This window comes from Colossoma macropomum, unplaced genomic scaffold, assembly GCF_904425465.1.
Source record: "Colossoma macropomum unplaced genomic scaffold, Colossoma_macropomum, whole genome shotgun sequence".
NCBI lineage: Eukaryota > Metazoa > Chordata > Actinopteri > Characiformes > Serrasalmidae > Colossoma > Colossoma macropomum.
This window is the reverse complement of record NW_023495950.1, coordinates 12,841-84,929: the sequence shown is the minus strand read 5'-3', so window position 1 is coordinate 84,929 and position 72,089 is coordinate 12,841. Positions and strand designations below refer to the sequence as shown.

Below are 72,089 nucleotides of genomic sequence, written 5' to 3'. Positions count from 1 at the left end.
GCTGTATAAGCTTTTTGTGCTTCCACCTGCATACTCTTTTAATTGTTAGTGGAGCCACTGGTTTACTCTCTTTTTATTTTAAAAGAACATTTCAGTGGTACTGATTGTGATAGTCCTATATATTAACTAAGTTTGTTCACACAACAATCTGTTAATTTACACAACTGTTTATTTCAAGTATGGTGGGCTTAAAAAAGCTAGTTTAGACAACTTTAAACATAATTAGTAGAACTTTTACTACTACTTTTACTAAATTTACTATGTTGTATAGGTTTAATTCAAGTAAGTCCATAAAATATTTTTCAAGTCATTATCTAATCAAATAAACATTGTTCAAAACAGTCTACTAAAAAATGAGAAATATATTTTTTGTTTGGCGTGACTTTTTTTATTGACAATTCACACTATTTCCGTTCAGATCAATAATGTGGAAAGCTCAGGGGTCTACTGTAGAACACCCATACCAGTGCCACTGACAGTAATGCACACTTACACAGTACAATTACACTTCCTGTTGATTGACAGTGTGGGTTCAAGAATGTCATCACATCACACCATATAACTTTTGAACCAACTTAATTGGCTAAAATAGATAAAGTGTGAAAACAAGGAAAAGGTGTTAAAATTCCCAACTATAAACCGTAAAAGACTTTTGGAACATAAATTCAGTCAGGAACCTTGGCCGTTGCATCCTTGCAACAGCTTTACAAGGTATTGATTGCAATGTGCTAAAGTGAATTGAAGAGCAAGTGCTAGGAAAAAGGTAAATGCATTACGTGCCATTGTCGCTAGTGACAAATCTGACAATTTAACCTTAATTCTTGATACAAATACAGCTTGGTTTGTCTACAAAACTGAAAATACAAACTGTGGTTTGGAGCACAAATGTACAGTAGCAATTCAGCTTCAATTCAGAACCAGAATAGTTAACGCATGTCAGGTTGGAGGAAAAAAAAAACATTTTTTCTCAATGACATTTTTTTTCAAAATCTCCAAAAAAAATTGCGGTTACTGAATTAAGCAATCATTGCTAGACTTGCATAACATCAGACTAATGAAGAAATATATACATATTTATGTCCACAAACATATAGTAGTGCACAGAAAAAGAAATCACATTATTAAATTGTTTCACATTATGAAGAATTTAGGAAACTTTGCTAAACAGGGAATTACAAGAAAAGACTGAAGCAAGAAGACCGATTTAGCAGACTTTTTACATAATGGACCAAAAAGAAAAAATATTTAAAAGGGATTAGAGGTTAAGTTTCTACCTATTATAACACCAACAAAGTTTTTCTAACTCAGTAACCTATTCTTGAGTGTGTGGACTCTTGCAGTGTAGGAATCTACTCCAATGCCCATGAACAGATGCTGAATCACCTCCAAGGTATATTTGACTTCTTTGGAGTAGTTCACGCTCATTACATAGAGCAGCCCCATCAAGTTCATAAAAGCATTTGGTACATCACCAAGATTACGAAGGACAACTTGGTCTTCGATCACCAAGGCCACATCACTGCAGATCACTGGGAGTGGTTCCTTCACACCCTCTGCAAGGATTCCAATAGTCATTCTGTTGATGACATCATCCTCATGATCAAAGGGCTTTATAAAAACAAAAACACAAACTGTGCTTAGGTTTTAGAAGGTGCTTGCACACACAATACTCCAAAAGACAGATTCACGAATAATATCTCCTATTTTTAGTATAGTTTTGTTTGAACTGTTCATGCAGTTTTAGCATACCTCACACATCTTCATGAATTTGGAGGGATCTCTCTCATGTACCACAGCAGAGCCTGCAGCACCACTGCCCCCTTCCTTTGGTTTGATGCCTGCCAAAAAAAACAAAAAACAAAACAAACAAAAATGCATAAAAACAATTGTTAAAAAAAATTAAAATCTTAGCTTTAACTGTTGTGTTATTGGATCCTGCACCATCTTTGTCAAGGCTCTCCAGTACGGCAGTCATTTCTGTCATTCCTCCAAAATGTTTTGACTAGTACAACTGAAAAAGCTTCAGAAGATGGCAGTCAAGGCCCCCCCATAAAAGGACTTGCTAAGGTCCATAGACACAAGCCTAGTGAATTCCATGCTGATCTACTTGAAATATGAGATCACATAACACGCTTACTATAACATAGAGCTGAATAATATGACAATATTTACCATTATTGTGAAAATTCCCCCACAATATGCCTTTCGGAATATGTTGTGGATGTCATCAGTACTTAAAAACACTTCCCAAATACATGTTTAATTAAAGAGAGCATAATTAGTTCTACTTAACTGGGTTAACAACACAGTGTATAAAATGCTGAATAGTTCTGGATAGTATTTTTTTAAATGTGCTGTTACTGTTCAAACTTTTCAAATATGAGAAAAAATCTTGTCACCTACTGTGAATCGTAAAAACTTTATTATTATTATTATTATTATTATTATTATTATTGTTGTTGTATTATTACATTTGTGCCATATCACCCACATCTGCTATAACATTTCTTTACAATCCAAGCATTTATTTTTAAACAAAAAAACAAACCTGTCTCAGTGAAAAGAATACACAGATCAGGCATAACATTATGACCACTGACAGGTGAAGTGAATAACACTGATTATCTCTTCATCACAGCACCTGTTAGTGGGTGGAATATATTAGGCAGCAAGTGAACATTTTATCCTTAAAGTTGATGTATTAGAAGCAGGAAAAATGGGCAAGCGTACGGATTTAGGTAAGATTGACAAGGGCCAAATTGTGATGGCTAGATGCCTGGGTCAGCGCATCTCCAAATCTGCACCTCTTTTTGGGTGTTCCCGGTCTGCAGTGGTCAGTATCTATCAAAAAGAGGACAAGGATGGAACAGTGGTAAACGAGAGACAGGGTTATGGGTGGCCAAGGTTCATTGATGCACATGGGGAGTGAAGGCTGGCCGCGATCCAACAGACGAGCTACTGTAGCTCAAATTGCTCAAGAAGTTAATGCGGGTTCTCATAGAAAGGTGTCAGAATACACAGTGCATCGTGGTTTGTTGTGTATGGGGCCGCATAGCCGCAGACCAGGGTGCCCATGCTGACCCTTGTCCACCGCTGAAAGCGCCAACAATGGGCATATGAGCATCAGAACTGGACCACGGAGTAATAGAAGAAGGTGGCCTGGTCTGATGAATCACTGTTACATGTTGGTCTAGGTCTGCCATTTCTCCAGGAGTAAGCAAAGAAACAAGTCAACACTTTACACTTTTCACAGCACATGTTTCCCAAAGAAGTGACAGACTCAAAACACACACAGGACACAAAATAACAACAGCAAGGTGGCTTCCTCCTTCTCTTCATTTTTCATTTTTCATTTTTCCGCTTCCCCAGGAAGTACTTCTCCCACAGCACACACCAGCCTCCAGCCTGGATAGTGCTCCACCTACTGACAGGGAGAACAGAGAAACACACACACACAGGAGAGTACAGGGAAACCCATAACAATTGCAAGTGAAGGGAAGATAAGAGACCTGTAACAATCACGTTTTCTTTTACATCATGTGGATGGCTGGCTGCGTGTGTGTTGCTTACCTGAGGAACACATGGTACCAGAATGCACTATGGGAAGAAGGCAAGCCAGCGGAGACAGTGTGATGCTTTGGGCACTGTTCTGCTGGGAAACCTTGGGTCCTGCCATCCATGTGGATGATACTTTGACACGTACCACCTACCTAAGCATTGTTGCAGACCATGTACACCCTTTCATGGAAACGTTATTCCCTGATGGCTGTGGCCTCTTTCAGCAGGATAATGTGCCCTGCCACAAAGTAAAAATGGTTTAGGAATGGTTTGAGGAGGACAACAACAAGTTTGAGGTGTTGACTTGGCCTCCAAATTCCTCAGATTTCACTCCAATCAAGCACCTCTGGCATGTCCTGGACAAACAAGTCCGATCCATGGAGGCCCCACCTTGCAACTTACAGGAGTTAAAGGATCTGCTACTAACATGTTGGTGCCAGATACCACAGCACATCTTCAGGAGTCTAGTGGAGTCCATGCCTTGACCGGTCAGGGCTGTTTTGGCAGCAAAAGGGTGACCAACAGAATATTAGGAAGGTGGTCACAATTTTATGCCTGTTATTCCCAGAATAGGCTTTCTATGAATATAGGAAGTTAGTCTAGAATTTCAGACTTAGTGTCTCTCGAAATGGTCAACAATGCACCATCTTTTCTCTAAGCCTCATTGCCTTGTCTCAGCCTCAGCTCCACACATCATATGAGAAGGTGGGATGAGTAGAGCAAGCTGGCCACAGCTGTCAACCTGAAGATGACTGGGAATAGTAGTTTGTTGAAGACGATGTTTATAGAGATGTGACAGAGAATCTTGCAGTGTCCAAACTTGAGTCTGAAAACGTATCTGTAGATGGACTGAAAAGGACCCTCAATGTCACTTTCTCCTCAAGCAGGTTAGCTACACATGTAAGGTTGCAAAAGTCATGGAAGCCTTTCAAGTCAAGAAGTCTTTTAGCTGCAGCTTGCTTTTCAGCATCAGCTGACTCAGGAATAGAATCAAGGTTAAATTTACGAATGTCCTGTTGAAAGATGATCACACCAAAAAACATCTTTCTTTGTAGACTGGAACTTCCAGACCTGTTAATAAAATAATTCAGAGAACACCAAAAACAATTTTAAAATGTTAGAAACATAGAGAGCAACACAACTGAAGATATAATACACTGTAGATAAGCAGTTCATTACAAATAAAAAGTAATAGGCACAATAAACAGCTCTTTTTAAAAACAAAAAGTTCCTTTGAATTCTGTGAAAAACTGAAATGGATTTTTGCAAATAGTGTAATGCAAGTAAACATTACCAATAATGATATTTTAGTCCTACAATTATATTTTAATGAAGCAGGAAGGTTTTTGGTGTCACCGTTACTTTGCTACCTTGAATGTATGGGTACGGGGGATGATATCCATTTAGCTCATGTGGTTCCACAATCTTTAGATCAGATGCATGGTTTTTCATCAGTTCATAACTCCACAAATGGTCCATGTATCACGCTGTGAAGAGTTCAATGATGAATGAAACGCTGTTTGATACAATAACTTTTATTAACTTGCCAGACAGGCCACTGGTGTGTCCCAAAGACAAAAACATTCCTTCTGCATACTTGGTGCCATGGAGACATGCATGAGTTGCAAGAGATATAGTGGTAATGTTGGCATATTTGACCTCTATGGCCTTTTTTATGGAGTGTTCTAATGTTTCATGTGAAACAACAGCAAAATGCCCTACCTCCAGGTCAGGTCTGAAAAGACCTGGTAGTAAGCTAATGAAAGTTGGTGTTTTGTAGCAAGAGTTAGCAAGATATTTTTAAAATTCTTAACATCATGCACTACACTTTTTAAAAAGCTGTATTTTGGTTCGAAACAAATAGTCCAAAATCAGTGGTCCAAATCTACGAAAAAGTTCCCTGTAGTGTTCTAAGAAGTGATGCTTGGGCAGCAAGTGGAAATCTGGAAAGCTTCTTTTAACAAAGATTATGATCAAAGACTTTGGACTATAGGTAGCATAAGGTCTCATTTGAAAACTCCCCTGTAGCTCAACAATGTCTTTCAGGTCTAATAAAATTTACCAAGTTTTGTTATTCTTAGGTATTTTGTCACCAATCATTCAATAATCGCAATAAAAATCTACAGAATTTATCCACGTTAAAGCTTTCTTGTAAACCAGCAACCGAGTGGGCTCCCAAATTGTCTGCAGACACATAAAGTACAGTACCTTCAGTATTTGCTCCCAATTTCTGAACATACAAACCTTGCTGCTCAAGTACCTCTATATCTTTTACCAACGGCTGAAGATTGGCATCATAGCCATACTTTTTCACACCAAAGCTGTAACAGAGACAAGTCAAATAGATGGACTGCATAGAGGATCTATACTGTATTGGTAAATTTGAATTCACCCAATAAACTGCACAGATCTTGTGCTTCTTTCTTGAAGTTCCTAATGGGTTACAAATTTCAAAGTCATATATGTATAATCCTAGAGCTATGCTTAAGCAGCAACTGATTTTCTTTGCAGTATAATCTCTCTCTGTATGTTTTAAAATGAGTTAACTGTCCAAAACTTCTGTATCTTCTGTCTGCAAGATTTCATCTAGAACATCATTATGATTTAACAGCTCTGACAAAGTTTTCATGATCAGAACATAAACATATTTTCTTTTGGAAGATGCATCTAAAACATATTCAACAGGCTCAGTTTGTCTTGTTAAAGATGGTTCTTCTGTATTCTAAACCAAAAAGACCTTTTTTTTGACAGTGACACTAAGGGAATTTGCTTTTCTGACAATCTCCTTTATGGCAGTAGTGATGGAATTACTTACTGTACAGCTGTGCTTAATCAGTATGTTTTTAATTAATTTTGATGTGAACTCTTCAGCAACTGAACAGATAATCCAGAGTTCATTTACAGTTTCTTGAGTTGTTGCCTTAGACACATGAAGAACTGTTTGCATCTGTAGAAACAAGGAAGCTAATTTGTGTTAAATCAAATCATGCAGGTCTTTGTCATATTGTACATCACAGTCTGATGCAGAGAAGTGCACATAATCCAAATGTGCCTCAAAAGTTGAACTGTCAGAATTTGAGACACCAGGAGTGCAAGGCTGTCACCACGAAAATTGTCTATGGTACACTAACGATGACTTTTATTATTATGGTCATGGAAAGTACTACATACCCTGGACTGAAATCTTCAAAGGGACATTTTATGATCTCCTTATTTCTGAAATGGTTGTTTAGGTGTGCAAAATATTGTGTACTACTACAGGTCTCAGAATAATTGCAGAGATCACAGTTCAGCTTTGAGGTTGCAGTGCAGACCTGAACAGACTGTCTATGGTCTGTAGTCAAATGTTTCTTCAGCGCAAGCTCAGTTCTAAATGAGCATCCACACCCTTCAAAGATGCAGGGAAGGGGACAATTACTTGCATGATGGCAGTATTTTTGTTTGTAGTGAGTTATGAGAGTGCGCTGGTTGGGTGACGAGAGAGCAAACTTTGCAACACCACTTCATTGGTTGGGGACAAAGGCTCCACACTGCTCAAACTTTAAAGAGACAGGAGAAAGATTTACTGATGTAATCCTAAAAAAAAGAAAAGAATTATTGAAACTAAACTTCATACATTTTTACTAAATCAGAGATTTCTCCCCTATAATCTAAATCTTAGTTTTTTGCATCTCATATAATGATACATGTAATATGTTTTAATGAATTCTTTTAAATGTATAATGATTAAAATATACAATTCTGTGGAATAAATAGTGGAATTAAAAAAAAACTAATATTATTGCCAAAGACATTCTGTGGTGACAAATGTGCACCATTATTCAAGTAGGCCTAATAAACAATTACTTTAATAATTAAACTTAATTTTAAATGATTATATATAATCATTATACTTATATTGCAAGCTTTGGATTAGGAATGACAGATCATTCAATTGAAAACACCTAAAAACATATAAAATTAAATCTTATTCAATGAAGTGGTCAGTTTAAAGCCTGCACAGACTTACCTTTAAGTCCCACACCACCACAACTGCAAATGACAACTACAAATCAATCAAGCCAAAAAATAGCCTAATAACTTTCTTCTATATTTAGATGTGGTTCCTTCACCGCAGCAAATTTTCGTCATAGTGACATTTGGGTCACTTAACAACACAGAAAGCATGGGTTGTGGCGGTGGCATACATGTAAAAGTTTGACTACTTGTTTAATACTTTGACATTAGTAATGCTCTTTGCATTTTTTTACTTAGTTTACCTGTGGCTAGCCTAAAGTTAGCCTCATGTGCACTGTGTGTTAAAATATAATGAAATGTTTTGAAAGGGTTGTCTAAAAACATGCGAGTAGAAAAGTTTCATCATTTCAAGATTGTGCCGGCATGTCAAATTAGATGTTTTTCAGTTTTTCTATTAATATACTTGCGATAATACGACCCAGAAATACAGTTTCTGTCCAACAGTTCCTGAATCTCTAGAGTCACCCTTTCCATTCCATCTTATCGCAAGATTGTACGTGACTTACTTCTGGAATTATGAGCCAATAAAGACAAGTTGAGATACACATCATCTGCCTCTCACTGTGTTTAATTGGTGGATTCGTGCTTCTGTCTACGTTCTGTGTGAAACTGACCAATGGACCCAGGAAATCACTAAGCGCTGACCCATTATGACAAAACAATTATTGTTCAGTTGCCTCAGAAGTTGCTGCAGTGGTTCCAGAAAGTAGCGATGAGGAGAACATTTATCTATTTTACCCACACATTCCACTACTTTTGTGAACCTAAGACTTTGGTAAACCTATTTTAAGCACCACAAACTATTTATCCACATAAATCTATGTTTTAACAAAAGATTTTAAGAATTTCTCAATCCAAACTTCATTTTTTTAGCTTTAGGGCCAAATTATCTTGTCACACGGTGGTCCATGTCAAAGGGCCTCATTATTGGATAGAGCTGAGATGGTTCTGAATATTTTGATATATAAAATTTGGGTATCATGTCTTATGCAAGTCCCTTTAAATGTTTAAGAATATATGCAAAAATCAAGAAAAAATGTCCTCAGACCCCAGAGAGTTAATAGGAAGAGTGTGAGACATACACTGTATTGCCAGAAGTATTCACTCACCCATCCAAAACATTGAATTCAGGTGTTCTAATCACTTCCATGGCCACAGGTGTGTAAAACCAAGCACCTAGGCCTGCACACTGCTTCTACAAACATTTATGAAAGACTGGGCCGCTCTCAGGATCTCAGTGAATTCCAGCGTGGTACCGTGATAGGATGCCACGTGTGCAACAAGTCCAGTCGTGAAAATTCCTTGCTACTAAATATTCCACAGTCAACTGTCAGTGGTATTATAACAAAGTGGAAGCGATTGGGAATGACAGCAACTCAGCCACGAATTGGTTGGCCGTGGGTTCAGCGGATACTGAGGGGCATAGTGCGCAGAGGTCACCAACTTTCTGTGGAGTCAATCGCTACAGATGTCCAAACTTGATGTGGCCTTCAGATTAGCTCAAGAACAGCATAGAGAGCTTCATGGAATGGGTTTCCATGGCCGAGCAGCTGCATCCAAGCCTTACATCACCAAGCGCAATACAAAGTGTTGAATGCAGTGGTGTAAAGCACGCTGCCACTGGACTCTAAAGCAGTGGAGACGTGTTCTCTGGAGTGGCGAATCACGCTTCTCTGACTGGCAATCTGATGGATGAGTCTGGGTTTGGCGGTTGCCAGGAGAACGGAACTTGTCTGACTGCATTGTGCCAAGTGTAAAGTTTGGTGGAGGGGGATTATGGCGTGGGGTTGTTTTTGGGCTCAGCTCCTTAGTTCCAGTGAAAGGATCTCTTAATGCTTTAGCAGACCAAGAGATTTTGGACAATTTCATGCTCCCAACTTTGTGGGAACAGTTTGGGGACCAGTGCACAAAGCAAGGTCCATAAAGACATGGATGAGCGAGTTTGGTGAGGAAGAACTTGACTGGCCTGCACAAAGTCCTGACCTCAACCCGATAGAACACTTTTGGGATGATTTAGAGCGGAGACTGTGAGCCAGGCTTCTGGAAGAATGGTCAAAAATTCCCATAAACACACTCCTAACCCTTGTGGAAAGCCTTCCCAGAAGAGTTGAAGCTGTTATAGCTGCAAAGGGTGGGCCGACATCATATTAAACCCTATGGATTAAGAATAGGATGTCAGTCAAGTTGATATGCATGTGAAGGCAGACGAGTGAATACTTTTGGAAGTATGGAAATATTTAGTTACTTGGAAACAGCTACACTCTGTCAGGATATTTTTTAGAGCTTTTATTATAAAAATCACTGAACTGAAAATAATTTTTTTTAACACTGTTCTAGTGAGAAGAGGGGTACCAGAGGGAACCGTACTTACCTCTTTGCAGAATTTTTCAGATAATTCTGCCCTACTTGATCTATTAAACATATCAAACAGGTTGTTTTGTCAACAGTCTGTTCTGAGAATCTGGCACTAGTAACTTTAATTTTAAATCTGCTACTAGTTGAGTTATATGATATTTATGTCCACACTGGCTATAGTAAAATAGATCAGTAGAATCAAAACATTTGTTATAGGGATAAGAAGGTGGTGGGATATAGGATTATGCTGCAATATACTTATTAGAATTTATACAGCAGCAAACACACAAATTAAGAAGCCCGACAACTGGGACAGCAACAAATAAGTAAACCAAGAAAAATACTTCTAAACACTATCAACCACACAAAATACCAAATATAGAAGCATAAATTCAACTGGTAAAGATTGGTCCAGTAACTCAACAGAAGGCAGAGGCTGTTACAAAGTGATTTATTTCTCTATTCTTGCACAAAAAAAAAAAAATTAAAAATAGAAAAAGAGAATACAAAGGAAAAAAAAACAAATAATAAAACAACCATAAAAATGATCAAAACAAGCTTGAGAGTCCCTAAAAGCAGTCTGGATTACATAGGGAGTGTTTGCAATCTGTCCTTCCACAGATCACACCACGTGGGTATACACCTTTCCAGGACACAAAGAAAGTACTGGGAGTAACTAATTCTTCTACCCTGGAATTAACTCCAGCCTACAACTTCACAGAGTAGTAGTTAAAACAAAGAAACAAAAAAATCAGAAGGTTAAAGTATAGTTAAAATATAGTCCACATCCCAATAACAGTAGCCTAATAACAGCAGTATCGGAGGGTGGCCCATCGTCTTCTACTTCACTGTGTTTACACACCACTATGTGCAGAGAAGTAAAACCAGCTGCATGTACTAACGCCTGTTCAGGTAGCAAGTGTGAAAGCCACCCTGAGACTGCAGCAACTTGCTGGTGGTGTGTGTCCTGGACCTTGTCTCTGTCATCACAGTCGTCATCACACACTCTTGCTTTCATTGAGCCTCCTTGCAGTGCTGCCTTCAGCCGCTTTCTCTCCCAAACTTTAGTCAAGTGTAGTAGCCCTTCACTCTGATCATGTGCTCTCCACGCCACCAGATTCTTGACCAGTCGCTTTGTATTTCCTGCCATACAGTGCTACCTGGAAATTGCTCCCTGGCAATCAATGCTTCACACCTGTAGAAGTCCCCTTTTAAAGTAAAAGTGAAAAAAATCAATTAAATCACTAAAAAAATAATGGTATTAACAGAGAAGAAGAGATTAAATGTCAGATGTAGACACTTTTTTGCATGTTTCAAAATACTAAAGGTGATAAATCTATGAAAGCATATCAGCATCAAAATTAAAATCAAAATGCCAATGTAATCCTAAGTCTGATTTTAAATTCTCCAGTCATGCGTGCACATTTGGGCTCAAAATGAAAATAGAAATTCAATAATTCCATTTTCCATTTGGTGCACTAGTATTGACATTTCATTTACACAGAGATTCAGATGCTTCATTAGTAGCTTTATTTAAATTAAAATACATTTCCAGAACTGCATATTCAGCCATTTTGTGATTATGCAATGATGGTGTCAGAATGATAATTACAATGTAACTCATATGCTTTTGCATTCTCTAATAATGTTTTAAACTATATCATCAAAGAGAACACCAAACTAGTAAGATGGCAAAATTAAAATATAAAAGAGAGGGAAGCTCCTCTCCTCTTTGCAATACACATTCTTGCCTTCTGCGCTTATTCTTTAAAAATGTAATTGACCCGATTGCATCTTATTTTTCAAAAACTTTCCAGCCTGCCAATCATCCCATCAGGATGGGGCTAACAGAACCATATTTAAAATATATCAAATACTTTTGAAATATATCATGCAGTTACTTGCTGTCCCATTTTGTGTTCAAGGAGCCAGTGTCTACTTTCACTAATCCTACTGGTTTTGATAAACTATCTTTATGCACTGTATTACAGTTTCAGCTGAATTATTCATAAAAGGTGGCGCTGGAAACAGAGTTCGCCTTTTCATTTTGTAGCAGATATTTAGGTTGAGCTTATAAACATAATTAATCTTGCTGAGATCATTTTTAATTATTTACCAAAAATCAAAGTTTTTTGTGTTGTGTCCGGCGCTCCATGAGTCATGAGCTGCTTCCTTTTTCTCTTCCCAAACACACTAAATGTGATTTTTTCAAACTGTGAGGCAAAATTTTAACATATTGCTTTAGTGAAAAAAAAAAAAATCACCTGATCCTGAGAGTTCAGTATTGTTATCGTGTTGGTAAATATTTTTTCAGAATGTGTTTTGTGTTTCTGTCTAAGCTGTCTTCTTTTAACAACACCTTTTTAAAACTTACAGAAATGTGTGCCTGGTTTTAAAAGGTGGAGAATCAATTAAATCTTTAGTAAATTGAGCTGAATATGTAATCAGTCACACTTCCAACGTTTTTCTGTGTGAACCTTCCATTTTGTGTGGCCCTCTCTCAAATGCATATGCCTGAAGGACAGAAGCGTATGTCGTATTTTTCCTTGCGCAGAGTGCAGAAACTGCATTTTTAGGCTCATGTGCCAGTTTTGTACATGACACATGGACAGAATTCCTCTGAATTGCATCTGAAACTAAAGACTCAGTACACTGGGCCCTCAGTGTTCAATCTTAGAAAAAGTATGGAATTTGTTATTGATTTTAGGGAGCAGGAAGCTTCTCTTTGCAAAAATGCTAAATGTTTCATGTAAAAAAGTCAATTGTCTTGTTTGTCTTATGATTTGAGGTCTGGACTCTGGAGTGGGCAGAAAGGACTTTTTTATTGTTACCCGATTTTTCTCCCCAATTTAGTCGTCTCCAATTCCACCCGCTAGATCTGTTACGTCAGCTAACAGACGCCTGCGCCGACTAGCATCGCGCTTAGTGAATGATGGGGGGAGAAAGGCAGCCATCCCACCCACCCAGAGAGAGCGAGGCCAATTGTGCTCTCTTGGACTCCCGGCTACGGATGGCTGTAGCATCACCAGGGCCAACACTTAGACGGTTGCGCCACTCGGGAACCCATTGTTTTGTATTTTAAACATAAAACAAGAAAGTAATTTAGTTTTTCTCTGTCCTGATGGGTGCAGGTCCTGTCCTCCCTGCTCTTTCTGTGCCTTCCTAATTCAGTGGCCAATGTGTGGTCATTCTTTATTTAGTTAAGGTTTGTCTTTAAATTTCATTACTTGCTTACCCTCTGAAGTCTTCCTAGTTGGTTTAGTGGGTGGTTTGGGTTATCATTTTGATACTGATGAAGTTAGTGAAGGGAGTCTGGATCTGACCGGTTCAGGTGGTTTATTAGAAACCTCTGTTCACCTTCAGGATATATGTCAGTTCAAGATGAAATTCTGTGGGTGTTTTGTCCCAAATTTCAGATTTTTTTCTTTCTAATCCCCAGATTTCACTGTTATATAGCATTATTGGTTTGATTATTGATTTGAAAACATGACAAAAATTGTAATGGGGGAATGAATTAAGTTGTTTTTTGATCATATAATAAGCTTTGTATGCTTTTTTTTTGTTAGATGTAATTGCTGATTTAAAATTTCTACCTGAATTTTAGGTCACATCTAAATATCTTTAGTTGGTGCAGAGGAATATTAAGGCATCTACAAAAGTAAACTGTCATTTCTTCTCCTATAAAATGGGTTCATTTTGTTTTGTCTATATTTATATCCAGGGCCCAATATTTACAGTAAGGCTCTAGTATTGATTATGTTGAAGTGTGTCTTTTGTTGATGCAAGTCCTAATAGTAGGTAAAGAGAACCAAATTAATGACCAAATGAGACAAAAATACTAGACTTAGTCATTTATTGAGGAAAATGATCCAGTGTTGCAGATCTGTGAGTGGCAAAAGTTTGTGAACTATTGCTGCACAAGTATCTGGTGTGACCCTCTTGTGCAGCAATAACTGCAACTAAACGTTTCTGGTAACTGTTGATTATTCCTGCACATCGGCTTGGTGGAATTTTAGCCCATTCCTCTGTACAAAACAGCTGCAATTCTGTTATATTGGTGGGTTTCCTTCCATGAACTGCTGCTTCAGGTCCTTCCATATGTGGCCCTTGCTCAGGTATTAAATTAATTTAAGGACTCGACTATGCCACCTAGGAAATTTCACCCCAGGAAGTTTAAGGCAAGTGAAACCCACAAGCACACAGGTATGTTTAGAAAGTTAGAGAGACATGAGATTGAGTTCAATTCACAATGTTTACTAGGTATTTAAAAGAGAATACATGTCAATCAGCAATAAAACTGTTACAACTTTATTAATACATCATTTTAAAATACATATAGATATAAAAGAATACCAGAACACTCAAGCTGGGGCCTCGTCCTCCAGGTACTACTGAAACAAAATGAAAAAAAAAAGGAGAAGGAAAAAGAACAGTTAGGTATACTGGCTGTGCAGGTGTATAAACACAGGACAATTGCCTTATATTCTTAACAAAAAATAACAACTCCGAGCTCTCCAGCACCTGGTTCCACACACCCAAGACTGTACACCAAAACTCCACACGACACACACACACACACACACACACACACACACACACACAGACAGACACACACACGTTACTGAACCTAAACAATAATGACTTCAACACTTCAAGCTAGGTACAAAAGGGGTGAAGGAGAGAGGAAAACTCCAAGAGGATGACCAGTCAACAGGAGAGAAACCACATGCACCAAGATACTCTAAAGAAAAGGAATCAATTAATAGCAGGCAGATTATATACTGCCCAAAACCTGCACTTAAAAATCACTTACACCACAGCCAATGTAGCTGATTAAACCATAATCAAAAAGCCAACAAACCAACAGAAGAAAATAAATAAAAACAAACCACTTAGAAATTGACTTAGTGGTTGCAAGAAACACTAATTTACACACACAAAAAAAAACCCACACACACAAGCTAACAATATAGATCCAAGAAAATAAGTTTGACAATTAACAAAACTTGAAATACCAAAATAGTAAATAAAGAAAAGTAAAATAAATAAAGAAAATAAATCAAATAGAAAATGTGACCCAAACGGTCTGGTCTAGGCAAAACAGCAGTGGCTTCAATAAAAGGCTCTTGATACTTGGCACGTGGGACGCCACCTAGGCCGGCCAAATGGCGACGCTTAATCCCCCCACTAATAAGTGCACGTACCTTTAAACTGAAGTTACCAGTGACAGCAAGAACGGATCACATAGTCATCACTGTCAGGGGTAGTAGATGACCATGCCCTGCACCAGAACCTAATCACACACTCTAAGTCTCATACTTAAAAGTTATACCCAAGATCGCACTACATCCATATGAGAACAATGAATAAATTACCTTTGGACACAGATTTCCAAACCCACCCGATTTCAGGCACAGCAGCATACACTCACCAAAGTAAGGGACATATCCACCATTAATCACGGTTACATTATCAAATAAGAGACCGTGGGTGTAGTGTAGCACCAAAAACATACCTCAAAGCCAGTACTGCCCATGAGAACACAAAATAGCAGCTCCAAACCCAGCGTATTGGATAAATGCTGGTGCTAACCGCTAATGGCGTGGCCTACTGGGGAAAGGAGAAAACACCTGTATTCAGCAACCACCTTGAGGCAAAACATCCCCCAGACGAGCTCAAACACAGAGCGTGCTGCCGTGTCTATATACACTGGCGCTAATTGCTAACACCTAGCGTGCAGGGTAAGGGGAGGAACTGCTCCTCAGCACTACGGTGGCCGCCCAAGTCCATAAATGACTGATGGCAAAAACAGCTCTACCTGTTACACATATTTCTATGGGAGTAAGGTCAGGACATTGACTTGGCCATTTCAAAACATTAACTTTATTCTTCTTTTACTATTCTTTGGTAGAATGACTTGTGCGCTTACTGTCATTGTCTTGCTGCATGATTCATGTTCTCTTGAGTTTCAGCTCACAGACAGATGTCCTGATATTTTCTTTTAGAATTTGCAGGTATAATTCAGAGTACATTGTTCCATCAATGATGGCAAGCCATCCTGGCCCAGATGCAGCAAAACAGGCCCAAACCATGATACTACCACTAGTGTGTTTCACAGACGGGATAAGGTTTTTATGCTGGAATGCAGTGTTTTCCTTTCTGTGCTTCTAAACATAACGCTTCTTATTTAAACCAAAAATATCTATTTTGGTCTCATTCATCCACAAAACATTGTTCCAATAGCCTTGTGGCTTGTCCATGTGATCTTTAGCAAACTGCAGACAGGCAGCAGTGTTCTTTTTGGAGAGCAGTGGCTTTGTCCTTCAACTCTGCCATGCACACCATTGTTGTTCAGTGTTCTCCTAATGGTGGACTCATGAACATCAACATTAGCCACTGTGAGGCATTTAGTTGCTTAGAAGTCACCCTGGGATCATTTGTCACCTTGCAGACTATTACACAACTTGCTCTTGGTGTGATCTTTGTTGGTCGACCACTCCTGGGGAGAGTAGCAGTGCTCTGGAATTTCCTCCATTTGTACACAATCTGTCAGACTGCATGTTGGTGGAGTCCAAACTCTTTAGAGATGGTTTTGTGACCTTTTCCAGCTTGATGAGCAACAACTCCTCTAAGGTTCTGAGGTCCTCAGAAAACTCCTTTGTTTTGCCAAGATACACTTCCACAAACGTGTTGTGAAGATCAGACTGGGATAGAACCCTGGGGCCCTATACAGAAAATTCGTATCCTTTTGTTTTAACTTAAGGTCTGACAGGTCAAGATAAGATTTTTCACAAATTCGTATTACAGAAGCAAATCTTATCTTGGTTTAAGAATCTTATCTTACAGCATCTTTTCTTATCTCATGGTAGGAAATCTTAACTAACTTGATTAAAGTTGACAATCAACTGTCATGTCTGTTACCTAGCAACCGACCATACATGCACAGCTGAAGCGTAAACACATAATCAAGTTAGTTAGCCAAACAGCTAACAATAGCTACTGTTACTGAAGTAAACAAGGTCGAATGAAACTAAAGCGCGATAGACTGAAAGTTAAGAATATTGTGTCAGCGCTTCGGTTTATTCAGAGCATGGCCGCTCCACAGTTTCAGTTTCATTTCCCAAACGCTTTAGTGCTCTGGGATTTATCTTAAAGTTAAGAAAACAGTTAACACTGCTAAATTAACACCGTTTTCTAATCTGGAAATAAGATAAGATTATAGTCTTAATAACTGTTGTTCTGTAATGGCTTCTGTCCTAACTTCAGTCTTAACTGAAGTTGACATGACAACAAAGCAGATCTCAGACCTGTTCTTTAAATACAGCCCCATTTCCAATAAAGTTGGAATACTGTGCAGAATGCCAATAAAAATAGAATGCAATGATGTCCAAATCATGTAAACCACATTTTTAAAGGAACATACTACAAAGACAACATATCAAATGTTGAAACTGACAAAATTTATTGTTTTTTGAAAAATATATGCCCATTTTGAATATGATGCCAACAACACGTTCCGAAAAAGTTGGGACAGGGTCATGTTTACCACTGTGTTTCATTACCTCTTGCTGCAACCGCTATTCCTGGTGGTTGCTAACGTGTCAATAGCCATTTATTTGCTGTGGTTTGCCAGTCAGATGCTGTTGGTGTGTGTGTGTGTGTGTGTGTGTGTGTGTGTATGAACTGTGTGGAGTATGAGCTGTGTTTGCAGTGAGTGATGTATGTAGGGTGGGTGGTGAGTATGGAATCTGTAAAGTGTGTTGGGTGTGGTGTGTGATGTGTGTGGAGTGTGTGGTGTGTTTCTTGTAAGATGGTGATGTGGATTGTCCAAAAACCTTTCGGCTCCAGAGTGTTTACTGACTGTGGCCTGTGGTCTTGATCTAAGAGGATGATGATGTAAGAGTGTCCTGGTGGTTGTGATTTAAGTTGGGTGCACAAACTTTTGCACCCTAATCATTTCTATTAGAAAGCTGTATAGAAGAACAAAATTCCTGATCTTACCGATAATTCCAGAGTTGGAACTGCGTCGATATCTTGAAAACTGCATGGCGATTCGGGGACAAAACAGTACCAAGAAGAAGAAAGATGAAAAGTGCACCTCCTGATAACAGCAGTGTAGATCACTATCACTAATAAACATGTTATTGTTCATACAGCCTCACTGTTGTTTATATTACAAAGTAGAACAGTTTTACTGCATGATTACTCAGATTTTCACTCTAATATTTTTACCGTAACACATTTACAGTTCTGTGTTTGGTTAGTTTAGGCTTTATACAGTTTTTAGTCTGTATCTGGTCTTTCTCACTTCCACTCATGTACTGGAAAGGCTCCTCTACTGATGTGACCCTTTCAACACTGTCAGCAACTCAAACTACACCTGCTTTATATAAAAACTGTGTAAATATGTTTGTATAGTTTATTAAATTTAAGGTTTTTGAGCTCACTTTTACTTACAAATATCAGTGGCTGTTAAACATCACTGAGAGCTGTTTAAGTTATTTGTTTTTATCTGTTCAAAAATAACAAAAATATTATGTTACTATTTTTTCAAACTGCACTGTTTAAAGCTCAAACTATTTTATTTTTGTAATGTTCTTTTATTTATTTAATGTTTTAAGTTGTGAGCTACAAACATCAAATTTATGGTAAATGAATATCAGCTCCAAATATCGTTTATCAATGTTCCTGATTACTAATGATCAGTATCTGCCCTGAGAAACCACATCAGTTGACAACCCCCCCACAAAGAGCTTTACAATTCCACTCTCATTGATCACAGACACAGTCAGAATCAGACCACCATACAGTGTATCTCAGCAACTGCACACATCCAGAAACACCCCAGACCCCTCAAGGATAAACAGACCCCGTCAGACCCCTCAATCACAGCCCCGTTCACTTTCTCACCAACACAACTCAAAATGAACCACAAAACACACCAAAAACAATAAATCAATAACTGGACCAATGGGGTTTCAGATGAATGTGTTTACAGCTGTTACACACAGAGGAAAGAATGAAAACAGAACCTCAAACTGATCACACATACATATACTATTTATTTAACTGTGTGTGTACATATATTACATGTTTTTGTGTGTATGTTTTTTTATAGATGTATGGTTTTACAGTTGGGCAAATGTAAAACAGAGACAAAGAGAGGGAGAGAGGTAGACAGAGAGAGAGAGAGAGAGAGAGAGAGAGAGAGAGAGAGAGAGAGAGAGGAAGGTGAGAACATCTGAATGAATATATTAATGTGTGTGTGTGTGTGTGTATTTAGAGTGGAACATGGAGGTGAGAACAGAATCAAACCAGGACTGAAGAAATGTAAGTACACACACACACACACACACACACACACACACACACAAACACACACACACATTCACACACATACTTGTTTTTTGTGAAAAGACACAAGGACACGTGACATAAACCTACAAAATTGGAACACACCTTTCTGAGAGATCTAGACATGAAAACAGTTCTGTGTTACAGAAAGTTCATATATTAAGTTCATCAGTTGATATTTTATTATCTACCGTCTTTAAGAGGTCTGAACTTTCACAGTGCGGTCAGGACAATTTCCAGTTTAAATATCTGGACATGAAAACACACACAAATTTCCTGTTCCTACCACACTGTAAGGACATTGTGAAAACTAACGACACATACCGTTCTGACTGTTAAATCAAGAACAGGAACAAAAAACCTCCAATACTTTAATAATAATGATGTGTATAAATGATGTGTCGTGACGCTGCGTAATAAGGCATTATGTAAAGTGAATAAGGGATTTATCAGGTATCTGAAAGTCTGAAGTTTAATCAGTGACTTCCTCTGATGTTAACATATTCTTAAACCGTTTCATTTTAAATTAATTACCTTTATTTGTAAAGGCACTCATGATTGCCTGGCTCAAAGGATCAGCTCTGTCCCCTTTTTCCAAATTTTGCTCACAGCCTAATGTGAACCACACACTAAAGACTTTAAACAGACTTTTAAAAGACTAAAGTCTGACACCCTCTCACACCTAAAGACAATCACAGAGCTTTTAGTCACTGACTATGATTTTGCAAAGACGGAGGATCTTGCTGTGTCACTATTTGCAAGACTGCAACTAGGTTTTTGAGAGTATTACCCATCATGCACCTGGTGGAAATTAAACAAGCAGAGAAACCATTTTTCCTTCTACACTCTATAGTGGTACAAGTGGAAAGATATGTTGACTGGGCGTGTAAAGATCTGGGGCTCAGAGCAGTTCACTGTAGAACTGTATATTCTGGCAGATCATTACCCAGAATTTTATTAATTTACCTGTAAAATGTGCAGTTACTTTATTCAACAAAGATTTACACACCAACACAACATGCAGTGATTCAGCACTGTTGAGTGGATATTATGAATTAAACCATAAAAAACTAACAAATGAAATAAGAAGCCACTGTAACTAACAGCAAAAAAAAAAACATTGATGCATCTTCAGTAATGTCATCTGCACATTTCCTTACATCACTGTTCACTCAGTGAACTTGAAAAAGTAAAAAGATCCAGCTTAAATTTTTTAGATTAATATGTTTTAATAAAAATGATTGTTTTAAAGTTCAGGAGATTTGCCTTTTGCCTTCAGCCTCTCACGCATGCATTTTCTCTCTCTCTATCTACCTCGCCCGCTCACTATTGTGCGGCTCTGGCACGTCACTATTTACATGAGCCAAGACTTAAAACTTACGATAATATTAAACACGGTTGATTTTGTTGTAGCATCAAGATGAGAAAATGACTGAATTAAGACAGCCGACCCGACCTCCTCACACTAAACGATTGAGATGACGTGAGCGCGACACGACTCTAGCAAAACTCTAATCATTTTATTCCAACCCTAGAAATTTGTCTGTCATAGTGAAATGTCTTGAAAAGTCGTTTGGTGTGAGGCCGGTATAAATGTTTTAAAATGTAAAACATCAATAATAAGTTAGCTGGTACATTTAATAAATGTCATTCTTTCTCGTAGTCAGTAGTGTACACCCTGAAATAACTGCTGCTCATCTCACTCCGACCGGCCTCACGCTGGTTGCCATGGTAACGTCTATACTAAGCAGCAATCTATGCATGCATTATAAGTTTGGATCAGATTACTTGTAATGAGCATGTAAACAGACTGGAGAAAATCTTTGCATGTAAACATAGACACTGAGTGAGATGACATTCAACCAAACATTACTGAATAACTTTCTCTAAGCACTAATTTCTCAGACAAGCACAGAACTAGTTATTAACTAGATATTAACTAAACGTGTCACCCTTTGCTATCCTGGAGGTTTGCTAAAAGACCCTGTGTACAAAAGTCCTCCTTAACATATACTGCTAGTGCTTCACAGTTTTTCAGAGTTTTTGTCCTTTGAATTGTTTTATACTTATATTTTCTTATATCTTACACCACATGTACACTGACTGACCACTTCATTAAATCCTTCTTCTTGTATCTACACTCACTGTCCATTTTATCTGCCCATCTTACCATATAGGTGCACTCTGTAGTATATGGTAAGACTAATTACAGACTTTTCTAGAATTAGCCAGTTCTTCAATGGGCAGGACCCCCGCAGGACCACCATAGAGCAGGTATTATTTGGGTGGTGGGTCAGTGACACTGACGGGGTAGTGGTATGTTAGCGTGTGTTGCGCTGGTGTGAGTGGATCAGACACAGCAGTGCTGCCAGAGTTTTTAAACACTGTGTCCACTCACTGTCCACTCTATTAGACATTCCTACCTTGTCAGTCCACCTTGCAGATGTAAAGTCTGAAACGATAGCTCATCTGCTGCCGCACAGTTTGTGTTGGTCATCCTCTAGTCCTTCATCAGTGGTCACAGGACGCTGTTGGCTGGATATTTTTGGTTGGTGGACAATTCTCAGTCCAGCAGTGACACTGAGGTGTTTAAAAACTCCAGCAGCACTGCTGTGTCTGATCCACTCAGACCAGTGCAACACACACTAACACACCACCACCATGTCAGTGTTACTGCAGTGCTGAGAATGACCTACCACCCAAATAGCACCTGCTCTGTGAGAGTCCTGTGGGGGTCTTGACCACTGAAGAACAGGGTAACAAAGTATGCAGAGAAACAAATGGACTACAGTCTGTAACTGTAGAACTACAGAGTGAAACTATATGGTCAGTGGAGCTGATAAAATGGACAGAGTGTAGAAACAAGTAAGTGGACTTAATGAAGTGTCTGGTGTGTGAACGTCTACAGTTATTATTTTGTAAAGCCAGTTTATTTTTGAATAATTTTGTTCTCCTTTTGTGCTTCTAAAGTTTCTTTTGTACTACTTAAATGTTTAACCTGTTAGCACAAGCACTACAAAGGCTACCAGGTGACTCCACGGCCTGCACAGCATTAACTAAGGAGCTGAGACAAAATAACCAATCCTAAGAATGACCACCTGCTCAGTATAAAACAATTTCCATAATGTGCTGGAATACGCATATCAGTGAGTTACAAGTATCAACCAAACTGTATTTATATGTTTCTAAAACAACACGACACTCAGATGTTTAATCCAAGACCTTTATGCACCATTTCTTTAGCTCCTGTAAGAGTTAATGCTAATGTTATGATGCTATAGCTGTAAAGAAAATCTTAAAATACTCTATAAATTCTAGAAACTGTTGTGTGGCTAAACATTTCCATTCAACTTACTCATATCATATAAACATATCACTTCATTTGTAGCACTGAAGATTACATTCATGATTTAAAGCTCAAAAACACCTTAGAGAGTAATTTGAGGATAAATACCTTTATTTTATAAACCTGAGTTCTCCAGATCCACTTTCTCCATAGTCACACGTCATCTCATCACCTGGTTGACTGTCATGAATCACAAACACAGGTGTGGTGAATCATCTGCACATATTTTTTTGCCTTTGTATGGTCATCATGGACCAGTCTTCCTAAAGACCCATCCTCCTTTGCAGCATCAATTCTAGACACCAATAAGCAAACAAAAGAAAAAGGAGACAGAATCAGAGTTTTTCACGTTCTGTCTGGTAATCTGTGTGTAAAACGTTGTGATATGCTGCAGAGCATCACTTATCGGGGTGATTCTCCGCCGCATCATCAAACTGCATGAACGTATTGTTGGTTATTGACAAGCTTAGTCAGCAACGGTCAAATGAATAATTTCAGTGTTCCACACTTTAACATGTGTTTATTAAGGTAACGTTAGGCAGGATAACAGGCAACTGGGACATTATTTTTCCAAAAATCCAATAGTGTTTTTATTTAAATGTAAATAAGAAGCTGCAGTCATTTCAAAAGTAATGTTGATGTATGTGCTTTAAGGGCCGGTAAACCATTCTGCTGAGATCTAAACATTTTTAAAGTCTCCTTAGGCTACAACCATATCGCCTGGTGTGACATTCACACATATTCTCAACCTGGGAAGCACTGTACAGTTTCAGGTACTCCTGAAGAGAACAGCCCTGATCCAGCTCATTAACTGATTATGGAGCCCTTCATTAGCTGGATCAGGTGCTACCGTTTGATACCGTTACCATTAGCCAGCTGCACTGGACTCAACAGTAGCAATTTAATTTATTCACTTTATACCTGAACACGGAGACAAACAACAGATAATCATTTACACCAGAGAAATACATAAAGAAAGCAAGAACAATCAGCTGAATTTGGCTTCTTGTCCAAATTTTCCAATCCACCTTAAATGATGCACATTTGCACAGGTGTCAGAATGCAACTGTGGTGTCGTTCAAGGTGGAACGGAAAATTTGAATGAGAAGCTGGTGAATAAGAACCCAACTTCAGCTTCATGTTTGCACTATTACATGTTCACAGACTGCACCAGAATATAAACTACAGTGATATGTTATTGAGCCAACTACTATTTGTAGATTAATAATTTTGTTCAACAAAGTAATATAAACTAGCTGGCATTGTCGCTAAGAGTATTAGCATTTATGCTAACCGCTAGACAGGTGTTTATTGCTCATATTGCGACTTTGGCCCAATCAGAAATACACAGTTACACTTATATATTAAAACCACTGACTGAATACAAACGATGGTAATCAGAAACGTCAGACTAACTAAATGAATTGTATGATAAAAAATTGCTGGCTAGCTATTTTAATTAGCTGGTGTTAACTACCTGTTTTTAGCAACTAATTCAACGTTACTGGTCTGTTACAGCAATATATATTTGGGCAAATCACAAATATACATTATTATAGTTCAAATGGTTTAATTAGATTAATTTAAGGAAGATTATTCCTGCTGTTCTCTGCTGCTCTGGTCTGTCTTATCTGAGCTTTTGGAGTGAAGGTTCTGGAAAATAGAGCAGTAAAGCTCACAGATCGCTGGTGTGCAGTTGGAAGTTAGAAGTTCCAGTGGATTAACAGGTAGTTTATCAGGGGAGAAAACAGGGATAAAAAACAGACATTACAGAGAAAGGATGCTGTGGAAAAATGAATCAGGCACCACAAATAAATAAATAAATAAACAAATAAAGATTTTGTGCACATATCATTGTACGCAATGCAATTTCTGCATTAATTAAAAATATACGCCTCATTAAGAGCTCATGTTTAGCATTTAATAACTATAAATAGAAAAGAGGGCTGGAAAAAACAAAAGAGAGAAATTGCCCCAAAACTACTTAAAAGCCAAAAAGAAGGCTTAAACAAGAAATGGCTCCAAGCCATAAAAAGTGTTTGTTCAAAGACCAAACACGTGAAACAAAGCTGATCTTCCTCTCATAATTCCAGAGGAAGTGTTTTTTGTTTTGTGGTTATCTTTTATTTCTATCTCAGCCTTTGTTTGAGCACACTGTGTTCAGCGTCCCCTTTGTTTACCTTTTTCTGCCATTTTTTATTCCCATTCATTGAGGTTTTTTTCCTGTTTTCACCTGTGCTTCCCGGTAACTCCTCAGACCGCCAATCAGTACATCGGTGGTTTGAGCCTGGCTCTGAGCCACCGCAACCTCTAAGTGCACAAGCACTCAATTCACACTCCACCTCATTAAGTTCATTTAAGACCCTTTCTCACAGGTTTTCCTCTCTGCACTTGGGTCCGCCTCCCTGCCGTCCTGTAACATGAGTACCGTAACGATCACTGTAGTGGTGCAAAAGTCAACAAAGTATCCTGAAGTACAGTCTGAACAAACCAAACCCCGTTCTTATAAAGCAGCCTTTAGTCAAGTATACTAAACATACCCCTCACAACAGCTTCAGTCAAGTACCCAGTATACACAATACTGAGCTTTATCTAATTAGGAATAGACTTCAAAGGATCAGATATTTATGTACCGGGATGTCGGTCTCCAGATGGTCATGACGTGTGACGTTTCTTGAAGTAAATGTAGTTCTCGTTTGATTCACGTCATCATTTATCTAGAGCGAAAAAAGAAAAAAAAAATCACTGTATAGAGAACATCAACATTAGTCTTGTGGAAAATATTAAATAGACGTCTTAAATTCAACCATGCAAAAGGTCAGCTAAGCTAGCAGATCACTGACTGACTACAAATAAAGTCTAAACAGTGCCACATTCAGCTCTTATAAACCCAGTAATGTTCTCATAAACCAGCCATTAGTCACTCATCTACTCATACATAAATTACTACTGATTCAGACAAATGCAGAAAACCTTAAACACGGTGAGTAACTCTCAGCTTATTAGGTGAACTGCTAGTTGGCTCTGTTGTGCTGTTACCTGAGAACATGGATCAAAGATCTTTTCAGTTGATGATGTTACAGTAATTTTGACTTTTGATGAACAAATTTTTGCATAGTATCTGGGGGGGTTACATTAACATTGACTTCACTGTGCAGTCAGAATGAGCACTGGTTTGACAGGAACAGGATGCAAATGTACAATATTTTTAAATGATAAGCAGTAATAATGTTTAAAAACACACAAATTAAATAAAGCCTATTAGATCAATACATGATAGATATAATATTGACAATTAGATTAATATAATATCAATATTAGAGCACTTTACACCCCCCCATGTTAGAGTAGAGTGGTCCACCATATAAGGTTATCTTCTCTATAATCATGTTATCTCCTATTCTCTCTTAATATATTTTACTGCGAACAAACACAGGTGTGTTCTAGCATTTAGTAAAAATTTGTCAATTTTTAATTTGGATCAGCACTACTGTTGACCAAGCGCCCAAAGGAGTCTTCATTATCAGCGGCATCAATGCTGTTTAAAAAAAATTTAAAAAGCAGAAATATAAAGAATGTATATAAAAATATCCAGATGATTTAAGTTTCACACTTACAGTGAATGCAAAGAACAGCATCTTTATAAATCTACATTATAAAATCTGAAAGCTCACCAGTTTCCCCATTGTGTTTGAAATCTCGCTCTCCAAAAGAGTCAGAATCCTCTCCTGTGATCAGCTGTCCTTTGTACTCTAGAATAAAACTTCCTCTCTCAATATTTACTTTTGCAAATACACCAAGACCTAAAAGACATCAGAGAAAAAGATAATAAATAAAATGAAGATTAGTTGACATTTTCTCATAGATATTCTACCAACATTATTCTTACTTCATTCTGTTGTTAGTTAATCGACACTAACCTTATTTATCTTAATTCCTAAACCATTTTAAAAGCCTTTTTGAAATCAAATGGCTTAATATCATTCAAAGTAAAAGACGTTACACTGATAACTTAACACTGTTACATCTCATTTAAAAAAGAAATATTCAGACATATTCTCACCTTTGTACTCATATATGTGTCTTTCTTCAATTATATTGTTCAGTTCCCAAGGAAATAATACTACATACATGGTTCTTTGAGTTGAGTCTCCTCATCTATAACACGAAAAAAAATGGCAGAATAATTGGGACAAATCCAGCATGCAAATCAGTTTTACACATTCATATTAAAACAATGCAATACACACATTTTTGTCACATTTTTTTGAAAATTCAGAACAAATGAGATTTTTGTTCCAGAGCCTTTTGTGGGATTGTACAAATTAGTGACACTTTGTGATGAGGCAAAAGTGTTGCCCATCACCAGAGGACTGTCTATCTGTGTGTGTGTGTGTGTGTGTGTGTGTGTGTGTGTGTGTGTGTAATCAGATGGACCTCACTCATGAGTGTGCTGGAGGGCCCATGGCTAGCTCATGAGAGGGGTGAGGTCTCCAATAACCTAGGTCACAGAAAACAGAGTGAGACAGGCTAGTAAATGTGCGCACTGTATGAAATATCTTACCGGTAATATTACATATTAAGGCCTTGTGATATGGGATTATGATTTTATTTACCCTTGTTTTTAATCCACTTTTGTAGGACAGCAACACAACTGCAGAATGGAATGGTTCAGCTCAGGTGATGCAGGGGTGGGGCTAACTCTATAAGAGATAGGGGAAAGGTTTAGTAGGGGGCAAGCTCGAGGATACTCACCTCAGATTGCAAGGAGACTGAGGAGAAGGGAGTAAGAGCTAAACTAGAGAGTATAGTCCTATGGCCTTGCGGCCTAAGACTACTTATACTTACCTGTACTGATTGAGTCAGGTCAACATTTTAACCTCCATTTGTTTTGTGTTTGTACAGTTTTTCTTTTGTGTGTTTTCACCTTGTAAATAAACCACACCGTTTGCAAAGAATTATTCAGAGTCGTTCCATCTTTAGCCTGCAACTGCATTCCACTCACCCGTTCAGTCACAATCTACCTGGTGACTTCGTGTCTCCTCACGGGGTTTGGCAAAGCATCGTCTACACTTAACACCTCATACCCAAAACACACAAACATTCAGCCAGCTGAGTTGTCACTTCTGGGAGCCTGTAAAACTCACAGCGTTCACGAACGTCATGTCCAAAAAATGTGCAACATGATCCAATTCATTGTTTTTCCAGATTAAGAATTTGTGAGAGAGTCGCCACATGTTTTACACAACTGTGTTGATCTGAGATGTTCTGGATTTTGAGCACCACACTGCATTGCGTAGAACCTCAGACAGTCCTGTCCTCTGTAATGACTTTGACAGCTGGGTCTGTCAAACGAGAAGCAGTTGGCCTCCTGAACCCCACACGCCTTTCTTTTACTAACTAAAAGAGTCAGAGCGTCTACCATGTCTGGTGTGAAGGACAGCAACCTTTCACCCCTTTTACCTTTGATCTCAACTCTGCTGAAATGGCTGCAGAATTTCTGTACTTAGAAAAGCCAACTGCAACATCTCCGTGGAGAAGAGTTTTATCTCTTTCTTAAAAGCTTTTGAGATGCATCTTGGAGATTCTCCAGCACGTCTTCAGTTTAAAAAACAATTATTCTTGTGAGTGTAGTTTTAGCGAGCTCTGCATAGCTTTGTGGTGATGAGCCTTTGAGCCTTTTTCAGGATTTCAGATGCTGCATCTGCTGTTGTCTCCAGGAGTTTGTGAAGGAGCTGAACATCATGATGAAAGGCAGTGTTGATGGTTTGTTGAACTTTGCTTCATTCAGTGTGTTTAAAGCTGTATGTGAGATCAGCTCTGACCATTTGGTGGTTTACAGCTTTTTGAACGTCTCAGTTGACTTCATAAACTCTTCATCTTCAGCCAGAAGAGCCCTACAGTGAATGATCTCACAGACCTTCTGCAAATTGTGCCCCAATTTCAGTGCTAGGCTCGGCGTTCAGTAGCAGTTCTTTTCCTCATCATAGTCTGACACCTTCCTGACAGCCTGATTAACCCTTGAGAAACTTACAGGTTTAACAGCTTCTTCCAGGCTGTGTATAGAAGACTCACTGCACAAAATCATCAAAATCTTCCAGTTTCATGGAGCTTCTGTTGAATATACTCATATTTGGTCAGGTCATTGCCATGTTTGTTGAAGAAAGACGGCACTAGTTGATAAATACAGAATGTTTGATCTTTGTTTTAGTTTAAGCAGCTCACTTCCTTCCTGTAAAATATCAGAATTTTGCTGATAGTTACACTTGTTACTAATTCTTTCCAGCAGTCTTTTACTTCCTTTTGAGTACTTTGGGAACAACAGTGCTTCTGAAACTTCTGCCTCATTCATGTGGGTTTTCAAGTGGTGAGAAATTTTGGACAGCGGTTTCACACAAATGCAACAGTAATTATTTTTCTTGCTGAAGATATTTTTCAGCAAGCTGTTGTTTCCTCCTGTCCTGTCAATGATACATCCTGAAAATCAGTCTCACTAGCAGCACCTCTAATCTTTTGTAGGTGTTACAGTGACTGATCTGGATGGACAGAAGTCATTTGTTCCACAGCCTAAAGCTGCAGCTTTCTATGACAGTTTGATTTCTGAGACTGGCTTCACCTGAACGTTCCTTGAATGTATATCTTCCCAATCTCTAGAGCTGCCTGATTCAACATCTGATTTAACATCTGATTCTACATCTGTAAACTGCTCCTCATAACAAAATAAGTCAGCTTCTTCTTCCAAACAAGCTCCTTCCCTGGCCTTCAGACACTCTCGGAACTTGAATCAGACAGGTTTTACTTTCTTTTCACTGATTTGGGCTTTGTTTTCATATCTTATTGCAGCTCCACTGAACTGTCTGATTCATTATCTGACTCATATCTGGCACATATTCTTAATCTGATAATGACTCATCCTCATCAGAACTTGAATTTCTTTTCCGCTAGTATCAGAAAATAGAAAATCACAACACTCAGTATAAAATGATAACAGTTCATTAAAGAAACTGTAAATATACTTACCCATGACACCAGATCTCTGTCATTCTTTTCAAGTTTTTCAGAGCAGACTTTGTGACGGAAACAAGATCAACTACAAGAGAGAACAAATAAAGCACTAATGCCAATGAAATACACAGAAATTTAATGAACTCTCCTCAGCTGCAGCTTTCACTTAAGGAGATGGCTGACAGCAGCACATGTAGTCCAGTGTTTATTCAGAACTGTTAAAGATTTTAATCAGCATCAAAAACAAATCAAACCCATTTTTTTTAATACTATCCTTATTCTCCATTGTGTGGAATCAGGTAATCCAGTGATTGACAATCACTATCAAAAATATCATAATTTGATAAATATAAGAATGGCCACCTAATATGAAATAAAGACATATTCATAAAGACATGCTGTTAATCATTTGCTGTTTTAAATATCTAGCCATAATGACTGTTACTGACCGTTACGTCTCAGACCAATCCACCTGAGTGATGCAGCAGCGTCAACATGCAGGGCATTTTTTCGAGCTTGAAACAGTTGCAGGGACTCGCTCATGTTTACAGTTCCGTTGGCAAAAACATCATGATTTAATCAGGCAATCTGTTCAAATCCAGACAATCATAGTATAAAAATCTATAGTCGAAAAATAAAAAAAATGTAATTATTTTGATCAGTGTGACAAACTGAGAACAGGAACTGTCTGCAGTCTTTTTGTAATGATTAAATCATTAAAGGGTCCATATTCTACATTTTTCTTGTTTTTTATTTTTCTTCTGAGCTTCACTTATAATGTTTGTGTGTTTTATGTATCAAAAATAGACATCTTTCATTTTTAGATGACCATTTTTCAGCCTTTCTTTATCCTTTTTTAAATTAACAGGCTGTTTTTGTTTCTGCACTTTTAAGCTTCATATAAATGAGCTCTGCTTTGACTGGCTGCAACATATTGTACTTCATTCAAAAAGCAGTCCAGGCAGAAACAGTCTTATAACTTCAGTGTGAGTGGGCGGGGCTAAACTGCTGTAGGCTGAATAGGTGGATGTGTGTAAATGTGTAGGTTTTCATGACATCACAGAAACAACAAATTCAAAAAAGGGCTGTTTTTGCAGCTTAGTTTCCAATGCCTAAATGGTCTGGGAGCGACTCTGACAGTGTTCAAACACCACATCCTACTCTTATTTAAAAAATTCTGTTCTTCATGATTTGGGCCCTTTAATATAATATTACATTCACTGTGACTCTGACAAAACATCTGAAACATTTTTCTGACAGTCACAGCAACAGTTTCTCTAAATTACCTTTTGTGTTGCATCATTTGGAACCTGTGGAAGCTGCTCCTCAGGCTGGAACTGGTCCTTCTCGGTCACCAGGTTAGTTGTGACCAGAACATCTGTCTCAGCAATGTTCCAGAAACAGAAGTAAAATTCAGAAATGTGGTTCCAACCATGATCCTATTTGCCGCATTAGACCCTGTTCTTGTGGTTGTAGTTGGTCTTTTTCATTTGCCATCTGTAAATATATGATTATGAGAATCAATGTTTCAGAAAAAGACTATAAATTAAAACATCAGTTAATCTTGTTTTAATTCACAGTGAATGTTCATCTTTAAATACCCTGCATCTCCATATTAATGCTCCTTATAACAGATGGGGTTTTCCCACTACTAAGGGTGTTTTCATTTTGCTGTTTGGGCTAACAGGGTCAACATTCATCAAGTCTCCCGAGAGTCATCTTCCTCACATATTACACAGACCGGTCCACCTCCTTGTTTCTTCACTCTGTCCATTTAATCAGCTCCACTGACCGTATAGTTTCACTCTGTAGTTCTACAGTTACAGACTGTAGTCCATCTGTTTCTCTGCATACCACGAGGAGGTGGTCTTAATGAAGTGGCTGTCCAGTGTCCAGCTAAATGAGAGAGTAATATCGTTCATACCAAAAACCTTTCCACTGTAATGAAATTCAGACAGGAACACTTTCAGGACATCATGATAGATTTTCTGTCTCCTTTCAGGTTCATGTTTAGTTATTAGTTCCTCTGTGATCCAAAAGAAAACCTCCCTTATCAGAATGGACACAGCTGAATACTCCACAGTCTACGAGAGAAAACAGAACATGTTGACCACATCAAACCACATTAACCTCAAACAAATAAACACATACAGCCAATTAATATGTATATTAAATTACCTTTTTCTGGATTTATATATTTCACACCAAACCCATCTTTGTCTTTATAAACAGGTGTAACATTTGCTGCCTCTTCTTCTGGATTCAGTTCTCTTTCTCAGCTCCATGGCAGCCATTTTCCGTGATGGCTCCACTCTTTACAGAAAAATATGTTTTATTTTGTTCTTTTCATATGTGAAATATGTTTCTCTCTTTATTTGATTGACTGTTGCTAAAAGGAGTTCAAGATGATCTTATTTACAGCAGAAGTCTCACACTTTTATTTTTGAACTAGCTGAGTTTCTGAATGTGCTCTGATGAGTGAATCACTAAATGAATTCACAGCATGAACAGTCCAGGGACAACCATCCTATAAGGACATCCGAGTGAAAAAGTGTTGGTGAAAGAACATGATTGACATCTGAGATGGGCTTATATAAATAGTGTAGCATAGGTAGCGAAGGAAAAGAAAAGACCAGAACAGACTTAATGACCAGTAACTACAGACTAACTGGGCTTTAATAACCATTCTAACAGTGTGATTTGGCCGCTAAAGTGATTTAGTGTTATATGTAGGCATGAATGCTGCTGTACAACAATGACATATTCAGGTATTTAAACCCTATAAAAAAAGTCTGATTAAACTGGCGCATATTCAGACAAACGCAATAAACAATTCAAATTAGCTGAAAGGTCCTTGTAAACTACAAAAACCAACATGCTCACACACACACACACACACACACACACACACACAGTCACTCACTCTAATGTCTCTTCTTGTGTGCAGATTCCTGTGAAGTCACTCTGGATCCAAACACAGCGCACAGTTCTCTCTCTCTGTCTGACGGGAACAGAAAGGTGGTGAATGTGAGATCTTCACAGTCGTATCCTGATCATCCAGAGAGATTTGATTGGTATCCTCAGGTTCTGTGTAGAGAGAGTCTGACTGGACGCTGTTACTGGGAGGCTGAGTGGAGCGGAGAGGTTTATATAGCAGTAACATATAAATCAATCAGCAGGAAAGGATACAGTGCTGACTGTCGGTTTGGAGGGAATGAAAAGTCCTGGAGTCTGGACTGCTCTAATAACAGATACTCTTTCCGTCACAACAATAACAGCACTGAACTCTCTGCTCCTCCTTTCAGCTCTGAGAGAGTAGGAGTGTATCTGGACTGTCCGGCAAGCTCTCTGTCCTTCTACAGCGTCTCCTCACACAGACTCACACACCTACACACTTTCAACACCACATTCACTGAACCGCTATACGCTGGATTTTTTGTTTGGGATTCTGTGTGTTTAAAATAAAATAACCTCCTGAGTGAACAAAACACACACACACACACACACACACACACACACACACACACACACACTCACTCTCTCTCTCTCTCTCTCTCTCTCTCTCTCTTTTAATTGATTTTAACTATTATAAGTGTATGTCGGACCTGAAGACTTTTAAAGTGGTGTGGTGCTGTGGGGAGTCGGTGTGCTCGGTTTTAGATGACGAACTTTGCTTTGCACCTGATTTTACTAAATGCAAAGTGAATTGTGCTTTTATTTATTTATCTCTTTTTATCTTATTCTTATTTTATCTATTTATTTATTCAGTAAGCTTGGTTTTTATGTGCTGGTTTAAGCGCTGAGATTCACAAGAAGGCCTGAAGTGACTTTTACATACTGTAACACGATGTGGTTACAATAAAGTGTTGTTAAAAGTCAAAAAAAAAGTCTCTCTCTCTCCCTCTCTCTCTCTCTGGTGCATGCTGGGAGGTGGTGGGTGAGGGTGCGTTTGTGAGAGGTGCTGTGCTGAAGTCAGCGTGTGCTCTTTCCCTGTTTCTACCCTGTATTATTTTCCTAATTTCTGACTGTTCTGCCCTGTTAATCGTTGGCCGCTGAGAGCGGTGAGTGAGGGGGGAGTCATGGCTCCTCGCCTCGTGGCTGAAACGCCGTCTCTCTCCCACGCCAATGGCTTTAGATGTGTCCCACTGGCAGAAGCGGGAGCTGAAGACGTGCTTCTGGTGGTGGGAGAAAGAGTTGGGTTTGATCAGATCTACTCCGCCTCGAGAATGAATAAGGCCGTAGTCGTGTTTCTGAGAGAGGAACGTTTAGTGAATGAGCTCGTGGAGAGCGGGATTTGGGTGTTGGAGACTTTTGTGCCGGTGTCTCCTCTGTCTACACCGGCGACCAGGATCACCATCTCCAATGTCCCGCCTTTCCTCTCCAGCAAGTCCATTGCTAAGGAACTCGGCCGATTTGGGAAATTTGCGAGTGAGATCACGCTGGTCCCGCTCGGCTGTAAGAATGCGGCTCTCAATCACGTCCTGTCTTTTCGTCGACAGGTGTACATGTGTCTAAACAATCCGGATCGAACATTAGAAGCCTCTTTCCATGTGGTTCACGGAGAAAGCTCGTATTTGGTTTATGCCAGCACTGACAGTTTGAAATGTTTCGGGTGTGGACTTGTCGGACATAAGCGGCTCACGTGCCCGCTTAGAGAGCGCAGCGAGGCGCCTGAGAACCGGGCTTCTAATGAAGCCAGGCCCAGCGGGGCTGCGGGGGCAAACGACGCGGCCTCGGGTGAAGACACGTCAGGAGTCGCTACTCCGGAGGTGAATCGAGGAGAGGAGGTGAGTGAGCGGCTGGTGGAAACTGTTTCAGTGAGGGAGGAAGTTGAACAGCAGGCTGGTCAGGGGGAAGGTGAGGATGGTGAGGCTGGTGAGGAGGTGAGTGTAGAGGCTGGGCCGTGTGCTGAGGGGAGCAGTGTTACTGAGCTGGAGTCTGTAGCAGTAGGTGAGTCTCAGTCAGGGTCAGTGATGTCTGTAGAGGAGGGGATGGAAGAGGAGGAGGACAGGCTGTCTGAAGTTTCAGATATTGGGAGTAGCCAGTTTAGTGGTGAGAGGTTGTACACTGTGGAGCAGATCAACTCTTTTTTAGATGAGACTAAAGGCAGGCCAGTTAATATTACTGATTTCTTTCCTGATCCGGATAAGTTTATATGCTCAGTGCTGAGAGCACAAAAAAACGCGAGTTATGTTCTTTCCCAGCAAAAGCGAGCACCTGGTATTGACGGCTTGCCTGTGGACTTTTATAAGGCCTTCTGGGGAGTCATCGGAGAGGACTTGTTTAGTGTTTTTCAGGCCTGCTTTGAGGCCAAGATGCTTCCAAAGAGCTGCCAGCGTGCGGTCCTCTCTCTCTTGCCGAAGAAGGGAGACCTTTGCTTACTTAAGAACTGGAGGCCGGTGTCGCTTCTGTGCTCGGACTATAAAATTCTGTCACGATGCATTGCAAACAGACTCAAAGAGGTTTTACACACACTGGTTCACGAAGACCAATCTTATTGCATTCCTAAACTATCAATTTATGACAACTTATTTTTGCTTAGAGATTTGATTGATTTTGCAAAATTGTCTGGTTCAGAGTTTGGTCTGTTGTCACTTGATGAAGAGAAAGCTTTTGATCGGGTTGACCACGAGTATTTATTTGGTACCTTAAAAGCTTTTGGTTTTGGTGACCAGGTTTTTATCCTGGGTTAGACTGCTGTACACTGGGGCCTCCTGTATGATTAAGGCAGGAGGGGTTTTAAGTGTTCCAGTTCTAGTTAGCAGAGGAATCAGGCAGTGGTGCCCTTTATCAGGTCAGCTGTATTCTCTGGCAGTAGAGCCTTTCCTTTGTTTACTAAGGAAGAAGCTGTCAGGCTTACAGTTTCAGGGAAGTTCTGTGAAGCTTTCGGCATATGCCGATGATATTTCTTTGGTAATTCGTCATGAGCATGATGTTCATTCTTTACAAGAGTGCTTAGACATTTATGAGCGAGCTTCCTCTGCTAAGTTGAACTGGAGCAAAACAAAAGCGCTATGGTGTGGTGTTCATAATGAGAACCTCTCCATGCCACCGATTCCAGGTGGTGTTCAGTGGGGCAGATTTGGTCTGAAGTTTTTAGGGGTTTGGTTAGGCACTGATCAGGCTCAGATCCAGAACTGGGAGGGGTTAAGGGAGAAGGTCCATGCCAGGTTGTCTACATGGTCTCGCCTGCTACCCCAACTATCGTATCGGGGCCGAGTTTTGATTGCCAACAACCTGATTGCATCAGCTCTTTGGCACAAGTTTACTGTGCTGAATCCCCCTGACGGTCTGGTCAATGACATTCAGAAGGCATTGATAAACTTTTTTTGGAATGGACATCACTGGCTCAGGGCTGCTGTACTTTACCTCCCGGTGCAGGAAGGAGGACAGGGCCTGATAGACATTCGATCCAGAATTGCTGTTCTGCGTTTGCAGGCTGTGCAGCGCCTTCTGTATCATACACACCATTGCTGGACCAATGTAGCTTGTGCCCTCCTAAAGGTTGCTGGACGTATGGGCCTTGACAAGCACCTCTTTTCTATTTTTTTGGGGACAGTGGACTCGGGAGGCTTAACTCCTTTTTACTCAGCAGCAATGCAAGCATGGAAGCTCTTTTCAGTTTCCAGGGAGGGCATTGCTCCATCACGCTGGGTTTTTGAAGAACCACTGTTTTTTAACCCTGTTTTACCTGCATTGTCCCAGTTCTCAGCTGCATTGAGAGTCACCTTTTTGGAGAAGGGCTTGAGTAAGATCCGCCACTTGCGGCAGGGTGTATCCTGGATGACAGCAGAGGACCTGGCAGATATGACTGACCTAAGATCAGTGCGCCTGGCTTCACAGGTGCTTGGTCGTCTAAAATCTGACCTGTCTGCCCCTGTCTCTGAATACCTGGATGCGACCCCCGTGGAAGACTGGCAGATCATGGACATGGATTACCCAGAACTTGTACTGGACATGGGTCAGGAGAACTGGCAGGAGTTTCAAGGGGCACTTTTTTCCATGGAAACCCCGACTCTTGGGACTTTCAGTGCAATTACTAAACAGAGACTGTATCAGGCATGCACAAAAGTTTTGAACTTTCGAAGCCTGAGGGATGTGCGGGAGACTAAATGGTCTGAGGTTGTTGAGGCAGGCTCGTCCCCAAAAGGTAGCTGGCGGTCTGTGTACAAAAGGCCCACCGAAAAGAGAATGGCCGATCTCCAGTGGAGGATTGTACACAGGATTTTAGCTACGAACAGACATGCGACACGGATCGATCCCACAGTCGGGGAGGGTTGTCCTTTCTGTGGTGCTCCAGAGACTCTGTTTCATGTTTTTCTGCAGTGTTCACGGTTAGGTTTGATTTTAGTGTTAGTCAAAAATTGGGGTTTGATGTTTTTAGGGTTTTTTAGGGATAGTTTGTTCATTTATGGTCCCAAATGTTCGGTTTTGAAAAAGGACAAAGTGGTGCTTTTAAATTTTTTGTTTGGAGCAGCGAAGTTGGCGATCTGGTGCATGAGAAAAAACAGGATTAAGGGGTGTGGAGGGACTGACCCTGTCCTAATGGTGAGAGGTCTTGTGATGAAACGACTCCATGTCGAATTTGCATTTTATAATCTTGTGAATGACCTGGACACCTTTTTTTGTGTGTGGGGGGGTGGGGGGCTCATTTGTGAGCTGGATGGACTTGGTGGGTTTGTGGTGAATTTGTAAGGTGATGTTTTTGTTGCATTTGTGCTGATTTCTGTGTGATCTGTTTCTAGCATGTACTGGTTACATCAAATGTGTATTGAAAGTCAAAGTCTTTCTCTGTTTCTCTCTCTCTCTCTCTCTTTCTGTTTCTCTCTTTCTCTCTCCCTCCCTGTCTCTCTCTCTCTCTCTGCGCATGCGCGGGTGTGAGCGGTAGAGTGAGCGCAGCGTGGTGAGCGTGAGTGTGAGTGGTTGGCGTTTTGCCAAACCTTTTTTCTCCGTTTTTGTTGTTGTCAGTCTGTATCTGTAGTTTGTTTGAGTGAGTGAGTGAGTGACTGAGTGAGTGAGTGAGTGAGGTGTGGTGGGGTGTGTGCGGGGCTCTGGCCCGCGGGGAGTCTGTTACCGGCGTTTTGCTGGGAGCATGGCGTCCCAAAACCCCAGGCTGTATGAAAGCCTCTCTCGCCGGCATGGAGTGAAGGTGGAGTGCCGCACGAGTGTGGCGGAGTGCTGTTTGGCGGCGGGGAGCACCGTCGGGTATAATAATATTGTGTCTGCTTCGCGCATGAACAGTGCTGTTGTAAAAGCCAATGAGCTTGTACAGAGTGGACTTGTGATTAATGATCAGTTCGTGTCTGTTCTGCCCCTCAGTACTCCGTCCAAAAAGATCATTCTTTCCAACGTCCTCCCGTTTATATCTGACGAGCTGATCGCTCAGGAGCTGTCCCGATTTGGAAAACTTGTCTCCCACATTAAAAAGATCCCCCTCGGCTGTAAATCGCCCCTGGTGAAGCACCTGGTGTCGTTCAGGAGGTTGGTGTTTATGGTGCTGAGAGATGGTGAGGATGAGCTGGATTTGGTGTTGAAGTTCAGAGTGGAGGGGTTCGAGTACACGGTGTTTGTGTCGTCTGACACCAACATGAAGTGCTTCAGGTGCGGCCTGACTGGACATCTCGTCCGAGCCTGCCCTGAAAAACTCAGCGCTAACGCGAATGATACCGGGAGGTCTGACACTTTCTGCCCTCCCTGGTTCAGAATGGCCTCTGTTTTAAGTGTTTTTATCTATTTTATTTTTTAATGGGTGATGTCAGAGTGGCCAGTCTGAACATTAATGGGGCGAGAGACTGTGGTAAAAGAGCAAAGCTGTATGAGTTGATGACGCAGAAGAGACTTGATGTTATATTTGAACAGGAAACGCATAGTGATGTCAGTAACGCTGCAGACTGGGCTAAAGAGTGGGAGGGGCTTGCCATTTTAAGTCATAACTCTTCTTCTAGTGGTGGGTTGGCTGTTCTTTTATCACAGAGTTTTACTCCTTATTCTTACTCAGTGGATGAAATTTTAAATGGCAGACTTTTAAAAGTGACAGCGTGTTTTGAAAACACTGTTTTTGTTTTTATTTGTGTTTATGCCCCAACTGGGGCGTTGGACAGGATGTCCTTTTTGGACACTCTGGACACAGTAATTGCAGGTTGTGGCTCTGATGAGTTTTTAATACTGGGTGGGGATTTTAACTGTACAGCAGACAGCATGGACAGGAAACACATGGAACCGCATGCTGTGTCCCGTAAGAGATTGTGTGAGATGCTGGAGGCCCATGACTTATGTGATCTCTGGAGGAACTTTCATGGAGGGCAGAGACAGTATACCTGGGCACATTCAAGAGATAACACACTCTCATTGGCAAGGCTGGATCGATTTTATGGTTTTAGGTATCAACTTTCTGCTTTTACACGCTGTCTTATCTCCCCAGTTGGTTTTTCAGACCATTGTATGGTCCAGTGCACAGTAAGGAAATGTAACGTTAAGCCACTGAGTGCATACTGGCATTTTAACACTGCACTTTTAGAGGATGCCAATTTTAGAGAGTCTTTTACTTTTTTGTGGGATGTTTTTAGCTCAATGAAAATGACTTTTAGCTCCCTGCAGCAGTGGTGGGACATAGCTAAAATACAAATTAAAGTATTCTGTCAGCAGTACACTCTCAATGTCACAAGGGGCATAGCCAGATCTCTCAAAGCTCTGGAGACTGAAATAGTGGCGCTCCAGGGTTTAGCAGAGGCCACAGGAAATCGGGGACATATTGAAGCTCTGAAAACTAAAAAGACTGCATTGGCTGACCTTTTAGGCATAACAGCACAGGGGCCGCTGGTCCGCTCACATTTCCAGTGCGTGTCGGAAATGGATGCTCCTTCAAAGTTCTTCTTTGGTCTCGAGTGCAGAAATGGACAGAAAAGGTTTATGCATGCTGTGCGTACATAATCAGGGGATCTCTTATCTGAGCCTTCTGAAATTCGCCAGCAGACAATCAGCTTTTTCTCAAAGCTATACGAGAGCGAGTGGGCAGAGGCACGAGAGGTGGAGGAGGGATTCTTCCGTGACCACAGCCAGCTCACGCAAGAGTCTGCTGCAGTGCTGGATGCAGATATCTCTCTGGGGGAGCTGTATGAGGCTCTCCAGGGCATGGAGAATGGTCGGGCGCCAGGTATTGACGGTCTCCCTGTTGAATTTTACAAGGTGTTTTGGTCGGTGTTGGGGCAGGATGTGCTGGATGTTCTCTGGAACAGCATAAGGGAAGGGAAGCTTCCGCTGAGCTGTCGGAGGGCCGTTCTAACCCTGCTACCCAAGAAGGGGGACCTAGCTGAACTGAAGAACTGGTGCCCCGTCTCTCTGTTGTGCACTGACTGTAAGCTGCTCTCAAAAACGTTAGCCTCGAGACTGGGGAAGGTGATGGAGCAGATGGTTCACCTTGAGCAGACATACTGTGTGCCTGGAAGGTCAATTTTTGACAATGTATATCTAATTTTGTGATGTTTTGGAAGTCTCCAGACTATTGGGCTTAAAGACTGGTCTCATTTTTTTTGGATCAGGAAAAGGCATTTGACCGGGTTGAACATGGCTATCTGTGGAAAGTTCTGGAGAACTTTGGTTTCAACCCAGGTTTTATAGCCATGATCAAGGTTTTGTACAGTGACATTGAGAGTGTACTCAAAGTTAATGGTGGTTTATGTGCTCCTTTTAAAGTGCACAGAGGTATTAGGCAGGGCTGTGCTCTGTCTGGCATGTTGTACTCTCTAGCTATTGAACCTCTGTTGTGCAAACTGAGAGACTGCATCTCCGGTTTGTTTATACCTGGCTGTTCTGCTCCACTGTGTGTCTCAGCGTATGCAGACGACCTTGTTGTAATAGCAAGTACCCAGACTGATGTGGATGTTTTAGCTGGAATTTTAAATGATTTTAGGGTTTTATCATCTGCAAAAGTAAACTGGACCAAGAGTGAAGCAGTTTTAGTTGGTGATTGGGATGGTGGGGAACCCGCGCTTCCAGATGGGTTGATGTGGAGAAGGGGTGGTTTTAAATATCTGGGGGACAGTATCTGTAGTGCACAGAACTGGGATGGCATGGTGGAAAAGATTAAAGGACGCCTCAGTAAGTGGAAATGGTTAGTCCCCCAGATATCCTATCGGGGAAGGGTGCTTGTTATCAACAACCTCGCTGCATCATCGCTCTGGCATAAACTGGCCTGTGTGGACCCCCACCGAATCTGCTGGCAAACCTGCAAGCCGTGCTAGTGGACTTCTTCTGGGACCGACTGCACTGGATTCCGCAGGGAGTTCTACATCTGCCAAAAGAGGAAGGGGGGCAAGGACTCGTCCACTTGGCTAGCAGGGCCGCTGCCTTCCGACTCCAGTTCATCCAGAGACTTCTTTCTGGTCCCAGTGAGCTGGTTTGGAGGGCGGTATCATGCACGATATTACGCACAGTAGGTGGTCTGGGGTTGGACAGAGCATTGTTTTTAATGAGCACAAAAACACTGGACATTGCTGGGTTGCCTGTTTTTTATCGAGGACTTTTTAAAATCTGGGACTTTTTTAATGTAAATAAACAGGCTGGCTCCGCTTTGCACTGGCTGTTGGAGGAGCCTCTTTTCAACGGCACACGACTGGACTTGGCGGGCACGATCACCCCTGCACTGACTAGAGTCTTGTTGTCATCAGGAGTCACAACCCTCCGCCAGCTGGTGGACGTCGCAGGACCAGATCTCACTCGGGTGGAGGACGTGGCTGCGAGACTGGGGATGCGATCCCTGCGAGTTGTGGCTCAGCTGCTCGAGGGCTGGAGGACAGCTCTCTCTCCTGAGGAACGCGAGCAGGTGAGGGCCTACAGTGCAGGGGTGGTCAGTCCTACAGAGCATGACCCATTCCTGGACATCACTATCACGCCAGACCTACAGGACTGTGAAGGCCCCCTTCTGGAGTGTGAGGGGGAGTCTAGAATGAACTTGGGGACAGTGTCTGGTAAGCTGCTGTACAGAGCCTGTGTGAAGGTACTGAATAAGAAAAGACTGCACAGTAGAACCGACACACCATGGCGTGATGTTTTTAATCTGAGTGATGATGTGAAGCCAGAGTGGAGAGCACTGTATAAACCACCATTGACTAAAAAAGTAGCTGACCTGCAGTGGAGGATTTTACACAGTATTGTCTCAGTCAACGCTTTTATTTCTGTTTTAAATCCTGAGATTTTACCACAGTGTCCTTTTTGTCCTCAGAGAGAAACTGTTTTAGGCTTTGCTTTTTGTTTGAAGTTTTAAAGAATGTTCTTAGGTCTCTTAATGTGACTTTTACACTCCAGACTTTTATCCTTGGTTTTAAGTACGTCAAAAGAGAGAAATCCAAATGCCAACTGATCAACTTCATTCTTGGGCAGGCGAAAATGGCGATATATATCAGTCGTAAGAACAAGGTGGCGCATGGTACTGACTGCGAGGCCACAAGGATTCTCTCTAGGCTGGTGAGATCAAGGATTTTAATTGATTTAAATTATTATAAGACCATGTGTGATGTGGAGGCCTTTGAGGCGATGTGGTGCTGTGGTGGGGCCGTGTGCTCGGTGTGCGAGGGTGAGCTCTGCTTCGCTCCTGAGCTCAGATGAGCTGGACTGAGCTTTATTTGTTTTCTTGTTTTTATCTATTTATAAAGTGTTTGTCTTATTTTTATTTAATCAATTAATTTATTTGAATATAGCCTAAGATGACACATTGTGACGGATGACTGTTTTAAAAAAATGCTGGTTCAATAAAGGACCGTCAAAAGTCAAAAAGTCTCTCTCTCTCTCTCTCCCTGTCTCTCTCTCTCTCTGTCTCTCTCTCTCTCTCTGTCTCGCTGTCTCTCTCCCTCTCTCTGTCTCTCTCTCTCTCTCTCTCTTTCTCTCTCTCCCTGTCTCTCTCTCTCTGTCTCTCTGTCTCGCTGTCTCTCCCTCCCTCTCTCTCTCTCTCTCTCTCTCTCTCTCTCTCTCTCTCTCTCTGTTTAGGGCACCATTATTTCACAACGCTTTTAAGCTCTGCGCTCAAGAGCGCGCGGTTAGTGGGCGGGACTGCAATCATTGCGGCGCATCGACACACATTCTGCGCTCGCGCGAACATCTGGCGCTCAGTTTGGAGCTAAAAGGGTTTTAATGTCCTGAACAGCTTCAGAAACCCGTCTAAAGGGCTGTTTGAGTCAGAGTCTCAGTTCTCCTCACTTTGGCCTTATTACTGTTTAGATCAGTGGCTCCCAAACTGTGGGACCCCCAGAGAGGGGGGCGACAAATGACGTAGGGGGACGTAAGAAGTCTGACGTTTGGCGTTTCCACTTCATTTAGTCTTCATTTCATTCCATCACGCAGTTACACAGAAACTCCTCATTCAGACAAACTCAAACAGCTCTTCAGCTCAGCTCTCCGCCCAACAGCTGACCCAGAGACCCTCACTGACTCTGAGCGGTTTCTGGACAGCAGCTCCGGCGTGTGGACTCGAGTGATGAGTGCTGGGATGTTGATCATCAGAAGATGACAGAGCTGCTCTGACAGGGATTCCGCTCTCTCTGCGCTCCTCTCTGTGGAAAAGGCTGCTGTGTTGGAGAAGAAGGCGTTTCTCTGCGGCTCCTCTGGAGAAACGAACTCACAGCTCCTTCATCAGTGGATCCTCTGCTGCTGGAGTGAATGGAGTGAGGGGGTGAACTAAGGTGCTGTTCAGGTCTGGGTGATCCTTGTTGGTCGTGTTTGTGGGTCAGTCTCACTCTAACAGACGTGGTTCGGTCCGCAGTTGTAGTGAGAGGTCAGTGTGCCTCTGCTGTGATGAGCGCTGAGCCGTCAGCACTGTGGTTGTGTGTTGGAGCTGCTGGAGCTGCAGGGCTGTTAGAACTGAACGAGAGCTGTCAAGTTGGGTTTATGGTGGACTTTCACTGGATATTCGACTCTCTTCGGTTTCTCATTAAATAAACGTGTAAAATGATCAGATCTACATTTTATCGCTCAAACTACAAACAGAAATGTTTCAAAAGTTCCTTCAGTGAAATTTACTGGACATAAAAGCTCCTAAGAGAAAAACACTGAGGCGCTACTGTTTAAGGGAGCGTCTAAAAAGTGCTCCGCCTGAACAGCTGTGAAGGTTTACACTGTGACTCGGTAAAGGCTGTAGAGGCTGCGGTGGTTATTTAGGGTCACTGTCAGCTCACTGAACAGATGATGTGACTGTGCTGAGTGTGATCTGTGGAACATGATAGTGAACATTTTTATTCACTGTTCAATTTACAGCCACAGAGTGTCTCACATGCAGACGTGCCCTCATACAGAGCACTGAGCACTGATTAATAACACTGATTATTCAGGATTATTCAGTGAATCTGGTGTGAAGTGTCATCACATCATCACCATGTCTGACAGTTTAAGGGGGCTGATTTGATAAGGCTAAATGTCTCACATACTCATTATGGTAATGTGTGCATGTGTGTGTATAAGGAGTGAGAGGGGGTCGCAGCAGGTGGTCTAATGTCTGAAGGGGGTCAGGAGTGTAAAAAGTTTGGGAACCATTTTAGATATTCTTATTTTGGAGCCGCAGCCAGATTTCATCAAACAAAGACAGCAACAGTTTACAGGATAAATAACATTAACTACTGAACTGTGTTTATTTATTCATTTATTTATTAATTTGTTTATTTATTTATTTTCGTTTTCTGCCACTTAGTTGTTAGTAATTTATTCATTTTCGGTTTTATTTATTTATTTATTTACTTATTTTTTTGTCCCACATTTATTTATTTTTACTTTTCAGCTGCTTATTTTTTTATTTATATATTTATTTTCATTTATTCAGTTTTTTGTGTCATGATTATTTATCATTTTTCCTGCTATTTATTTATTTCTTAGTTTATTTTATTGTAGTTTATTTATTTATTTACTTATTGTCCTATGTCCCAAATGTATATGTTTATTTTTTACTTTTCTGCTATTATTTATTTATTTACTTATTTATTTATTTTCATTTTCTGCTTCTTATTGGTTTCTTATTTTATTCATTTTCGGATGTATTTTTTCATTTACTTATTTATTGTTTTATGTCCCATGTTTATTTATTTTCACTTTTCTGTTTATTTATTTTCCGTTTCTTCTATTTTTTTGTTTGTCTTCCTGTTCTGCTATTTTTTTTGTTTGTTTACTTATTTATTTATTTATTTGTTCGTTCATTCATTCTGAAGTCTTGCAGGAAGTGAACTCCACCATTCATTCTCTACTCTTACAGTCTTCAACAAAACTCAGGACAAACATCTCTCAGACTAGAAGGAGCTGAAGAGGGTTTATAACACTGTTATAAGCTGTTGTAGAGCTTATTCCATTTCCACTCTGTAAAGGTGATGACAGTGTGAAGTTTTCTCTGTTTAGGGTTGTTTTATTTAAATCACATGTTCAGTGATGTGAAAAGGTTATCAGGCTGTTTCTGTGATGGAAAACAACAAATTCATCCATTCAGTGATTCAGAAAGTCAACAGTGCAAATAATAAAACAGCAGAAACTCACAGTGTTATAAACACATCTCCACACAGTCCATCGTGTGTTCACTGTACTCAGATGTGGAATAACAGCTCAGTCCTCTGGCTGAAAAGCTGATATTAGAGCTCTTATTCTCTTCAGTCTTCATCAATCAGTTCATCAGCTGATTTTACATGTACAGTCATTTGACAGATGATTTGATCTGAAGCAGCTCAAGTGAAGCAGTTACTCCAAACTTACAGCTGTGACAAGAAGCAGCTGTGATACAGGAGCTGCATGAGTTGGTCTGAGGAGCAGAGCAGACGGCTATAGAGGGGAAAGAGGAACTTTCAGTGAGACTAAAAGCTCCATGATCCACTAAGAGCAGATCAACAAGAGCACATTTCAGCAGAATCCAGTGAGAAGAGACACAGTCCAAACCATGATGATGCAGAATGAGACGGTGAGCAGGGAGGAAGATCATGAGTGGAACAGTTACAATGACTCAGTGTCTCAGAAGAGCTCAGTTTAAACAGCTTCTCTAAAGGTGGAGATCCTGCAGGACGAATGCAGGGCGGTAACTTGTTCCACCAATGAGGACTTTGAGCTGCTGTGATGATGAGCTCCAGATACCCTTCCTGGTCAGACTGTAGTGGACGGAGCTCTGTTTGCATCTTCAGCTACAGTAAATGTGTCCTGCTGAGCTGATCAGATGGATTATCTGGATCAGGGTGGTGAAGGTCTCGTGTGGGAGAGACGTTTCTGGGAGTTCACACTTCTGACACTAGAGGGCGACATGCACTGTGTGATGAGTCAGGAGACACAGGTCACGTGGTTTATATCCACCAATCAGAGACACAGGAAGAGCTGCAGTCTCAGTGAGTCAAACCGAAAGTAAGTTGAAGATGAAGAGCCGTTAGAGAAACAGAGAAGATCACAGATGTGGAGGATTTCAGACGGTAGGCTTTAAGATTAGTACTAAACTGGTCTGTTGAAGATGATCTGGTAGTTTAGAGTAGAGAAGCTGTGTGTTTGTGTCTGTTGATTCTTTATTAAACTCAGTGGTGGAGTTCATTTCCAAGGTGGCTGCTGACACTGAAACACCACAGAAACGCTTTTGTATAAATATGTTAAAAAAATATGGAAATAATATGATCGAGGTTAGGTCAGGGTGTAGCACGGCATGTGCCACCCCGGGCTCAAGGAGGACGCTGGAGACGGGATTCAGGGTTTCAGCAGCCGTTTTCTTTAATGACACATCGGATAAAGCTAACAGAACCAAAACCAGCTCTGTGCTACACTTTCAGTGGCTTTTAACTTACTAGACTTTTTTACTCGAGCTTTTCAGCTCTTCGTCAGTCGCTGCTGCTCGTCTCTGTCTGTCTGTCTGTCTGTCTGTTTCCTCTCAGTTCTTTTTAAAAGGCGCTCCCGCTGCCAGCCAGATCAGCTGGCTCTCATTAAGGGCAGCGTGACCACCCGAGCCGAGAGGGAACGAGAGCTCGCCGCTCCGCCTCCTCGTCACCGCCCAGTTGGCAGCTCGGCCAGTCGAACGTGAGGGGTGGTGAAGCGGCCTCGCTGCGTAACAGGGGGCGGAGCTCGGGACTCGCTCCTTGCCCTCGTGCCTCTTTTTGCCGGCACCGTCGTCACTCACGTCACTCGGAGCTCGGGCTTTGCGCTCCGCCCCCCACCGACTCGCGGCTCTCTCCCCGCCGTCCTCGCCGGTGTTCGTCGCCGCTCTATGTTCAGGCCCCGCCTTCCTGCCGGCTCTTGCGGCCGTCATCGTCGGGTCCCGGGGGGCGGGCGCGTGCCACACAGGGTTTATACCCATTGGTTCTTTTTTGTACTTTGATCTGACACAGCTCTTAATGTTAAAATATTAAAACTACTTTTTTATTATGCATAACGTTCCTGCTGTAAAAACATAGACACCATTACGTGTTTTTGTTGTCTTTCTAATGCATTTTGGATTTTTTGATGGGTTGATATCACAACGTAAAAGAATCTAATGGCTTAACAGATGGCCAGTGGCTGATTCTAAATGCATTTGATGGTTTCCTAATGGAACCTAAAGGTGTTCTACAGAAAACTAGCTGGAAACCATTAAGCCAATTCCCATTAGAAAGTGAGGTTTTATTCCTAGTAGTTTCTAATGGTCCTTTTCAGCAGGGCTCTTGTATGTTGAGATGAGTGTTTAGTGGCCCAGTCTTTGGTCTGTGTAGATGCATAGAGAGAACCAGGCCTTAAACCATATATATTGGTCATTTTAAGGCCTCAGTTCAAGACAGTTCAATATCTGTTTAGGAAGTCCTGTTCTTTCATATTCACTGTATTATAGAGTAAACAATTTTACTTTAAAGTGTAAATATCATTTTGGCCCTGACATCAATGTACTGTCTGAATGCATTATAATTTTTCACCTTACTGTTATTGCACATCCTGTAGTTCCCCAGTAATACAAGTCTTATCAGTTATGAAACATAAGAACTTCTCAGAAAAGAATGTTTTTTTAATATTGTAATACTGTAATAAGTTCAGACTTATGACGTCATAACTTATATCAGAAGTAATAACAACAATGTCTAACAGAACCACCTTCAATCATGTGCAACCTTTTCTTAAATTTGTAGTTTCTGCTCAAGCCAATATTTTTTTTTCCATTTTAAATATTTTTAGAGACATTATGTGGGAGTGAGGGAACACAGGCATACGCCATTCACAAAAAAGTACAGGTACATTTGCTGCAGTGACATCCAGTTCATGATAACCTGTGATTCAGTTTCCTGTTCACACTGTAAATGTGAAACTCTTCACAGAGAGCAGAGTGTCCAGTGTCCTGCTGTGTCTGTGAAGACTGAAAACCTCATGATGGAGCCTCATCACTTCAGCAGTGGAGAAGGAACCTCTGACTCAAAGTGAGTTACATTCAATTACCAAGTATTTTTTATTTTTCCAAAATGACACAGATTAATAGTGTTTATTCAAAACAGCCCAAGGTGTAAATTCAAAATATTAAACTTAAAAAATAAATAAAATAAACTCTAAACTTTAGTGGTGCCCAGTTGCGTAACTGAGAAATGCTGGATGTTGTAAAGTTAATATATTACTGGTTGTCTGATGTAGCTGTCTTCTGATACCTGAAGTAAACTCTTTTTTTTGTGTCTCCACATTTCCAGACTGCAGACATACAAAACAGAACCTCCAGAGCCCAGCTGTGTGTCTATGAAGAGCCACAAGTCAATGTTTGAGCCTCCTGTATTCAGTAATGAAAGAACCAGTACTGACCTGAGGTGAGCAGCACATTTCAGTCATAATGGTAAAATTTATCTCCATGGCTAGAATGATGAATGAGCTGAGGATGAATGAGGATTAGAGGAGTAACATCAGGAACATATGGAGTTTTATGAAAGAGGTCATAATCAGCTTCAATAGATCAAGTAGAAAATGTTACTGACTCAGAGTAAAGGTGTTTGTTATTGTCATGGAAAAGAAGACATAGCAATAATACATTGAAAGTTTAAGAATAAAACAGTTGATTTTTTTTCCTGAATGTTCATTTAGGAAGCTGGACAATTGATCAGGGCTTTTTGTCAGCTTGACTGGTCCCCTTTTAGTTTAAGTAAATGTTGACACTAAATCTTTTAATTTTTACCCGATTTTTTATTTTTATTTTTTTTATTTTATCCGATTAAAAAAAATTTGGACAATTTCATGCTCCCAACTTTGGGGGTGGCCCTTCCCTGTTCCAACATGACTGCACACCAGTCCTGACCTCAACCTTTGGGATGAATTAGAGTGGAGACTGCGAGCCAGGCCCTCTCGTCCAACATCAGTGTCTGACTCCTCAAATGTGCTTCTGGAAGAATGGTCAAAAATTCCCATAAACACACTCCTAAACCTTGTGGAAAGCCTTCCCAGAAGAGTTGAAGCTGTTACAGCTGCAAAGGGAGGGCCAACATCATAGTAATCCCTATGGATTAAGAATGAGATGTCATTCAAGTTCATATGCGTGTGAAGACAGACAAGCGAATACTTTTGGCAATATAGTGTAATTTTTTTTATCTCTGTTGACAAGATGACAAGATTTATTTAATTACATTATCCTTCATAATGTTTTTAATCGTAAGTGGATGGAAACCAGATCTCCTACTACATGAATTTTAATTACTATAAATGTAATCAGTTGTCTGATGTAGCTTTTTATCCACATTAATATTTACATATTTTTCTTGTGTCTCCACATCACATTTACAGTCTACAGTCATACAGAGCTGAACATCCAGAGCCCAGCTGTGTCTCTATGAAGAGCAACAAGTCAATGTTTGAGCCTCCTGTATTCAGTAATGAAAGAAACAGTACTGACCTGAGGTGAGCAGCACGTTTCAGTCATAATGGTAAAATTATCTCCCTGGCTAGGATGATGAATGAACTGGTGGAGGATAAGAGGAATAACCTATGGGACAAATTGAGTGGTATGAAAGAGGTCATCACCGGCTTTTACAGCTCAAATCAACAATTTGACTGACCCCGGGTAAAGGTGTTTGTGAATGTTACAGAAAAAAAAGGTGCAGCAGTTATTCTCAACTCAGCTGTAGTACATAATGACTTTTCTTCTGAAAGTTCATTTAGGGAGCTGGACAATTGACCAGGACTATTTCACAGCTTGGCTTGTGCACTTTGAGATTCAATAAGTGTTGACAATAAATCGGCAATAAACCTTATATAAAGAAATACATAAATAAATGTGGAATTACATAAATAATTAAAACATGTATTTATTTGCATTTTATATCCCTGTAATGAGACAGAATGAGTCAGATGTTTACAGGTACAATGATCAAAAGAGGTTTTACTGGTTTTATGAGATTCAAGTTGTGGTCAAAAAACAGGCAAAGGTCAGATCCAAAATATGCGACAAACTGCAATAAACAAACATAATAAATGATGTTCAGTAGCTTGGTGAAAGAAGCAATACCTCACAATGAAGTAAACTAAAGCCCGGGCTTATAAGCTAACTAAACAAACCATGTGATGAACTAACCAGGAGAGTCATATCAATAGTCAGGTGAGGCTGATCTCTGGTAGGTAGAGTGTTGTGACATTGGAGTCACATGTTCACCCAGGGGTTCTGGGAATTGCAATATGAAAGATATCATCACCAGCTTCAATAGATCAAGCAGAAAATTTAACTGACTCAAAGTAAAGGTGTTTGTGAATGTCACAGAGAAAAAAGACGTAGCAATAATAAACTGAAATTTTGAGAATAAAACAATTATTGTCAACTGTGACATAAAATGATTCTTCTTCTGAATGTTCATTTAGGGAGTTGGACAATTGACCGGGGCTTTTCAGCTTGACTGGTCCCCTTTTAGCTTAAATAAATATGGACAATAAATATTTAATTTATTTTATCTCTGGTGACAAGAGGACAAGATTTATTTAATTACATTATCCTTGCTAATGTTTTTAATTCTAAATGGTTAGAAACCAGATCTCCTAATATCTGAATTCTAATTGCGGCAGATTTAATCAGCTGTCTGATGTAGCTTTTTATCCACATTAATATTTACATCTTTTTTTTATGTCTTTACATCACATTTCCAGACTGCAGACATTCAGAGCAGAATCTCCAGATTTCAGCTGTGTGTCTATGAAGAGCAACAACTCAATGTTTGAGCCTCCTGTTTTCAGTAAAGAAAGAACCAGTACTGACATGAGGTGAGACATGAATACAACATGATAGTGAGTTTCACTCATTTTTTTTATTTCTATCTATATCAGCAGTTGTCTGATCGGCTGTCTTCTAATACCCAGATTAAACTCTCTTTATCTTGTCTCCAAATTGCATTTCCAGACTGCAGACTTTGAGAGCTGAACCTCCAGAGCCCAGCCATGTGTCTATGAAGAGCAACAAGTCAGTCAACAAGCCTACTGTTTTCAGTAATGAAAGAACAAGTTCTGATATGAGGTGAGCAGCACGTTTCAGTCATAATCAGAAGTTATTTCCGTGGCAGAGGATAAGAAGAATAACATGAGGAATAATTGACTGACCCAGAGTAAAGACGTAGCAATGATTGTCAGCTGTGCTAAAAAACGTCCTGATTTTTCTTCTGAAAGTTCATTTAGAGAGCTGGATAGCTGACCATGACTATTTGAGAGCTTGACTTGTCCACTTTGAGCTTAAATAAGTGTTGATACAAAATATTTATTTTTAATTTACAGGACAGAGTAATCGAACACACTGTTTTCTTTATGATTAACCAATAGTTAATGTTTAATAATAATGTTTTGGTTTATTTTTTTATTTATTTATTTATTTTTATTTTGGCATGTTTTGTTTTCCGTAGTGGATACTGGAAAGTTTGTTGTTGGCAGAAGCGTTATAGGTATAATGACAACTGTACTGCTGTCACTCACTCTTTCACAGAGTATTTTTGTGAGAAGAGAATGCCTCAGACTGCTAGTACCTCAACAGTTCAAATAAATGTATTTTAATTTTCTGTGCAGGCACATAATGTTTGTTGGGACAGTAGCCATTACTGCCACACACACTTAAAACTGGGTGTAAGAACAATGCTAATGTTTGGTGTGTTTTTACTGGCTTGTAGTTCAGGGTGGAGTAGTTTTTGAGCTGTGCACATGTGTCAATACTACAGTACACTGCCTTGTGTTTACACACTTCCTTGTGCCTTACGCTCTTCTCTTTCTTTCATTCTCTCTCTTTTCTCTAGGTGTGTCAAGGATGCGTCACTCCAGTATCAGTCCAAATGTGGAGTATGTGAGCAGATTCAGACAGATCTGGTCTCTATCAACTGTGGACACACTTTCTGTAGACAGTGCATCAACAGCTATTGGAACCAGTCTGCTCAGTCAGGAGACTTTGCCTGTCTCCACTGCAGAAAGAGGTCTAAGACACGTCCTGTTACACATCCATGTTCCAACACAGAGGAGTCCATGAAGCAAAATTACTGCCATCCACTGGATGATGTTCTGCACAGAGTCTTAGAGAGACATAAAACCAGAATGAAGAACAGGTATGAGAGCTTATTTGAGGGATTCAAAACACAAGAGAATAAAACCCTCCTGAACAGGATTTACACTCAGCTCTACATCATAGAGGGAGAGAGTGAAGGAGTGAATGAAGAACATGAAGTTCTACAGATTGAAAAAACACTCTGGGACCAACACTGGCAAGATACCCCAATTAACTGCTTAGATATCTTTAAACCTGTACAGTGCACTGTAGGAGAAATGGAAGAGGACAGCATCAGAACTGTGATGGCTGAAGATGTCAGATATGAAGAAAGAGAAGTTAAAGGTCCACAAGTGCAGAAACTCAGAGCTGTGCTGACTAAAGGAATTGCTGGCATTGGAAAAACAGTCTCTGTGCAGAAGTTCATTCTGGACTGGGCTGAAGGAAAAGCCAATCAGGATGTAGATTTGATGTTTGTGCTTCCATTCCGAGAGCTGAACCTGATTAAAGATCACCAGTACAGTCTTCATAGACTTCTGTGTGACTTCCATCCTGAGCTCAAAGACCTGGACAGAAAGATTTATGATGAGTGTAAAATGGTGTTCATATTTGATGGCCTGGATGAAAACAGAATTCCACTGAGCTTCTTACAGTGTGAGAACCTGTCAGACATAACCAAGGAGTCACCACTGTATGTGATAATGACCAACCTCATCAAAGGAGAGCTGCTTCCCTCCGCTCACATCTGGATAACCTCTCGACCAGCAGCAGCCAATCAGATCCCTCGTCAGTACATCAACCGTGTGACAGAAATTCAGGGATTCAATGACCCACAGAAGGAGGAGTACTTCAGAAAGAGAGTCAGTGACCAAGACCAAGCCAACTTCATCATCTCACACATTAAGAAAACAAGGAGCCTCCACATCATGTGTCACATTCCAGTCTTCTGTTGGATCTCAGCCACTGTGCTTCAGCACATAATGAAACAGGGTATTACAGAAATTCCTAAAACTCTGACTGCAATGTATTCACACTTCCTGAACACTCAGACAATCATGAGAAACGAGAAGTATGAGGAAAATTCTGAGATAAATCCAAAGGATCTATTGGGATCCAACAGAAAGTTGCTTCTGAAACTGGCTGAACTGGCTTTCAAACAGCTGATGAAGGGCAATGTGATGTTCTATGAAGAGGACCTGAGAGAGTGCGGCATTGATGCCTCTGAGGCCTCAGTGTACTCTGGCATTTGCACTGAGATCTTTAGAGAAGAATTTTTGCTGTACCAGAAGAAGGTCTACTGCTTTGTTCATCTGAGCTTTCAGGAGTTCCTGGCTGCTCTCTATGTGTTTCACTGCTATGTGAGCCAGAACATGGAGGAACTGCAAGTTTTTAAGATACAGAACAAAGAGCAGTCTGACAGCATTTCATTGGAAGATCTGCTAAGGGGAGCTGTACAAAAAGCTGTAAAGAGTGAGAATGGAAACCTGGATCTGTTTCTCCGTTTTCTGCTGGGAATTTCACTGGAGTCCAGTCAACAGCTCTTAAAATACCTTCTGATAGAAACAGTGAGTAGCTCAGAGAGCATCAAGAAAACAGTTCAGTATATCAAACGCCTAATACCAACAAAGAATCTTACTTCAGAGAAATCCATCAACCTGTTCCTCTGTCTCACTGAAATGAATGACCAGTCTTTATCCCAAAAAATCCAGGAATATCTAAAATCTAATAAAGACTCGAAAAAGAAACTGTCTAGTGGAGAGTGTTTAGCACTAGCCTACATGCTTGTGACTTCTGAGGAGGTGCTGGATGAGCTGAACCTGAAAAATTACAACACAACCAGGAGTGGTCATTTGAGATTGATCCCAGCTGTGAGCAACTGCAGAAAGGCTATGTGAGTGTTACATCTGAATTAATGTATTTTAATATTTCAGTATTGATGGCTGAGAGGGTTGCGTTGACAAATACATTTTCCTTGTAATAGTGGGATAGGATGGCTAATAAATTGTGCACACAAGTAACAAGGTAACAAAGCGTTTCAGTGTAAATATTAGGAATGTTCAGTTTAGATTCAGTACCACCACCTGGGGAAATTTCATATCAGTAACTCTGACCTATAACAGAATAATGCACATCACCACAGGGCTGTAAATCCCATTGATAAAACACTGATACTCTCTTTAAGACAGCGTTGCATTCCATGAAGTCATTATAATGAACAACAGCCAAACAAGCGGCAGTGAAATGGGATACTAGCTATGTGTAATTGCACGCAACCTGTGGAAGAACATTTTGTAACATCAGTGGTGCTTCGGAACTCCACAAGCAAATGAACTTAAATTTTGCGAGTGTGTTGTAAGAGTATTCGAAAAGAACTCAATGTAAACTTGGTGAAGGATGTGTCTTCCGAGGATGTGAGTGAATTATCCACTATTATCATCATATCTTCATCAGTATAATGTTGATTTTGCATCTGAAGCATAAACATAGAGTCAGACCTTTTGTTTGACACTGCACGTGTGACGTTATGTTGTAAAGACGTGATGTGGTCCAAAAACTCCTGCAAAATCTGTCCCAGTACCTCTTTTAACTGATTATATCAGCCTTTACAGGATGACTCAAGGCGGCGCAAGCTCATCATATTTTAATATCTTTTTTTTCCCCTACATACTCAGTAATGCTACTTCTTTCGATTTCCATTAAAAATATTACACAGTGCTGCTTTAATTATCACAGTGGGTAATGATACAGCCTTTTATGTAAGAGAACGTGGTAAAAACACACATTATTGATAGCAGTGCAGTGTTAGTATTTTTGCTGACATTGGAAGAACACTTAACACTTAATATGCTGTAAGTTTAGTTAAGTTTAAATCATGTTCATGTTTTTTTGCCCTGCTCTCCAAAATGTCTGTGCACAAGCCTCGGATAAATACAAATTCTTATACAGAGCTTTCAGTTCTCAGTAAAATCACAAGTCCTAGAATAAATGAAAATACTTAGTTTTGATCGACAGTGCTATCCACTAAAGATGGCAAAAGATGGCAAATTTTTGATGCAGTTGTGATTTTGCCACACCAATGTTGTTTAAAGACTCTGCTATTTGTATTTACTCTAAGGACAACATCTATTTGTATTTGGTATTATTTGTATTTATTATTATTTATATTTATTATTATACTATTATGATGATTAACATAATATTAATAATAACAAGAGTAACATTAGTATTCTTACAAGCAGTAGTGTTCAGAGACTTAATCCACAGATTTAAATGGTTTATACAGAACGATTTATAAAAGTAACATCATAAAGCGTTATAGAAGTAATAACATGAGCATTTAGTGTGCTGCATTTTAGAAACACAAGAAATGTAAAGTAGTGACAATAATGATGGGTGAAGAGGCATGATCCATGCACATGTTTTGTTTTCAAAGTCTGGTTGAGCAAATGGGAATTAATGTACACGCAGAAATGAAAAACACAGGAATATGTAAATGAGCAAAACAAAGATTACTAGACACTAGAATAAAACTCTGGCCATGGATACTGTGACATCCATTTTACCATAACACAGTAGATTGCAAATATATTCTGTGAAGCCAATATAAAGGCTGATATGGAGTGTCTACTAATCATTTCTCTCATTTTCTGTCTAAAAAAGAGAGAAAAAACAAAATGTGGAAAAAAGATGTGCAAATGGGAATATTCACACAGAACAAATATTCAGATTGAGCCCATTACTTTGTGAGTGAATATAATAGAACCCGCAACATACAAAGTGCTATTTTACTCAGAAATGACATTATTCCTGATTTATGTGAGCTTGAATTCTACAGTCTTTGTATGAACTGTACATGTTTGTCTTGTAGACTAGCTGGGTGTAAACTTCCCACACACTCCTGTGAAACTCTCTGCTCTGCTCTGAAATCAACCAACTCACTCCTGAAAGCACTGGACCTCAGTAACACTGGCCTGAAAGACTCAGAAGGGAAGCTGCTCACTGCTGCATTGAAGAGTTCAAACTGTGTACTGGAGATACTCAGGTGAGCTTTCTGTAAATTCATTCCTGAATGTAAAAAAGTTAGGCTGTGAAAGCACAAACTGTGCACTCACAATTCTCAGGTAGTTATTTAAATTAGGCAGAAGCCAGGTGAAATACACTCTTTATCTTCAGTTTCCCTACAAACCCTCATCCCCAGAACACATGCATGCATGCTACATAGGCTATAACACCTGACAGATGCTTGACTTGTAAATTATTTTCAGAAATAAAATGATGACACAAGCAGACAATAACAATATCAATGAACTCAGAAGTGTGTTAACATTGGCACATTGTGGGCTGACTTCTTATGAACCCAGAATCCATTCTTTTGTTGTAGATAGGCTAATACTGTTTAATTGACAGACTGATATAGCACAGCACAACACAGTACATCAGCTCCACAGTTCAGAATATTTCCTCTGTTATTATTTCTTTCCAAACTACCAGCTTTCTCAGTGGGTCTTAATAGGTTTGTAATAGGTTTGTAACTCCTCATTTGGAATATTTTTGTCATATTTAAAGAGCATCTGGGGCAGCTATAGAGAGCACATTAATGTTTCCCCTGAGCTCACACCACCTCATTTCAACACTCATTGTCCAGTTAGTCAGCTCCACTTATGTAAGTGCCCTTTGCAGTTGTACAATTTCTCTGCAAACTTTGTTTGCCCCCTTTTACCCTGTCCTTCAATGGTGAGGATCTTTGCAGAACCACCACAGAGCAGATATTATTTGGTGGATCATTCTCAGCACTGCAGTGACATTGATGTGTTGGTGGTATGTTAGTATATGCTGTGCTGGTATGAGTGGGTCTGTAGTGATTTTTTTAAATTGGCTATTTCACCCACCTGTGGTCTGTAAAAAATATATGACCCATTGTGACTACGAAATGTGAATCAGACAGTTGATGCGTCATTGTGTAATATCATATAACTGATGGCAATGGTGAAAAAATATAGAGAAACAGTACATAAGTGAACGTGTGGCAGCCATGTCAAAATCTTAGTCAATTAAAAGTGAAAGTTTGGAGCCATCACTTATTTTGAAAGAGCATTAATTCTGAAGCTTTCACTTTGTAAGTAGTTTACATTCATTTTCCTGCGCTGAGGTTAATATCAAGCAGCAATTCTAGCTTAAACGCTACCATTCAGTGCTTGTAATTATGCAAGTAACATGGGTGCATTTTTGTATTTTGCAGTTTTAGTGAATTTTCTAGTAAATCATTTAACTTAAAGCCTAAAACATAATAGGATATGCATTTCTGCCAGGCTGGCTGTTAAAAAAAGAACGCATTCTTACATCAGGTATTTTACTTCATATGTATGGAGTTCATGACTAGGTTTTCTGTGACAGTTTATGGGTTACTCCTCTAAACATTGTCATTTCTTCCCACTAGCTCATCATTCCATTTCAGTGTTTCAGTTCACCAAAAAAGTATGAGCTTCAAGCAAATAACCAGTGTTAGTGTCTTTTTTTTGTTGTTTTTTTGCATCCAAAGCAATAAAAAAAGTGAAAAACAAGCAAACAAACAAACAAACTTATGGCTCATGAAAATCAGCCAAAATAGCCATAAAGAAAAATCAGTCACACTTTACATGAAGGATCGCACATTAATGCATAATTATTTGCTAATACGTAATTCAAATAAGTAATTAAATATTTATATATTAACTGCTCATTAAATATTCATTACCTATTAAGTCATTAGTAACTGTTACCTGATAGTTTAGTCATTAGTCATTGGTTCATAGTTTATTTACTATTAATTAACAGTGTAAATGACTAATTTCTAATTACATAATCAGTAACTCATAATACCTAATGCTTAATGGACATCTTATTAATATATAAATAATGAGTTGTTAATGAGTTATTAATATATAAATATTAAACACTCTTTAAGTTGCAACCCTTAATGTAAAGCGTTACTGAAGAATCAGAAGCAGAATAAATCGTAAAATGTCATGATCTGTGATTCTAGGATGAGTTAAATACCAGACTTTACCAGACAAGAAAGTGCACAAAAAGTATGCTGTAATTTATCAGTGTGATGACGTTGTGGGGATATTGCATAAACTCAAATAATTAATTAAATAAATAAATAAGTAAATAAAAGAATAAATAGAATGCATAAAATATCTGACTGACATTCAGTTTGGGTGGAGTAAGTACATTTTCATTTTGTTGTAGAGATGGGTAGTGTGCTTCTATACAGTGGTGTTTGAAAGTTTGTGAACCATTTAGAATTTTCTTTATTTCTGCATAACTTTCACCTAAAACTTCAGATTTTCACACATATTCTAATATGAGATAAAGAGAAGCAAATTAAACAAATGAAACAAAAATATTAGACTTGATAATTTTTTATTGAGGAAAATTATCCAATATTACATATCTGTGAGTAGCAAAAGTATGCAAACCTTTAGAAATAGTAGGTAACTTGAAGGTGAAATTAGAGCCAGGTGTTTTCAATCAACAGGATGGCAATCAGGTGTGAGTGACCACCCTGTTTTACTTAAAGAACAGGGATCTATCACAGTCTGATCCTCACAACACATGGTTGTGGAAGTGGCACAGACAAAGGAGATTTTGAGTTTTGATATTCATCAGGCTGAAAAAGGTTACAAAACCATCTCTAAAGAGTTTGGACTCCACCAGTCCACAGTCAGACAGATTGTGTACAAATAGAGAAAATTTAAGACCATTGTGATGCTCCCTAAGAGTGGTCAACAAAGATCACACCAAGAGCAAGGGGTGTAATAGTCCGCGAGGTCAAAAAGGAGCTGAAAGTAACATCTAATCAACTAAAGGCCTGCCTCACACTGTTAAACAACAATGGTGTGCATGGCAGGACTGCAAGGAGAAAGCTGCTGCTCTCCAAAAAGAACATTGCTGCCTGTGTGCTAAAGATCACATGGACAAGCCAGAAGGTTTTGTAGATGGATGAGACCAAAATAGATCTTTTTGGTTTAAATGAGAAGCGTTACGTTTGGAGAAAAGAAAACACTGCATTCCAGCATAAAAAAACTAATCCCATCTATGGAACATGGTGGGCGTCGTGTCATGGTTTTAGCCTGTTTTGCTGCTTCTGGGCCAGGACAACTTGCCATCATTGATGGAGCAATGAACTCACTAATGAATTATACCAGCAAATTCTGAAGAAAATGTCAGGACATCTGTCCATGAGCTGAACATGAGGACACATGACCTCAAGCACCCAAGTTGTTCTACCAAAGAATAGTTAAAGAAGAATAAAGTTAAAGTTTTGGATTGGCCAAGTCAAAGTCCTCACCTTAATTCTATAGAAATGTTGTGGAAGGACCTGAAGCAGCAGTTCATGGGAGGAATCCCACCAACATAACAGCGTTGGCGCTGTTCTATATGGAGGAATGGGCTAAACCAAGCCAATGTGCAGGTCTAATCAACAGTTACTGGAAACATTTAGTTGCAGTTATTGCTGCACAAGGGGGTCACACCAGATACTGAAAGGAAAGGTTCACATACTTTTGACACTCACAGATATGTGATATTGGATCATTTTCCTTAATAAATAAATGAACAAGTCTAATAGTTCTGTCTCATTTGTTTAATTTGGATCTCTGTATCTACTATTATGACAAAAAAAGTTTTAGGTCAAATTTATGCAGAAATATAGAAAATTCTAAAGTTCACAAACTTTCAAGCACCACTGTAAGTATTATTAAGTGCTGTTTTTAAAATGTACAACCCCGCTTTCAAAAAAGTTGGGACGCTGTGCAAAATGTAAATAAATGTACATAAAAACAGAATGCAGTGAATTGCAAATCGTATAGACCCATACATTACAATAGAACATAGAACATATATCAGATGTTGAAAGTGAGACATTTTACCATTTCATGAAAACACTCATTTAGAACTTGATGATTAGAACGTGACCTGCGGATCAATTGCCAACGCAAAATAATTAATGGAAAAATACACAGTCTCACACAGGAGGGCTATTAATGTGTGTCAGTATCATATGTACCATTTATAGAAATCAAAGTTTTGAAGCTTCACACAGCTGACTCGCGCTCAAGTTCATGCTGGAGCTCTTGCTCTCTCTGTTGATTTCTCTGTTTCCCCTCCCAAACTGCCCCCCACCAACACACTCTTTCTCTCTCTCTCTAAATGCGGAAAAAATGTGAACGAATAGTTGAATCTTCATTGTGAATGGCCAGATCCAATTCAACTGACAAAGCTTTGAAAATCGTTACAGAACGTACTGGAAAGAGGTTATCATCAGGCCTCAAACTGAACTTCAATGTAACAAATGAGTATTTATTATTTTATTCTGATGATTTTATTAAAAATTTTGTGTTGTTTGCATTTAGGACCATGGGCAAATGTTCCATGCTTTAAGTTTTCGTAATGTTCTGAAAAACAATCCGATCCTTGACTCAAAACCTGTGAAATGATCCGATCCGTGAGATTTGTGATCTGTTACACCCATAATAAATCCCCATGTGTAATATAAACCAGTACCTCAAGCAAGCTTAAATCACTTTGTGAGAAAATGAAACACGCTGCTGACTTTATTATTTAAGATAAGATAAGATAATCCTTTATTAGTCCCACAATGGGGAAATTATAAACAATTATAAATAGAAAGCTCAAGAGTATTTACACCATGGAGATATTTTTAAAATATATTGTACATAGAGTGTTGATTATATTGCACACAGGAAAAGGTGATAAATTCACAGTATGTTCTGTAGGTTTGTGAGGTCTAGTGGGGGGGTGGAAGGGGTTCTAATGGGACCAGTGGTGGTTGTAGAGTCTAACAGCAGCAGGAAGGACCTGCGAAACCCAGGTACTTATAAGAGTCCACCCTCTCAATGTCCCTTCCCTGGATGTTCACTGCGTCTGCGGAAGTCCACCGCCATCTCTTTGGTTTTCCCCGCATTGATCAGGAGATGATTCCTCAGACACCAGTCCACAAAGTCCTGGGTCAGTTGTCTGTACTCTCTGTCGTCCTCATCTGTAATGAGTCCGATGATTGCTGAGTCATCAGAGAACTTCTGTAGATGGCAGTTTGGTGAGCTGTACATGAGGTCTGCAGTGTACAGGGAGAAGAGGAATGGTGCCAGGACTGTACCCTGCGGGGCCCCTGTGCTGTTGAACACCATGTCAGACACACTGTCCCGTGCCCTCACATACTATGGTTGGTTGGTGAGATAGTCCACAATCCAGTTTGATAGGTGGTGATACAATCCGGTGTTCTCCAGCTTGTTCCTCAGGAGCCTAGGCTGTATGGTGTTAAAAGCACTGGAGAAATCAAAGAACATGATTCTTACAGTGCTCCCAGGCTTCTCCAGGTGAGAAAGAGCTCTGTGTAGGTGGTAGATGACCGCGTCATCCACTCCAATGCCAGGTTTATAGGCAAACTGGAGTGGGTCCATAAAAGAGCTTATCAGAGATATACAAGGACCAGCCTCTCTAGCATCTTCATCAGATGTGACGTCAGTGCCACCAGCCTGTAACTGCTGAGGTCCTTTGGTTGCTGCGTCTTTGGCACCGGTACCACACATGATGTTTTCCACAGTTGTGGTACCTTCCCAAGCTTCAGGCTCATGTTGAACATGTGTTCAACTATCCCACACAGCTGATCTGCACAGGACTTAAGGAGCCTGGTGCTGATGCCATTCGGACCCGCAGCTTTCCTCACTTTGATCTTTCTGAGCTCCTTTCTCACCTGGGCTGTTGTAAGGCACAGATTGGAGCAGGGGGGCTGGGTGCTAGAGTGTGCAGGTAGGTGGGGGGTTGAGCTGACAGCAGAGAGATCAGTGGTGGGTGGCTGTAAGTGGCTTTATTTAAATACATTATTTATTAAATGTATTTATCCTCTTGACACTCAGTGGAAGCACTTCAGTAAGCTATAAATATGCAAGCTAATTTGTAGCTGTTATGTCTAACATTATGATATACATACATTTTCTAATTTCCTTTTATAAGATATTTGTTCACTCTTTGCAGACTATCTTCATGTAATATTGGGAGATCATCTTGTGAAAATCTAGGATCAGCTTTACAGCTGATAAACTCCTCCCTGAAAGAGCTGGACCTCAGCAAGAATGACCTTCAGGATTCAGGAACAGAGCTGCTCTCTGCTGGACTGATGAGTCCACACTGTAAACTGGAGATACTCAGGTGAGATTTCTATTAATTTATTCTTGATATGCAATGCTATATCAGAGAGTATGAGCAAGTATATACTACCATAAAATATGCTGTCCATAAAATAAAATCCATATATTTATAGATTGTAAACATTTCTCTTTAGGGTTGTATGACATTATTACTATGCGTTTCTGTACAGTACTGTGCAGAAATCAGTGAGTACCCTTTATTAATTTGATTTTCTGTCAAAATGGACATTGAGTACAAATTATTGATGTTCAGGACAGATTTCTCAGGAGATTCTGTATTAGGTCATCCATTTGTACAATAAAGGAGGATGTATAGAAATACAGAAATATAGAAAATTATTAAATAAACAAGACTTTCCAAAACTGAGCATAAAAGATGGAGGAGTGACATTCAAAATCCAGTCCAACAATACGCTGGCGCTGCCACCTCCTCAGACCTGCCCAAATGCACATGCAAAACAATATTTTACATTACATTACATTTTATATTTCAGTCACTGACATAAAGATGTGTGGCTACTTAATGTGAATAACTTATGCACAGAACGTTGTATAATTAATAGAATTAATGGAATGTCTAACAACAGACATCTGATTGGCTAAACCACTTTCAAAGCCACTGTAAGATACTGTTCATCCAGGCAGCTGTAAAAAAGAAGTCACAGGCAGGAGATCTGTGTGTGAACTGATCTTCCCAAAACATACAACAATTCTCTATAATACACCTAATACAAAGGGATGCCTGAAATTCCTGTTTTAAACATTTTGTAACGGGCACAGTCTTGGCAAAGTGGCCGTGCGCATGACCTAACACCAGTCCTGCACATATATGACCACACACATCAACGAAGTTCTGTATTAATGCACCAATTCATTGAAACCCACTGTGCTGTTAGTGGATCCCTTGTAAACATGTTTCCAACATATTTTATGTTTTCTGACTATTATAGCCAACTTAACAAACTAGCACGCATAGCAAATAATATTTACTTGTTTGTGTTTTTCTAATTTTATTTACTTATTTCAAATAATTTTTCATTTCATTAATTTAATTTGGCTTAGTGATATTTAACCACTAGTGTTTGTGGTTATATATTTTTGTTCCATTGGATTTGCTTCAGTTATTTTTAGGGCTCTAGAGCATTTTGAGCTTTTCCAGTCATACTTACATTTAAATAAATTAATAACAACAACAAGCTAATAATAATGACAAGAAAAGATGTAATAAGAAGAATGTATGAATGAAGTAACAATAATCTTATAATAATAATAATAATAATAATAACAACAACAACAACAACAATAATAACAGTAATAATAATTTTTGTTAATAATTGAAATTATTATTATTATTGCAATTGTTAATGATCATAATTGCTTTGGCAAAAATAATAAGAGGAGTTGATCTGGTTGCTGCAGCATGCCTAACCGCACCTTTTGATAACATATTCAGATACTGAACTATAACTGAAGTATTTAATGTTAAGAATGTAAGAATTATGCAAACCAAATTACACAAAAATGGATATTATTTTTTCTGGAGTTCTCTACAGTCAGTTCTGTGTCAGAGATCACACTTTTTCATGAAATATCCAGTCCAAACGGTTAAGTATGACTTAGTCATTCTTAAGATTTAGGAAAAGGACAGAAAACCCTTATTTAACAGCGAATACACCAAAGCTTCACCCTTTGCCACAGAAGTGTCCATCCTTTGCCTTTATAGACATTTCTCTGTCACTTCATTGTGGCATCCATCTGTAAATAGTAGTTTTATGGAACTTCCGCCTGCACCATTTAACAGAGCTGCAATGGAGGGTTGCTGGTTTTTAGCCTCCCTTTCTTTGGAGTGTGGTTAACAGGAGCATAGTTGTTATTGGGGGTTGGAGGTAAACATCCATCAAACTGAGCGTACATAATGGTTTAAACTAGAACTGCAGGCATCACCCACAAAAATGCACTCGTCCAGAGCAGCCAAACACATTTACATGTTTTGATTTCCTTGACAAGAATTTGAGATAGATATTGATGGAATCTCTACTAAGAAAAAAAACATGTTCATTTTTATTTTAGCAGTCAATACTGAACACCAGATCAAATAATTCCTCTAAGTACAGCCAGGGCCAAGTGGGTTTTTTATGAACGTTTTTGTGGAAGTAGCCAAACACTGGTTCACTCTACAAACCCCCCTCCCCGTGTCACATCCAGTATGGAGCTGATTTATGCTGCATTAGATGCTTTCATGTCATTGGCTGATTAAAAATACATAAATAATAGATAGAAAGATAAAATAGATTCATAGATTGTTAAAACTAAAGAAACGAGTCTGTTTTGAAAATGTAGTGAGTAAATAGTACAGATTTTTCTTTTGAAATGTAGTGAGTAAAAATTAAAGGTATAAAGTGACAGAAATACTCAAGTAAACCACAGATACCTTAAAAAGTACTTAAGTACAGTACTTATTTAAGTATTTAAGTACTTGTACTTACCACATTACTGAATGGAAACACAGGTGAGGATGTTTAGTTGAATTATTGGTACATGCAGAAATGCAGCAAGGACTTTGAGAAATATCAGCCATTATGTACAGCATGACCGGAAGCCTTTTAATGCTACTATTTACTCTTCCAAATTAACAAACATGGAAGTGTGAGAATGGTCTATTACAGCTACCAATCTGTTGGGAAGACTTGCTTTGTGTTTCAGAGAAAACTGCAGAGATATTTTTACATTCCTACAAAGTTCAGTCTTAGACAATGATTGTGTTTTCTGCTTATAATCTTAAGCACATTCAGTGCTGTTGAAGTCTTTTTCTGAAAACATCAACAGGTTCTTTATATGATTAATACATCTTGATGTATTCAGCAGTGTGCTTGGGGTTGTTATCTTGTTGCAGAAAGAATTTCTTCCTAATCAGATGTTTTTAGAGAGTTTTGTATAATGTAATTTGAATATAGTGCTTTATCGGTGCATATACTGCCTTCTGATATCTCAAATGTCCAGTTTCAGTGTTTGAGTGCAGATTTAATTTCTCAGTAAGAGCATCTTGTCAGCTCCACATCCTTTCAGATCCATATTACTGAGTTGTCTTCTGACAGAGGAAGGATGCACAGAAACACTTGGGGATGTTTTTAGATCTGAAGCAAGAGTGGTGCTTGTTTTTTTTCTTTTCTGTCAAAGATGAAAGTTCTGTTTTTTTTTTTGGTTGTCTACCAGGTCTTGCACAGTTGCTAGGATTCTAATTTTGTCTGTAATTTTTAATAATGTTTTTAACTTCAGTTTTGGAACCTCTGGATTTTTCATTTTTTTCTTTTGACTTTCTGCTTATGCAACTGGATGATCTTACATTTAAAAACAATTTACAAACACTTTGAATTGGTCAGATTTATGAAGACTAACACAATTAAATGAAGAAAAAAATTCCCCTTTATCATTAGCTATAAATACCAACTGAGTATGTTTTTTCTTTATCTTGAGATCTACCGGAAGGACAGTCGTTTTTTAAATAGTTTTTTGGTTTAGTTCTTTTTGAGAAGCTATTGGGTGAAATTTATTATTTTGTCTATTTGATGTCAGTGTGTTTATGTGTAACACCCAGAATTTTGTGCAGATTTTATTTACCTTATCATTATCAGTGTATGTTTAGTGTAACTCTTGTTGTCCAACAGTAAGTGGTTCACTGTTTTTTCTCAAAAAAGTGACAAAAACACTGTCATTAGTAGGCTGGCCATGCATGTCAGGCTGAGAGTGCATGCCTGCAGCCAGACCCTTCTTGTGTAATTTGATCAGTGCCTGAACTTTTGTATATAACTTTAAATGCCACGTCTCTTACTTGTCTCGATCTTTTCCCCTCTTCTCTGCAGGTTATCTGGTTGTATGATTACAGAGGTAGGCTGTTCTTCTCTGGCTTCTGCTCTGAGTGCAAACCCCTCACATCTGAAAGAACTGGATCTGACCTACAACCACCCAGGAGATACAGGAGTGAAGCTGCTCTCTGCTAGACTGGAGGATCCACACTATAGACTGGAGACGCTCAGGTACAGAAAGCTTTCTGTGTGTGTGTGTGTGTTGGAGTCAATAATAATAATAATTATCATTATTATTGTTACTGTTATTTATATATCGAGAGATATAGATATGGTATAGTGAATTGTTACAGGCGCAATAATACAATGCAGTATGTCTGGTAAAATGACCACAAATGTAGATGACCTGATAAATCGGCAGGTACATTTATATCCAGCTTCCTGTCTTTTGCGTTGTGACTGAAGCACCGGAATCTGTCTTGCCCATGTGTGTATAGTTGTGTACAAGAAAGGTCAAAAATTTCAGTGAAATTCTCTTGATTGAGGGTGTTTGAACACAGAAGTCTTAAAATATTCCCCAAATTGTAATATCAGGGCTGTAGCGTTTTAGTAAAACTGCAGTTACTGCACTGTATTAAATGCAGGTGTAGTAAAATGGACACACTAAAAAAAAAACTAAAAGCTGTATTACTGGATAATGTACATCATTTTTTTTAATACCAAAGTAATTCCATCCAGTAATTCCGTTTTACTTCATTTATTACACAAATAAAACAAATACAGTACTACAGTACTAGAATTTACAGTAGTATCCTGCTGCGCTCTAGACTGCTGTTTTTATTAAACCAGTAACACTACTTTTGTACTGTGTCAGTTTTACTGTGTTTGTACTGCAGTATTAAAAACTGCAACAATACTACATACTGCACTGCAGATTTTAAGGCAAAGGCAAATGTATTAATATAACACATTTCTTACACAGAGGCAATTCAAAGTGCTTTACATTATTAAAGCATTAAAAATGGAAATAAAACAATGTAAAAAAAAGCATAAAAATAAAATAACTAAATATATAAAGTGCAGAATAAAGTGCTAACAGAAACTTAGTTTGTGTGAAATGTAGAGTTGCACAGATACATTTTCAGTCTATTTTTAAAACGCTAACAATCTGAGCACATCTCACAGCTTCAGGAAGTTTGTTCCAGTTAACGGCAGCATGATGGTTAAATGCTCCCTCAGTGTGTAGTCCCGGTTCTAGGCACTGTTAAGTGATTGAACTCTACTGATCTGCAGTCGGTTGCACCAGCTGAACGTAATTTGGGGTGTAAAGTCCATCCTAAACCTTACATTGAGAGCAGTTAGTTCAAAACTAGTGACACAGAATTTTGGTTGCACCACAGACGTTTATGGTACATCTTAACTAGTAGAGTGTGAAGTGATTGCAGATCAAAACACTGTCGCATAGAATGACGTTTTCACTCTGCAGCCAATCAGTAACGCTACCCTACATGAACAGGCAACATTACACGCATGATCTCCACACGCAGTGAAGTTTCTCTCTTCATGGGCTACTTTGCTTAAAGTATGTCAGTAGTAGTAGTAGGGCTGGGCGATAAAACGATAATGATAATGATAACTTTTCCTCGATAGAGCGATAAGGCATGTCCGATATAATACACCATTCTCACATTTCCACGTTCAGCGAAAGCCTTGGTGGCGTTTTCTACTGGAAGGAAAGCAACACAATTCCATTGTCGCCAGGAGAGGGCGCACTTCCGAGTTTTTCGACATGATTAGAGAGGGAGGGGGCCACGAGTAAGATGAGTCTTTAGCATTGGCTGAAACGCGGAGTTATCATTCCCTGTTTGAGTGGAGCGACGGGCGATCCGCTCTCATGTGACCGAGTGTGAGTGACGAGGTCAGTGGTGTAACTCTACTGACCTACAGTGAACTCACCTCTTTCCGGACATCCTAACCAGCTTTAGCAGCGTTAAATCACGTCTGATACTCACAACTAAGCTGTTACAGCGCTCGGACAGTCATATTTAAGTATTGGTGCATTCCAATAATGAAAGTGAAAGAAAAAAGTGGGTTCATGTAAATTACAGCCCAGATTTAAACAAAAATAAACTGAGGAAGCTGTGAGACATTGGAGAGCGGGAGAGCGCTAGCTTTCCAGGCTAGCTGTTTTTAGCAGCTGGCTAACTTGAAGCAGCGCTCAGTCACTCCAAAACACGGAGAATTGATGATACTGTAGATCAAACACGACACAAAAGCACTATTTTCAGTTTAAACGTACCTAAAGGAGGACTCTGTTTGTCTGGTGTTGATATACTGCGGTAAACTACTACGCATAAGCTGCAGCTAATGTAATCGCTGTTTGAATCTGCTGAATGACAGAAAGGTAATGTTAGTTATGTTAATTATATTTTTAAAAATAATCTGTGCTATGTGTTGTATGATAATAAGGTCAGCCTCACACACGACTTGAGCACTGATGGAGCTGCACGCAGTTGACTTATGTATTTGAACAGATGCCCACCAGGTTTTGGAATGACCCTGTAGCAGATTAACTCAATGCCAGACGCACTGGTAAAGTAGGACTCCTGGCTTCATTCTTGTCTGCGTCGTGTTGCAAATCTGTGGCTAGGAGATCTGTGATCTTTTCTTTCTCTGGTCAATAAAAACGGGTGTAATCTATCCTGTAGCAGTGGCTGTCAATGCAAACCGAGACATATTTCACATTCTTGCAAGTTTTTCCATTGATCAAATGGATCAGCCATTTTAGCGGATTGTTACGGCAGAACTTTCACCTACTACAGCGTAAAATTTAAGTGATAATTTAAAGCTATGTCGAAACTGTGTTACTTGGTGCAACTGGTTAAATTCTGTTAGCTCATAAACTTGAACATAGTGGCGGTTTAGGCTCAAGCTAGGCTATGATCTAACTTACATTCAGCTGGTACAACTGGCTGCTGAGGTTTATTTTAGATCTTAATTACCTGCATACCAGTAATGTAATTAGGACATGTCCATGTAATGTCCATGTTTTTTGGGGAGGCCTTTAAAGTGATCTAGCCTGCTGAAGAGATAAATGCATGAATGAGTTTATCTAAATCTTTGACATCCATAAAATCTCAGAATTTTGTTATGTTCCTTAGATGATAATAGGCTTGACTTTGTGGTGGATTTGATATGGCTGTTGAAGCTGAGTTAGGAGTCAATTTGGAGGTTTTTGACTTGTGTTTTAGGGATTAAAGCCTTAAAACTTAGAAAAGCAATGACTTTGATTTTTTTCTTTGTTTGGGCAAAATATTATTGCTTCTGTTTTGTCTTTGTTTAGCCACAGGACATTAAGATGCATTTAGTTATCAACTGTCAGAGAGTCCCACCCAGTTTTCCAGGCTGTGTACAAGAATACTGTGGTCAACCATGATACAGGCAGCACTAAAGTCCAAGAGCATCAGAACTGAAATATAGACCAATGTCATTTAGGACCTTTACTAAGGCAGTTTCAGTACTGTGATATGGGAAAAAGCCAGATTGGAACATAATTCTGTGTGATGAGCTGCTGTTGTGTATCTACACTGTGTGTAGATCTGTGTAATGAGTATCTATGTGTAATTGTATATCTGCGCTCTGTGTAGTTGTGTGTAATGAGCTGCTGTTGTGTATCTGTACGCTGTGTAGTTGTGTGTGATAAGCTGCTGTTGTGTATCTGCGCTCTGTGTAGTTGTGTGTGATGAGCTGCTGTTGTGTATCTGTGCTCTGTGTAGTTGTGTGTGATGAGCTGCTGTTGTGTATCGGCACTTTGTGTAGTTGTGTGTGATGAGCTGCTGTTGTGTATCTGCGCTCTGTGTAGTTGTGTGTGATGAGCTGCTGTTTTGTATCGGCACTTTGTGTAGTTGTGTGTGATGAGCTGCTGTTGTGTATCTACACTGTGTAGTTGTGTGTGATGAGCTGCTGTTGTGTATCGGCACTTTGTGTAGTTGTGTGTGATGAGCTGCTGTTGTGTATCTGCGCTCTGTGTAGTTGTGTGTGATGAGCTGCTGTTGTGTATCTACGCTCTGTGTAGTTGTGTGTGATGAGCTGCTGTTGTGTATCTGCGCTCTGTGTAGTTGTGTGTGATGAGCTGCTGTTGTGTATCTGTGCTCTGTGTAGTTGTGTGTGATGAGCTGCTGTTGTGTATCGGCACTTTGTGTAGTTGTGTGTGATGAGCTGCTGTTGTGTATCTGCGCTCTGTGTAGTTGTGTGTGATGAGCTGCTGTTGTGTATCTGTGCTCTGTGTAGTTGTGTGTGATGAGCTGCTGTTGTGTATCTACGCTCTGTGTAGTTGTGTGTGATGAGCTGCTGTTGTGTATCTGCGCTCTGTGTAGTTGTGTGTAATGAGCTGCTGTTGTGTATCTGCGCTCTGTGTAGTTGTGTGTAATGAGCTGCTGTTGTGTATCTGCGCTCTGTGTAGTTGTGTGTGATGAGCTGCTGTTGTGTATCTGCGCTCTGTGTAGTTGTGTGTGATGAGCTGCTGTTGTGTATCTGTGCTCTGTGTAGTTGTATGTGATGAGCTGCTGTTGTGTATCTACGCTCTGTGTAGTTGTGTGTGATGAGCTGCTGTTGTGTATCTGCGCTCTGTGTAGTTGTGTGTGATGAGCTGCTGTTGTGTATCTGCGCTCTGTGTAGTTGTGTGTGATGAGCTGCTGTTGTGTATCTACGCTCTGTGTAGTTGTGTGCAGAGCTCAGTTCAGGTGTTTTAGTAATGCAGATTCATTCATTCAGTTATTTATTTATTTGTTTATTAGCATATTTCAGTCCTTTAAATGCATTTTATGACACGTTCATGTCTCTTTGATGTAGCAGTGGGCTAACACAGTTCCTGCTACCTAAAGCCCTAAATATGACACAGCCCTCACCTAACCTGCTAGCTGAGAGCTGGAATGCAAGATGGAACAGCATCCCAGCTTTCTAACACAAACATTACTCCATACATTAATCATCTTTAGTCCATCAGTATTTCATTTTAACTCATTTATTACAATCCAGTATAATCTACTTAAAGTTATGTTATTATGGTATATAACTGTGTATGAACTGAAATACTGTATTTTGGATGGTTGAATCTGTGTTATATAATTTTAATGTCTTAACTCTGGCTTTGGCACTGACTTGGTTACTGCAGAGTGCAGACCTGCCAACCTGTATGTATTTTGTGTAGCAGGCACACATTTTGACATCACAGTATGCTGGTACGATTTGGCACTATAAACTACACAAAAAGCTGGTGACGCCTGTGAGCTCATTTGTGCTGTGCAGAACTCAAATCTGACAGTAAGAGGCAGCAGCGTCCAGCCTTCTGACAAATAAAGGAGGAAAAGAGTTCGACCAATCCTACCCCACACACACACACATACAAATGCCACAAGTGTGGATGACAAATACATAATGTCAGTCATTTCAACAGACAGCAAATCGACAGCTACACGTTTTATCCCCCTCGTTCGCCTCCTCACTCAGTCTGGCTGGTTCCACAAGGAAAGACGGTGCTTTAAACTGCTTTGTAAAGATAAACAGGCTTCAAACATATATATATATATATATATATATATATATGCACACATATGAAAATGATTATTGTATTATTATCTAAACCACACACACACATACAAAGCTAAAACTATCTAAATTACACACACACACACACACACACACACACACACTTAAAGGTTAAAACATTTATTAGTGGTAAATTTTTTACATTATCATGTTAAACATTATTTCACTGTTGCAAAGCAAGATTTTAGCACTGGTTTTGGACCCAAATACAAAGGAGACACAAGACACTGTTCACTACACTTTACTTCATAAAACTCACAAATTACTGAAATGAATCTGAATCATAATGAAATTAAGTACAGTTCCAGATAATTAAGAAAATGTAATACTTATAAATGATCAACACAAACTACAAACCGACTGTTTCTGCTTTCAGTTTCCACACTGGTAGCTTTCGCATGTTGGGG

The 72,089-nt window shown here is 39.6% G+C and overlaps 2 protein-coding genes across 3 annotated transcripts in view; both read left to right on the top strand.

Annotated features, from left to right (window-relative positions):
* The window catches only part of LOC118803731 (NACHT, LRR and PYD domains-containing protein 12-like), an 80,278-nt gene extending 47,178 nt beyond the window's left edge, over positions 1 to 33,100 (top strand). Inside the window, exons 10-11 of the mRNA XM_036564221.1 lie at positions 19,214 to 19,260; positions 32,583 to 33,100. Of these exons, the coding sequence (XP_036420114.1) occupies positions 19,214 to 19,260; positions 32,583 to 33,100 (565 nt within the window). The remainder of the gene's footprint in view (positions 1 to 19,213; positions 19,261 to 32,582) is intronic.
* Positions 33,101 to 45,957: 12,857 nt separating this feature from the next.
* Positions 45,958 to 67,680, top strand: LOC118803728 (NACHT, LRR and PYD domains-containing protein 12-like). Of its 2 annotated transcripts, XM_036564219.1 has the most exons (11): positions 45,959 to 46,050; positions 47,765 to 47,820; positions 47,905 to 48,003; positions 48,265 to 48,378; positions 49,343 to 49,456; positions 50,693 to 50,806; positions 50,943 to 51,056; positions 51,820 to 53,952; positions 55,930 to 56,103; positions 62,100 to 62,273; positions 66,133 to 67,680. In XM_036564219.1, the coding sequence occupies exons 3-11, from the start codon at positions 47,954 to 47,956 to the stop codon at positions 66,413 to 66,415; spliced, it is 3,270 nt and encodes a 1,089-aa protein (XP_036420112.1). In that variant the 5' UTR covers positions 45,959 to 46,050; positions 47,765 to 47,820; positions 47,905 to 47,953; the 3' UTR covers positions 66,416 to 67,680. The 2 variants fall into 2 exon arrangements, with proteins under 2 accessions (XP_036420111.1, XP_036420112.1); XM_036564218.1 differs by lacking the exon at positions 47,765 to 47,820 and having other exon boundaries at positions 45,958 to 46,050.
* Positions 67,681 to 72,089: the final 4,409 nt, after the last annotated feature.

What these genes read in the sequence shown, in the direction of transcription:
- LOC118803728 (XM_036564218.1), top strand. Translation starts at nt 47,954, where the DNA reads ATGATGGAGCCTCATCACTTCAGCAGTGGAGAAGGAACCTCTGACTCA. An exon ending in AGCAACTGCAGAAAGGCTAT is followed by an intron (nt 53,953 to 55,929) that starts GTGAGTGTTACA and finishes TTTGTCTTGTAG; the next exon opens with ACTAGCTGGGTGTAAACTTC. An exon ending in TGTAAACTGGAGATACTCAG is followed by an intron (nt 62,274 to 66,132) that starts GTGAGATTTCTA and finishes TCTTCTCTGCAG; the next exon opens with GTTATCTGGTTGTATGATTA.